The 60,948-nt window shown below is 45.4% G+C and overlaps 1 protein-coding gene across 2 annotated transcripts; it reads left to right on the top strand.

Annotated features, from left to right (window-relative positions):
- Window positions 1–600: 600 nt before the first annotated feature.
- LOC122919673 lies at window positions 601–24,571 on the top strand. Of its 2 annotated transcripts, none has more exons than XM_044268835.1 (5): window positions 601–708; window positions 9,788–10,108; window positions 13,022–13,138; window positions 18,096–18,118; window positions 23,911–24,571. In XM_044268835.1, exons 1-5 carry the CDS (start codon window positions 651–653, stop codon window positions 24,028–24,030), a joined length of 639 nt encoding a protein of 212 aa, XP_044124770.1. In that variant the 5' UTR covers window positions 601–650; the 3' UTR covers window positions 24,031–24,571. The 2 variants fall into 2 exon arrangements, with proteins under 2 accessions (XP_044124770.1, XP_044124771.1); XM_044268836.1 differs by lacking the exon at window positions 601–708 and adding an exon at window positions 6,933–7,528.
- Window positions 24,572–60,948: the final 36,377 nt, after the last annotated feature.

Here is a 60,948-nt window from a genome sequence, read left to right as displayed (position 1 = left end):
CCTGTGGCCCTCCAGCTGTTCCAAAACTACAACTCCCAGTATGCCTGGACATCCTACAGCTACTAGTGCAAGCTGGGAGTTGTAGTTTTGCAACAGCTGGAGGGCCGCAGGTTAAGCATCCCTGTCCTAGAGGCTCATTTTCATATATTAAAGCATCACTTTTCTCAGCAATGCGGGCACATATGACCATGGGGCCAACACAGATGCCTTCAGCTGCCAAGTGCACATGTAACAGGTCAGCCAGTGTCAGAGATACAAAACTGCTGACAGATGGGCTTTAAGCCTTTGCGAAATTTGTAACATTGCCCCCACATACCATATGTCATTTATAATACTGGAGTCCTCTTATATGATAGATGGGCCTTAGGGCCACTTAGGCACCGTGTCCCATTGCAAATATCACCTAAGCAACCCTATAGCTATGCTCCTTGCTGCAGGTTTAGTGTCCTGATGAACTCGAGGACTTGAAAATGACCCCCAGTCTCTGACCCTGTATAAAGCTTACAGCAGTCACTTGTCAGTTCACACCTGCATTAACGAGAATCCACCCACTAGGCACGGGCTGTAGCTAGCCACACTTTCCAGGAAGTCGAAAAAGAATTCAAAACCATCAGACGCATTTCTCGGACTTGGTCTTTATCTTACGAGTAATGAAGTCTTTGCTTCTAACGGTGATCATCCTGCATCTTCTGTTTTCCCGGGCTACAGGTAAGGACTGAGGCCGAGGGGCTGGTAAGACAGATCTTATTACCTGTTTCAGGGAAACATAGAAGAATGATGGCAGAAGAAGACCACGTGGTCCATCTAGGCTCACCTTAAATAATTGCCTTTTTATTTTTTCTCTGCTTTTAAAACAGATAGTGAGTGATACATCCTAAAATAGTTTTTACTTTACATTTCCCATATTTCTACTTCATGTTTGGATCATTTTGTACATTACATTTTCTATTTTTGGGACTTTAGAAGGATTTTTCAGAAAATTTCCAAAACCCACTTTTTGAGGACCAGTTCAGGTCTGAAGTCACTTTGTGAGGCTTACATAATAGAAACCACCCATAAATTTTAGTCTACTTTCACACTCGCATTTTGTGCGGATCCGTCATGGTGTCCGTCCCCAAAGCAGAATGGAGACTAAACTGATGCATTCTGAGCGGATCCTTTTCCGTTCAGAATGTATTAGAATGCAAACTAATCCGTTTTGGACAGCTTGTGAGACCCCTGAACGGATCTCACAAACGGAAAGCCAAAATGTGTCACAACCAGACATCTGAGAAGCTCTGACAGATGCCTTTCAGAACCTCCCCCTTGAGCTCTCTGTTGTTTTGGTTTCAGTTTCTTATCTCGTTAGCCTGTCTCAGCTGTCTTGTACTTGGACTGATTGCATCCCTTTAAATTCCTCCCCTTAATGCAGTAGGGTGCGGTTTATACAAGTTCCTGGACTGTGTCTGCTTGCTTTCCTGGTTCCCTGCCGGCTACTAAGTTAAGTACTGTTTGTTTAGCTGTTATTTTCGGTTTGCTGGATCCCAGGTGACCCTGACTCCCTCCGTGTCTGGAGTAGGGAGCCGGTGGTCGTGTCCCCTCACTATTGTAGGGTGTTCAGGTGTTAGATAGTCGAGGTACGTGGCTATGCAACTGTCCACCTCTGGGATTGTTGCATAGGATAGCAGCCAGGGAAAGTGCCAGGTCTGATACAGGGGTCTCCCTCTTGGTTCCTTAGCTTTGGATCCAGTGAGTCTTATATGCATGTTGGATTGTCTTGTTTCCTGTACACTGTCCGTGACATTATAAACCGCCAAAACCGTCTCAAGCATGGATCCGGTTTCACTTTTGGCTGAACGCTTCCAGGGTCTCTCATTGGAGGTAGCTGATCTCCGTAAGACTCTTTCTCAGCTTCAAGTGACCGGTTCAGCGTGCGTTTATGGAGTTTGTTCTGAGCCTAAGATCTCGCTCCCGGATACGTTCTCCGGGGGTAGTGAGAATTTTGTGCGTTTTCGAGAGGCTTGCAAACTCCATTTTCGCCTTCTTCCCCATTCTTCGGGTGATGAAGAACGGAGGGTATGGATCATTATATCGCTGCTCAGGGGTAACGCTCAGTCTTGGGCCTTTTCGCTGCCGGAGGGGGCACGGCCCCTCCGTTCAGTGGATGAATTCTTTTTAGCCCTGGGTCAGATATATGATGATCCGGATCGTATTGCTCTGGCGGAGTCTAGACTACGTCTCCTATGCCAGGGTAAACAATCCGCAGAGATATACTGCTCAGAATTTCGGAGATGGGCAGCTGATACTGGTTGGAATGATGCTGCACTCCGAAGTCAATTCTGCCATGGTCTTTCAGAGGGATTGAAAGATGCATTTGCCTTTCATGAAAGACCTACCTCCTTGGACTATGCTATGTCCCAGGCCGTTCGTATTGACAGGCGTCTTAGAGAGAGAGGTGAGATCTCTCCTTCCTGTCATACTCAGTCCCAGGACAGTGCAGCGGTCCCATTCTGCGCGCAGGGGTCTCAGTCGCTGTCAGCCCCTTCTGAGCAGGAGCCCATGCAGCTGGGGTTGATTGCTTCTGACAATAGAAGATTCAGCCCGCATGGGAGGGTTTGTTTTTGTTGTGGAGGTATAAATCATTTGGCAAATATTTGTCCCTCTAGGAGATTCAGGCAGTTCTCTGGGAGTAATAAAGAAACAAAGAGGAAAAAATCTTTTAAAAATGTTCCGTCTGTTACTATTGGCAGGGTTGAGGCGGAAATTGAAGGTTTTCCGTTTGCTTGTAGTTCCCGTTTTGTCCTGCCTGCTAGGGTGGCGCTAGAGAGCAAGAGCATTTTTTGTGAGATTTTTGTGGATAGTGGAGCAGCGGTCAATCTCATTGATAATCAATTTGCAATAACTCATGGTTTCCAGGTGCGCACTTTGGGAAAGGATATTCCTGTTTTTGCCATTGATTCCGCTCCACTTTCTCAGAAATCATTAAAGGGCATAGTTCACAATATTCGTTTGATTGTGAGTGATGCTCATGTTGAGGATGTGTCATGTTTCGTTCTTAGCGGTTTGCCTGCTCCTCTGGTGTTGGGGCTACCCTGGCTTACTAAACATAATCCCACCATTGATTGGCAAGCGAGGCAAATAAATGGTTGGAGTGACTTTTGCAGAGAGAATTGCCTCACGACATCTGTTTCTGAGGTTGCTACTAAGACGGTACCATCTTTTCTCTCTGAATTTTCTGATGTCTTCTCTGAGATTGGAGTCCAGGATTTGCCCCCGCACAGGGAGTACGATTGCCCTATTAATCTCATTCCAGGCGCCAAGCTGCCTAAATCTCGTTTATACAATCTTTCCCAACCTGAAAGGGTCGCTATGCGTGCTTATATCTCTGAGAGTCTGAGAAAGGGACACATACGACCCTTGAAGTCACCTGTTGCCGCTGGGTTTTTCTTTGTTAAGAAAAAAGATGGTTCTTTGAGACCTTGTCTGGATTTCAGGGAGCTGAACAGTATCACTATTCGTGACCCTTATCCGCTCCCTCTGATCCCGGACCTGTTTAACCAGGTTGTTGGGGCTAAAGTTTTTTCCAAATTAGATTTAAGAGGGGCATACAACCTGGTCAGGGTCAGAGAAGGAGACAAATGGAAGACGGTCTTCAACACCCCTGAGGGCCATTTTGAGAATTTGGTTATGCCTTTTGGTTTGATGAATGCCCCAGCCGTTTTTCAGCATTTCGTGAACAGCATTTTTTATCATTTGATGGGAAAATTTGTATTAGTGTATTTGGATGACATTTTGATTTTTTCTCCTGATTTCAAAACTCATAAGGAACATTTACGTCAGGTCTTGCTCATCCTGCGGGAGAATAAATTATATGCGAAACTGGAAAAATGTGTGTTTGCGGTTCCAGAAATTCAATTTCTGGGATTTCTTCTCTCCGCTTCTGGTTTTCGCATGGACCCCGAGAAGGTCCGCGCTGTGCTTGAGTGGGAGCTTCCTGAGAATCAGAAGGCACTGATGCGTTTTTTGGGCTTTGCCAATTATTACAGGAAGTTCATTTTGAATTATTCCTCTATTGTTAAACCACTCACTGATATGACCAGAAAGGGGGTAGATTTTTCCTCTTGGTCGGTAGAGGCGCGTAAGGCTTTCTCTAATATCAAGGAGAGTTTTGCTTCCGCTCCCATCTTGGTGCAACCCAATATTTCTTTACCCTTCATAGTTGAGGTTGATGCTTCTGAGGTGGGTGTGGGGGCGGTCTTGTCTCAGGGTTCCTCTCCTGCCAAATGGCGACCGTGTGCCTTTTTCTCGAAAAAACTCTCCTCCGCAGAGAGAAATTACGATGTGGGAGATAGGGAATTGTTGGCCATCAAGTTGGCTTTTGAGGAATGGCGCCATTGGCTGGAGGGAGCCAGACACCCTATTACCGTGTTTACTGACCATAAAAATCTGGCCTACTTGGAGTCAGCCAAGCGTCTGAACCCGAGACAGGCCAGATGGTCTTTGTTCTTTTCAAGATTTAATTTTGTTGTCACGTTCCGCCCTGGGGTTAAGAATGTGAAGGCAGATGCCCTGTCACGTTGTTTTCCGGGAGGCGGGAATTTTGAAGACCCGCGTCCCATTTTGGCCGAAGGTGTGGTGGTCTCTGCTCTTTTTTCTGAATTGGAGGCAGAGGTGCAGGCAGCCCAGTCAGAGGCTCCTGATCTTTGTCCTCCTGGGAGGTTGTTTGTGCCTCTCGCTTTAAGACACAAGGTTTTTAAGGAACACCACGATACGGTCCTTGCTGGGCACCCGGGGGCTAGAGCCACAGTGGATCTCATCGCTCGGAGATTCTGGTGGCCTGCGCTTCGTAAGTCGGTTGAGGGTTTTGTGGCAGCTTGCGAGACTTGCGCTCGTGCCAAGGTCCCTCATTCACGGCCGTCAGGTCCTCTCCTTCCCCTACCCATTCCTTCCCGTCCTTGGACACATCTGTCCATGGACTTCATAACGGACCTGCCTCGTTCCTCGGGGAAGACTGTGATTCTGGTGGTGGTGGACCGTTTTAGCAAAATGGTCCATTTCATCCCTTTTCCTGGTTTGCCCAATGCTAAGACCCTGGCACAGGCATTTATTGATCACATTGTCAAATTGCACGGTATTCCCTCAGACATAGTCTCTGATAGGGGCACGCAGTTTGTTTCCAGATTCTGGAAGGCTTTCTGTTCTCGCTTGGGGGTTCGGTTGTCATTCTCTTCTGCTTTCCATCCGCAGTCGAATGGCCAGACAGAGCGCGTCAATCAGAATCTGGAGACATATCTGCGCTGTTTTGTGGCGGAGAATCAGGAGGATTGGTGTTCTTTTTTGTCCCTTGCTGAGTTTGCCTTAAATAACCGTCGTCAGGAGTCCTCTGATAAGTCACCATTTTTTGGTGCATGTGGGTTTCATCCGCAGTTTGGGACTTTCTCGGGAGAGGGGTCTTCTGGTTTACCTGATGAGGACAGATTCTCCTCGTCTTTGTCATCTATTTGGCAAAAGATTCAGGATAATCTAAAGAGCATGAGTGAGAGATATAAGCGTGTGGCAGATAAGAGACGTGTGCTTGGTCCGGACCTGAATGTTGGTGATCTGGTGTGGTTGTCTACCAAGAATATCAAATTGAAGGTTCCCTCCTGGAAGTTGGGTCCTAGGTTTATTGGGCCTTACAAAATCCTGTCTGTCATCAATCCTGTTGCCTACCGTCTTGATCTTCCTCAGACTTGGAAGATCCATAATGTTTTTCATAAGTCCTTATTGAAACCTTATGTTCAACCCATTGTACCCTCGCCTTTGCCTCCTCCTCCGATTATGGTTGATGGGAATCTTGAATTTCAGGTCTCTAGGATTGTGGATTCTCGTCTTGTCCGCGGTTCTCTCCAGTACCTTGTTCATTGGAAGGGTTATGGTCCTGAGGAGAGGATGTGGGTCCCAGTCACGGACATTAAGGCCTCTCGTCTCATCAGGGCTTTCCATAGGTCCCATCCTGAGAAGGTGGGCTCTGAGTGTCCGGAGTCCACTCGTAGAGGGAGGGGTACTGTCACAACCAGACATCTGAGAAGCTCTGACAGATGCCTTTCAGAACCTCCCCCTTGAGCTCTCTGTTGTTTTGGTTTCAGTTTCTTATCTCGTTAGCCTGTCTCAGCTGTCTTGTACTTGGACTGATTGCATCCCTTTAAATTCCTCCCCTTAATGCAGTAGGGTGCGGTTTATACAAGTTCCTGGAGTGTCTGCTTGCTTTCCTGGTTCCCTGCCGGCTACTAAGTTAAGTACTGTTTGTTTAGCTGTTATTTTCGGTTTGCTGGATCCCAGGTGACCCTGACTCCCTCCGTGTCTGGAGTAGGGAGCCGGTGGTCGTGTCCCCTCACTATTGTAGGGTGTTCAGGTGTTAGATAGTCGAGGTACGTGGCTATGCAACTGTCCACCTCTGGGATTGTTGCATAGGATAGCAGCCAGGGAAAGTGCCAGGTCTGATACAGGGGTCTCCCTCTTGGTTCCTTAGCTTTGGATCCAGTGAGTCTTATATGCATGTTGGATTGTCTTGTTTCCTGTACACTGTCCGTGACAAAATGTGAGTATGAATATAGACTTAGAAACTACACCCCTCAAGGTGTTGAAAACTGATTTTACAAACTTTCTTAACCCTTTAGGTGTTCCACAAGAATTAAAGGAAAATGTAGATGAAATTTCAGAATTTCACTCTTTTGGCAGATTTTCCATTTCAATAAATTTTTCCATTTCAATCAATGTTTTCCAAATAAGGGTTTACAGACAAACAAAACTCAAGATTTATTGCCCTGATTCAGTATTTTACAGAAACACCCCATATGTGGTCATAAACTGCTATACGGGCACACGACAGGGTGCAGAAGGAAAGGAACGCCATATGGTTTTTGGAGGGCAGATTTCACTGGGATAATTTTGAGTTGCCATGTCACATTTGAAGACCCCCTGATGCAACCCTAGAGTAGAAACTCCCCAAAAATGTACCCCATTTTGGAAAATACACCCCTCAAGTGTAAGACACTCCTGTTCTGCGATCCACTGGGGCCCCCAGGGGTCCTCGGCCTGCGGGGGACCCCATTGGAGTAGCAGGACAGGTCACGCATGTGCCTGGGGAGTCTTCGGTTCCAACTCCTTTTTACAGGCATACACCGGAGCGGAAGACCGCCGGGGTCTCGGAGGCAGGTTGACCGGACTGAAGAATAAACATATGGCACTTTGTGATTGGCTAGCAGGTACTTAAAAGGTGATCTCCCTGGCTGGTCAGTGCCCACTGTTGTTTTGACAACCTGGGTGTATGTTGCAGTTCATATTCTCCCAGACTTACCTGTGCATGACCTCTGCCTTCCTCGATTTATTTCTAGAGACTGCCTCTGGATACCTCATTTTTGCTGAACAGTTTGTCTCGTGTATGACCTTGGATCTGACCCTGGAAATCCTGACCTCTCATCCCTAGGTACCACGTTACACAAAATAATACTGCGCATAAGAACTTTGGCCTGGTCACTGGCTGTCCCCTTGGTGTTTCCCTGCACAGGTTATTATTCGGGTTGGTTACCTGTATATGCTTACTGGTTTGGACTGTACTGCCATTTATTTAATAAATCCACTCTGTCTGGTTGCTTGGGGTTGTGCACCATTACATCAAGGTATTTAAAACTGATATTACAAACTTTGGTAACTCTTTAGGTGTTCCACAAAAATTTAAGGAAAATTTTGGCAGATTTACAATTTTAATCCATTTTTATTCCGCTAACAAAGCTAGGGTTAACAGACAAAAAAATTCTATATTTATTACCCTGATTCTGTAGTTTACAGAAACACCCCATATGTGGTCGTAAACTTCTGTACGGGCACACGGCAGGGCGCAGAAGGAAAGGAACGCAGCATGCTGTGGTATTATCTCGGTCCTGAAAAGTCAAAAAGACTGAACTGAAGACGCGGAACTGCTTGGCGGATCACGCTGCCGCAAGTGTTAAAGTAGCCTTATCAGGATCCTTAAAGTCTGAAAAATGCCTGATCAGTCAGAGAAATGCATTGCAACACAGGACCCGTTTTTCCAGTGTCATCCGGCAAAACGTATCCGGTATTTTTTTACTCCACATTTTTAAAGGTCTGCGCATGCGCAGACCGGAATACTGGATCCGTCAATGCAGCAATTTGAATGCCGGATCCGGCACTAATACATTCCTATGGAAAAAAATGCCGGATCCGGCATTCAAGTAAGTGTTTAGTCTTTTTGGCCGGAGATAAAACCGCAGCATGCTGCGGTATTATCTCCGTCCTGAAAAGTCAAAAAGACTGAACTGAAGACATCCTGATGCATCTTGAACGGATTGCTTTCCATTCAGAATGCATTAGGATAAAACTGATCAGTTCTTTTCCGGTATAAAGCCCCTAGGACAGAACTCTATGCCAGAAAAGAAAAACGCTAGTGTGAAAGTACCCTAAAACCGCAGCATGCTGTGGTATTATCTCCGTCCTGAAAAGTCAAAAAGACTGAACTGAAGACATCCTGATGCATCTTGAACGGATTGCTCTCCATTCAGAATGCATTAGGATAAAACTGATCAGTTCTTTTCCGGTATAAAGCCCCTAGGACAGAACTCTATGCCAGAAAAGAAAAACGCTAGTGTGAAAGTACCCTAAGTCAATGGGTGTTGGAGCAGTTTCTTTCATGTCTGAAAAAAAACTGGATCCGCACCATTGACTTACATGGTTTTTGGTGCCGGATCCAGCTTCTTCAGTTTTTCATGCCGAACAAAAAAAACACACTGCTTGCAGCGGTTTTGTGTCAGTCATGGGAACGGAATGCATTCTAGTGCACTATGTTTCGCTTTGTTCAGTTTTGACCCCCATTGACAATAAATGGGGACAAAACTGAAGCGTTGTGCTGCGGTTTTGATCTCAAAACCGGACAGCATAACACAGATGTGAAAGTAGGCTTTTTCTGTTGGGAAGACAGACAACTTAGGCCTCTTTCACACGGGTTTTCTGTCTAGATCTATGCATGTACTGAACGCATAGCATGCGGACTGTATGCTGACCCATTCATTTCATTGGGCACATTGCTTATCACTGACCATATCTGCATTTAGGAAAAATTGCAGCATGTTCAGTATTGAGCATTTTTTCCCAGCCCAGGCCCGATAGAAATGAATGGGGCTAGTGTGAGAAACGGATCGCATGCGGACGCAGTACATTTTTCACTGACGGTTGCTGGAAGATGTAGATTGTTATTTGCAGACAAAACCCATTCAAGTTTGACGCAAAACCATTCGTTTTTCCCTGAACAGGCCCTGACTCATCCCGTATCGTTTGTGTGAAATAAACATCTTATTACAATGTGCAATTATGTGAACGGTCAATACAGAGATCTTTCTAATGACCATGACAGGAGGACATCTTCTTCGTCTAGAGGAAAGATGGTTACACCATAGGATTCCATACTTTAAGAACTGTGAAACTATGGAGCTCTCTGCCAGAGCAGATTGTTTAATATCATCATAGGTACTAGATTTCTAGAGATGGGACGTTGATCCAGGGATTTATTCAATTTGGAGCCAGGAAGGAATTTTTCCTCTAATATGGGGTAATTGGTATCCAACTCATAGAGACTTTTCCCTTCCTCTGGATCAACACAATAGAAGGACATGTTACACTAGATGGACCTGTGTCTTTTTTTTCCACCTTACTTTGTGACCATGTAATTATATCTCATGGGCATGAAGAGTTGACCAACATTTTATAAACTAAGAACATATTTCTTTTTACTTTTTATTTGTCATTTGAGCAGGTGGGAAAATTCAGAATATGGAGAAGTACCCAGGCTACATCCTCACTCAATCTGGGGACAACGTGAACATCAACTGCACCTTCAAGATTCCCCGGACTCCATTCACTCTGCACTGGACCTTAGACTGTGATGATTCAACACTTCTCAAGGATCTCCCGTTGTACAAGGGCAGAGTGAATTTCAGTTCGGTAATACATCAAATGACCATTCAAAACGTGACAGAGCAAGATTCGAGAATGTACTGTTTCCATGTGAAGACGTCTGATGGTGAAATACAAGCTGGAAGAGGGATAAAGTTGCAAGTGACAAATAAGTTAGAAGGTGAGTCCCCAACCTACCTTTAACAGGGCCCCCTTCCTTTCATGTCCATGATTTTCGTCTCATCTTGTTAGCATATGTTCTTTTAGGCCCCCTAAAGCTCCAGGGTCTGGGTGCAAATGTTCTTTCTGAACTCTCGATATCTGGACCCTTGATAGTCAGCCATTTTAGAAGCTATGATGAGTTACCATTACTTAGCCGGTCATGGATCTGCAAATATATAATGTTTTTTTTATTTTTATTATGTCTTCTTTCCGTAACAGTGATTTTGATATATGGGATGTATGGTGGCTGGAGGCGGGGTAGTTGTGATGTTTTTTTTAAAAAATTAATTGCAATAATTAATTAGTTTTTTTATTTTTACAGTTTGAGGGCCTAATAGGTTCATACAAGACTTTTGAGAGGGGGACCATACATTTAATTTTTTTGCTGATTTCTGCTGTAACTGGGGCTGACATATTAGCCCTAGTTATAGGGGGAATGCAGCCCCCAGAGAGGTTGCACAGCAGTATACTATGCTGTACAGTCTCACTGCAGAGCTGATCTGGGTCTGATAAGACCTAGCAGCTTACACAGCACCTGACCCCCAGTGATCACATGACCTCTGGGACCGAAAGCAGGAACTGGCATACATGCTTCTTGATCACTATACACAGCGCTAGTTCAGCCCTGTGTATAATGATCGGGAAGGCAGGAACAGTGGAAAACCACCTTCGCCTTCTCTATGGGGAGCAGACTTTAACAGCTGCATGATTAACGTGCTGACCGTCCAGACATTTAGGGTCCGGCCACATGACGACCCTGATCACGCAACACATTTGCAGCCATAGATCGTAGGGGCATTGCAGTGTATTGGTGATGAATAGGGTTGCAGTACAACTCACATGTATTCTGCGACCCTGACATGTGAATTGCAAAAAATCCAAGACTGCTGGATTTTTTTGTAATTCAAGGGTCACAGTCTCGGCACACCTGTAACTCATGCTGAAACCCAATTTATAGCTTTGGGATCACTGCTACACTACGATGCACCTGCGATCCATGGCCGCCACTAGTGTCGCCATGTAGCCGCGCTCTTGTCTTCTATAAGTGGTCGGTAACTGGTAAACAACGTGAAAATAACATTACATCAGGTGTACTTACTCGGGGGTGCACTTGAAAAGAACCCCCCCCCCCCCTCAAACCTAACCTCTCTCCTCCTAACACTACATTCAGCACTACAGAACATACAAGGTAATACAGCACCACTTACCTCTTACATCTAGTGATATCTCCTCTATTGTAGATGTTCTCTTTCCTCATCTTCTCCATTCACTCCAGACCGTCATGATGATTTCTCTCTGCAGAGTTTGACGAACATCTTAGTTTACTATTTTTCCATCATCCTCCCACCTTCTGAATACCCCATTCTGCCAACCCCAATATTGTGCCAGCTGTGCTCCCCAATACTATACTGCAGAAAGTCTACCAGAAAATACTAGTACCACGCAGATAGTGCCCCCCTCAATAATTATTAACATGCAGTGCCCCAAAACATAACTGCAGCTAGAAAATTGTGTCCCTGGCATTAATCGTGTAAAAATAATGTCCCCCATAAATAATGCCCCCCAAAGTGGAACTAATTATCTGCCCGAGTGTGCTTAGTAGTAATAGTGCCCCCAAGAGTATTAATGTCCCCACTGTGCCCAGACGTAATAATGCTCCCACAGTGCCCATACTAGTAATCATGTTCCCCATAGTCCCCCGGTAGTAGTAAAGCCCACCATAATGCCCCCCCCAGTAGTAATAATTCTCTTCTTATAATGTGTGCCAGTACAAAAAATGCCTCCTTATAATGTGCGTCAGAACAAAATAATGCCCTTTATAATGTGTGCCAGTACAAAAAATGACCCCATAATGTGTGCCAGTACAAAAAATACCTCCTGTTAGTGCACCAGTTGAGCTAATGTCCCCATAGTGCCCCCCATAATGTGTGCCAGTATAAAATACCCCTATCCAGGGGCGTAGCTAATGGCTCATGGGCCCTGGTGCAAGAGTTCAGCTGGAAGCCCCTCTTCCCTTAGTGCTTTGTGGCCAGGGGCAGGAAACACAAGGCCTTCGTGCTACCCGAGGCAAAAATTGAAGCGGCACCCCCTTGAGCCAGAGGTGTAACTTGACCAGCATGCACTTTCTATAATACTGGTGTCTTCTTATGCACCACAAGGGTCTTTCGGCCCCCTCAGGCTCCTGGGCCCAGTAGCGACTGCTACCTCTGCACCCCCTATAGCTACGCCCCTGATAGTGCCCCCAGTAGATGCTCCCATAGTGCTCCTCTCGCCTCTTTCCCCAATATGTGTGCTAGTATAAAATACTCCTATATAGTACCCCCAGTAGATGCCCCCATAGTGCTCCTCTCACCTTCCCCATATTGACCAAACAGCATGGTGCCAAAATAATAAAATAAACATTAATACTTGCCAGCGATGCAGTGCAGGCCCCTTCTGGCCTGTGTCCTGCCATGTATGCTGCCTGGCTCAGGCGGCACATTGATGATGATGTCATCACGCCACCTGCGCCGGCCTCTTATAGGCTACATTAGGCACTAGGTCTGAAGTCTATCAGAGGGAATGGGGAGGTAGACATCTCTCCCATGCCCCGCTGTAATATTCAACTGTATCACCGTCCTGAGGATGGTGATACAGTTGAATATAGAGAGATGAGTGCTTCCACAATGAAACGCTCATTTCCCTCGGCCTGACGCTGCTCTCCACTTATCTCCAGGGTTGCACCGCCTGAGGTGATCGCCTCACCTCACCTCATTAGCGGTGCAGCCCTGTACTTACTTTCAAGTGACTATACTAAATTAAACTTTGACATATACTTTATTATAGCCTAAAACAGTTCTGAACATGTATCTGATTTGTACTTAATTTTTAGATTCCTTAGGTCATCAGGGAACAGGACATGAAAAGTATATTCTCTACACCGTCATAGGGGCAGAAGCATTTGTTATAATAATCCTGATTGCTGTGGTTATTAAGTGGCGCCCCCGAGGTATGTATAAATGTATGTAAATCTTTCGATGAGGAAGTGAACGTTAGTGCACAGAATTTTTAGACAGCAAAATGTATAGAATGCCCAACAATGGAGAAGAGATATGGATCGCACATCCACATGTTGTGCATTGATATATTGCTTCTCGCCATAATTTGTAAATATCTCTATTGAGGTACTTAGTGTACGTTTTGATCAAAATGCATTGGCCCATTCACCACGTCAAGGTGACCTCTATTGAGTGGGTCCCTACTCTAATTTGGAGAATGACACATGGTGACCATCGCCGCTGTAATACAACACCTGCAGGCAACGAGGTCAAGATACCCAACAATACCGCTGCTGTCAGGTTAAGCCACTTCTGCACTGGGCCTCATCATCCAACAGGTACAGTTGTCATGCAGCACTGCACAGTGTGAACAGATCATTTATCTCTGAAAGATCCACAGAGAGAAAGCCATAATGACTTTAGAGTACTCCAGGAAAAGGAAAAGGAGGAAGTAGAAGGTCCACAATATGCATGGCCGAGCACTGGAGTCAGTCAGTAAGGTATTTGCTGTTTACGGCTGATAGAGACTTTACTGCAGTGAGAGGGACATTGCTAATACATCCTTCACACTGTGACATGTTCGTGGCCAGCCATATCTTAATCACATACCCTTCAGCTAGGAATTACAGCCACCATTACAAGAATAATATTGACAGCCTTAGATTCTGCAGAGAGAGACTTGAGGAGATAGCGGAAAGGAGTACTACAACCCCCCATTTGGCCTACACCTAAACATTGCTATCTGGGAAGAGTTGCACTGTCAATTGTTTGGAACTGTGTTTTGATGTTAGATGTACTACAACTCTAATTCTGGGTTTTAGTAAAGAGAGATATTTATCTTCTACAACTGGCTTGGTTACTGGCTCCATCATCATACGCCGGCCACTGCACCCTACATCTCCTGCCTTGCACTCGTACCAAAGCCACAACACCATGGGCATCCCAACTACCATCAGGCAGGAGCCCAGGGGCCCCATCATCCTGGGCATGCCCCAAGCAGTGGCATGCCCAGGGGGGGTCCATCCCAGGTGCCGGCTCTCAGGGGGGTGGCAGAAGCAATGAGTGCTTCCATCAATACAGATGGAAGCACTCATTGCTGGAGCGCTGACGCCCACATACTGCGCGGGGCACGGGAGCGCATAGTTCCCTGTCCCGCCGCCGATCACCGCCATAGGCTTCAGGCCTTGTAGGCCTGAGGCCTATGCAGTAGTGAAATCTGGGTGCAGGCGTGCGTGATGACGTCATCACGCGCGCCTGTGCAGGGACACAGCAGCACAGTGAAGTGTGCGTGCCTTCCTTTCTTCTACAAGCGCAGGTGAGTATTTAGCTTTTGTTTGTTTTTTTTCTTTCTTTTTTATTTATTTTATGTGCCAACTTTGGGGGACATGTGGGGGGCACAAAGGAGGACATAAAATATTATGGTGGGATGCTGTGTGGGGGCAAACTATTATGGGAGGAATTACTATGTGGGGGGAAATTATTATGGGAGGGATTACTATGTGGGGGGAAAATTACTATATGGGGCAATGTGGGGGAAATTACTGTTTGTGGGGGGGGGGGGGGGGCGTTGTTACGTGGGGAAATTACTGTGGAGAGGCAGTTTAGGGGAAATTACAGTGTTGGGGGCAGTGTGGGAGAAATTACTATGTGGGAGGCAGGGTGGGGGAAACTACTGTGTGGGGGAAATTACTGTGTGTGGGGCATTGTTGGGGAAATTACTATGGGGGATTACGGGGGCAGCGTGGGGGGCGTTGTTATTGGGTTGGCACTGTAGGGGCAATTCTATTATTTCTGGGGACACTATACAGGGATTATTTCCTGGAGCACAATATAGGGTGTTATTATTACTGGGGCACTCTAGGGGACATTATAACTGCTGTGGACACTATAGGGACATTTGGGGTCATTTATCAAACTGGTGTAAAGTAGAACTGGCTTAGTTGCCCATAGAAGCCAATCAGATTCCACCCTTAATTTTTGACAGCTCTTTTGGAAATCCAGTTCTATATTACACCAGTTTGATAAATGCCCCCGATTACGTCTACTGGGGTCACTATTTTTTCAGCAGTATAGTACCTGGGGGCATTGGGGAGCACAGCAGGCACAGTATTGAGGGGGGCAGCAGGATGACACTGTGGGGACACCAGGAGGTTGATGGAAAAACTGAGAAATCTAACGTGTCTGTGTTACAAACTCTGTATAGACGAGATGCGGCTGGAAGAATTTGTCATGGCGGTCTAACGGAGAAGAAGAGGAAAGAGAAGGTCTACATGACAGGAGATGTCTCTGTATGTAAGAGGTATGTGGTCAAGTATTGGGGGCGGAGGGGGGGGGGGGGTGCCAGAGAAAGGACTGCCCGGGTGCCAAACACCCTAGGCACGCCACTGACCCGAGGGAAGAAAGGGTGCGTCCCCCTATCAGTACCCTTGCCCTAGTGAAAAGTAATAAAGCATTAAGGTCTTCCTTAGGAACCCAACATCTCTGTTTGGTACCAATAAGTTGTATTTCCTTGTAGTCTAGAATTGGACTCCCTTCATATTTAGCAGAGGATGCTTGGATGGAAATGGGAGAGGTCTTGACCTCAGTGAACAATTTGTTGATTCCCAGAGGGTCAAAAAGAGAAATGTGGAAGCAATTTGGAATCTGACGCATTTGTGGAAGTTTCAACTGAAAGTAGACAGGATTAATCTGTTCAAGGACTTGGAAAAGACGAATATCCAAATAATACTACCATACTGTGTCCAAATAATGCTATGTATTTCCCGCATGGAAGTGCCATTTAATGAAACAAATGGTCGTGGTCAGCCGCTGGCCAGTCCCACTGACTTCAGCCAATGGCCACATGAACAATTGGAGGCTGTGACCTGCATAATGCAGCTGGACTATTTGGCCTTGCCCTAAAAATTAAGTCCCTTTTGATCACATGCTTCACTCAGATTTCTCCTGAAGAGCTGGTCCTCGGGGGCAGATGACCATTTTGAGATCCACTACAAACAGCCAAATGCAGTAAGTTTGCTGTCAGGAACTCTGGGCAATTACATGGAGTTTAAATGGCCATAGTTGCCCGGTGTAATATTAGGAACGATTGCTTGAAAGGGGTTGTCTCATCTCAGCAAATGGAATTTATCATGTAGAGAAAGTCAATACAGAGCACTTACTAATGTATTGTGATTGTCCATATTGCCTCCTTTGCTGGTTTGATTCATTTTCCACCGCATTATACACTGCTAATTGTCAGGGGTTATGACCACGGCTGCAGAACAGATATGACGAGAGAGGCCAGCACATTTTCCTATGATTTGCAGGGTGGTCGTAACTCCTGGAAATTAGCAGTGTATAATGAGATGGAAAAATGAAATCCAGCCAGCAAAGGAGGCAACATGGTCAATCACAATACATTAGTAAGTGCCTTGTATTAACTTTCTCTACATACATGATAAATGCCATTTGCTGAAGTGAGACAACCCCTTTAATAGCGACATATCTTATACTGTACATGCAACCATTTGGTTCTATGCATAAAATGCATCGTATCAAGGATATCCGACTTAATGAGGGGGGCATGTTGCTTGCATAGAGGGTTGTTTATCTGCCATAGACTTGCACAGAGGGCTAGTGTGGCCTCCGCTCATGATAATAGGGGTGGGAGTCCGAGAGCTTTAATCGATCACCTATTCTATGGGTAAGTGGAAAAACTTCTACAAATGAGAGCTTCATCTTTGAACATTATTTTACAATTACTATGGTTGCCCCTGGAAACTGTCAGTATACATGTTGACAGACAGTCCCGCTACCTGCTTCTCTGATCTACAGCTTCGTGCTGCATTGCATTCTGGGAGAGCTGGTTTTGCAAAATCAGATTATTGATCAATGCCTTGTGTACATGCAGCCACCCGAGGAGAGGGGGAGAAGAGAGGATAGGAGCGATATTAGCAAGAATGGTGGTCATAGGTATTACTCACTCTGACACTCCCCTGGGCCATGCACTGATGCGAAGGGCGCAGTGTGTCAGTGCAGGCAATACTAACACCAGGTTAATACAGAGCGGTTCTTTTCAGAAGAATCCAGTTCAGGTACATTAGTCATAGTTCTCAGCATGCACTAACAAGCAGTTTTTACACAAATGCAGTTTTCCACAGGCCTCACAGGTTACACGACTGCAGTAATAATTAACAGGCTAAGATGGTTTGTTAAAGCAGTTTTCCTCAGACTGCACTTTTCCTAGCTGACTTAGGCACAAGCATCCAGATGAAGGGGTGTAACACTTCTATTTGACTTTGCAACCACGGGGTGGCCCCAACGTCAGACTAAGTTCTGCACCCTTTTATCTGGTTACTGTACTCACAATAAATGGTTCCACAATGTCCTCAGCAGGATGTGGATCTTTACCAACTTCCACATGGTCTTGTAAAGTATGTCCAGGCACCATAAGACTTAAATCTCCTGAGCAACTTCGCTGTGTAGCCTGCAAGCTTCTTTTAGACAAGTTATCTCCACAGAGCTTCTTCGCGCATCTCCTCCTGACACTGATATGCTCTCAGATATATCTTTTGCCCTTTTCTCCACTTTCTTCTACATGTTTACTGTTGTCTGGCTGGTTTGAGCCCAGGGCGTTGTCTCTCTGCATCTGATCACTTCACTGTCTAGACACAGAATGACTTCTAACCACTCCCTATGGGGAGGGTAGCGCAGCCCTCCTTAGCAACTGGTTGCTATGGCTTGTTACCCATTAACAGGAAAATGCATAAACATCTTAAAGTACATCTAGAACCTCTCTAGCAGTGTACCTCTGCCTTGCAGTGGGATGCTGCATACAGACTGCACTACGCTACATGTACTGTATATTGGTAAACTACTAATACTGTTGAATAATGCACTATATAATGAATGTTCTTATTCATTTCACAGGTTTATCAAGAACTGAAGATCAGGTGGGTGTATATTTAAATGAATGAATCACAGTGAGAATGTAATAAAACGAGTGATGGTAATATATTTGGGGCCATGTTCACAGAGTTACATAAGTGAATGTGGATGTGCTGTGCCGATGAATGGATTTGATTTGGGGCTACTTCGAAGGGCGATATACTGGCAGTTGTCTTCACCCTTTAACCCCTGTACAGTGAAATAGTCTCTGCTGCAGGGGAACCATCAGGCCGCCACCTCATGGAGTAGTTTCTGCTCAGTAGCTGCTGACTCACTGGGGTCAAGAGACACCAGTGTGGAGCACCAAGGGATCCGACAACACCATAGTCACAGACAAATGATCTGGGCACGCAGAGTTTGTAGAATTCTGGGAAACAGTCTGAGGGTCTGAGCAGGCAGCTCAGGATCAAAAAGAGGAACTAGCTGGTGCATAGTGATGCGGAAAAGAGTTAAGGGACAAGCAGAATTAGTACATAGGTAAATGGACAGAAATATTGTGCACATTTGCAGGAATGTAGCTTCTGGAACCTGTTGCCTAAGTACAATCTCAATGAAGAAGGTGCTCTAAATACTCCTAGCCCTTTAAGAGGTCAGAAGATGTGCACGCCCTAGGAGATGAGGCAGAAGGCAATAGACTGACAGGCCTAGCAGGAATATGAGGTGGCAACTGGACACCAATGGTCACAGACTGCCAGACTAGGAGTTAGCTGTGGCTGTGTGATCCGGCGGCTGTGTCCGTAGTGAGGAGGGAGATTCCGGTGGCCTTGGACTGCATCAACTTCATTTCTTTAAATTCTGACCTTGACTATAGCATCTAATCACAGAGCAGATTTAATTTATCAGAGTTTAAAGGGCTGTCCGCTATCTTTTGGTAAGAAGAAAAACCATAACAGATCACAGGCTGTCCCACAGGAACCTGCAATTTTCAAATGTAACCTGTTTGGGAAACCAGGGGTGGACTGGGAACTTAAAGTGGCCCTGGAAAAAAAATAAAAATGTGACACCATGTTGTAGGCGGGCCCAAATTGAAAGCAGGCGAGGCAACAGAAGAAGGTGGCGCAAACGATACCATAGTGCAGAACAAAACACTGCCATCTGTCAGTCCACAGTCTAGTGTAAACTCTGCTGTCTGTCAGTCCACAGTCTAGTGTAAACTCTGCTATCTGTCAGTCCACAGTCTAGTGTAATCTGTGCTATCTGTCAGGCCACGGTCTAGTGTATACATTGCTGCCTGTCAGTGCATGGTCTAGTGTAAACTCTGCTATCTGTCAGTTCACAGTCTAGTGTAAACTCTGCTATCTGTCAGTCCACAGTCTAGTGTAAACTCTGCTGTCTGTCAGTCCATAGTCTAGTGTAAACTCTGCTATCTGTCCACAGTCTAGTGTAAACACTGCCGTCTGTCAGTCCACAGTCTAGTGTATACATTGCTGCCTGTCAGTGCATGGTCTAGTGTAAACTCTGCTATTTGTCAGTGCATGGTCTAGTGTAAACTCTGCTATCTGTCAGTTCACAGTCTAGTGTAAACTCTGCTATCTGTCAGTCCACAGTCTAGTGTAAACTCTGCTATCTGTCAGTTCACAGTCTAGTGTAAACTCTGCTATCTGTCAGTCCACAGTCTAGTGTAAACTCTGCTATCTCTCCGTCCACAGTCTAGTGTAAACTCTGCTATCAGTCCACAGTCTAGTGTAAACTCTGCTATCAGTCCACAGTCTAGTGTAAACTCTGCTATCAGTCCACAGTCTAGTGTAAACTCTGCTATCTGTCAGTCCACAGTCTAGTGTAAACACTGCTATCTGCCAGTCCACAGTCTAGTGTAAACTCTGCTATCTGTCAGTCCACAGTCTAGTGTAGACTCTGCTATCTGTCAGTCTACAGTCTAGTGTAAACACTGCTGCCGGTCAGTCCACAGTCTAGTGTAAACACTGCTGCCGGTCAGTCCACAGTCTAGTGTAAACTCTGCTATCTGTCCACAGTCTAGTGTAAACACTGCTATCTGTCAGTCCACAGTCCAGTGTAAACTCTGCTATCTCTCCGTCCACAGTCTAGTGTAAACTCTGCTATCAGTCCACAGTCTAGTGTAAACTCTGCTATCTGTCAGTTCACAGTCTAGTGTAAACTCTGCTATCAGTCCACAGTCTAGTGTAAACTCTGCTATCTGTCAGTCCACAGTCTAGTGTAAACACTGCTATCTGCCAGTCCACAGTCTAGTGTAAACTCTGCTATCTGTCAGTCCACAGTCTAGTGTAGACTCTGCTATCTGTCAGTCTACAGTCTAGTGTAAACACTGCTGCCGGTCAGTCCACAGTCTAGTGTAAACACTGCTGCCGGTCAGTCCACAGTCTAGTGTAAACTCTGCTATCTGTCAGTCCACAGTCTAGTGTAATCTCTGCTATCTGTCAGTCCACAGTCTAGTGTAAACACTGCTATCTGTCAGTCCAGTCTAGTGTAAACTCTGCTATCTATCAGTCCACAGTCTAGTGTAAACTCTGCTGTCAGTTAACAGTCTAGTGTACACTCTGCTATCTGTTAGTCCACAATCTAGCATAAACACTGCTTGCTGTCACTCCACAGTCTAGTGTAAACTCTGCTATCTGTCAGTCCGCAGTCTAGTGTAAACTCTGCATCTGTCAGTCCACAGTCTAGTGTAAACACTGCTTGCTGTCAGTTCACAGTATAGTGTAAACACTGCCATCTGTCAGTCCACAGTTTAGTGTAAAAACTGCTGTCTGTCAGTCCACAGTCTAGTGCAAACACTGCCACCTGTTAGTCCACAGTCTAAGTCTAATAAAAATGCTGCTGCTTGTCAGTCCATAGTTCATTTTAAACACTGCCGGTGTTTAGTCCACTATCTATTGTAAACACTGCTGCTGTCAGTCAGTCCACAGCCTAGTGTAAACTCTGCTTCCTGTCAGTCCAATGTCTAGTGTAAACACTACTTCCTGTTAGCAAATTTAATTTTAAATGCTGTCATCTGTGAGTTCACAGTCTAGTGTAAATTCTGCTGTCTGTCAGTAAACAGTACACGCTGCTGTTTCTCAGTCCACAGTCTAGTATAAAAACAGTCCACAGTCTAATGTAAACACTGCTGTCTGTCAGTCCAAAGTCTAGTGTAAACGCTGCTGCCTGTCAGTCCACGGTTTAGTGAAAACGCTGCCGTGTCTAAGTCCACAGTCTAGTTTAAAAACTGCCGTCTGTCAGTCCACAGTAAACGCTGCCATCTGTCGGACTCAAGACTAGTGTAAACACTGCTGCCTGTCAGTCCAGAGTCTAGTGTAAACACTGCTGCCTGGTAGTCCACAGTCTAGTAAAAACGCTGCTGCTGGTCAGTCCATAGTTAATTTTAATCACTGGCACAGCTCAGTCCGCTATCTATTATAAACGCTGCTGTCAGTCAGTCTACAATCTAGTGTAAATTCTTCTGCTTGTCAGCTCGCAGTCTAGTGTAAACACTGCTGCTGCCAGTCATTCCACAGTCTACTGTAAATGCTGCAGCTGTCAGTTAGTCCACATTATAGTGTAAACGCTGCCACCTCCAGTAAGTACATCCAGTAATTACATCATCTAGTGTAAACACTGCTACCGCTAGTCAGTCCACAGTCTAGTTTAAATGCTGCGGCTGCTAGTCAGTCCACAATCTAGTGTAAACACAGCTGCCTGTCAGTCCATAGTCTGGTGTAAACACTGCTGCCTGTCAGTCCATAGTCTGGTGTAAACGCTGCAATCAATCAGTCCATGGTCTAGTTTAGCTGCCTTTTTTACTGGTTGTGGAGAATACTGGTTGTGGAGTACACATTATAGTGTAAACGCTGCTGTCAGTCCATAGTTTAGTGTAAACACTGCCACCTCCAGTAAGTACATCATCTAGTGTAAACACTGCTACCGATAGTCAGTCCACAGTCTAGTTTAAATGCTGAGGCCGCCAGTCAGTCCACAATCTAGTGTAAACACTGCTGCCTGTCAGTCCATAGTCTGGTGTAAACGTTGCAATCAATCAGTCCACAGTCTTGTGTAGCTGCCTTTTCTACTGGTTGTGGAGAAGGAAGAGATAACTCAGAAGATGTCACCTTCACCTCCTTTTCTCTTATGGTAGCAGGTCATGCTGCCGACTCCATTCCTCATGGTTTTTAAAGGGACCCTGTCATCTGGATTTTACTTACTGAGCTAATAACATCACCACATCAGTGTCACCGCCAGTTCTGTGAGAAGGTCTGGCAGACGTTCTTCTCTACCTCTTGTATGACGTTCTTTGTTTTGGTTTCACTTTGTCATCCCCTTTCCTTCTGCCAGGTGTCACATATTTAGACTAATCGTTTTCCTTTATATTCCCTCCCATACTGCTTCACTTTGCAGTTTATACTACTTCCTGGATGAAGTGTTCACTGCTGGAGGCTTCTGCTGCTGTTTGCTCAGATAAGTCTTTTCCTTTATTGTGTTTCCTTGCTGGCTTAATTCTAGGTGACCCAGACTCCGTCCGTATTAAGTGCAAGGAGTCGGTGGTCGTGTCCCCTCACTATTATAGGGTTTTCAGGTGTCACACAGTCTTAGGTACGTGGGCATGCAATCATCTACCATTGAGACCCTTGCATGTGCATAGTAGTCATGGAGAGCTTCGCTCGTCCCGGAAAGGAAGAGCAGATTGGTGCAACTTGCCAGGTGAGCAGAGGACGAAGGAGCAGGAGCGGCGAAGCTGGCGCATGCGCAATGACTGTGAGGCCGATGCCTGGACACTGCGCGGGCGCTGACATGTGTATGCAGGGCGCATGCGCGGGATTACAGGCGCTGCACAAACATTACGTTGGCGAAGAGTAGTGAATAAATTAGCAGTGGGGCCGTGCTGGGCTCCGAAGTAATGGGCGCGGCTGGGTTCCAACTGCCAGAGGGATGTCCCCTTGGGCTCCTTATTGAGGTACTTTGCATATTAATAAAACCGATTTTATAGACAAAATAAAAGACACAGGGCAGTAATACTAGTATATTTTAATGTAAATCGTGGAGACTGATGTTATTAGCTCAGTAAGTAAATTCCAGGTGACAGTGTCCCTTTAATATCAGCAGAAGGCAGTATCACTGTGTAATGCTGCCATCTAGTGGACACAGTAATTATCTCTTCTATAAAACCAGTAATAATTACAACTTTCTGATAATGATGCTCTGGGCCTCCCCCCCATCATCCCTCCATTCCCAGAGCTGTACTAGTTGCAGGTGAACTGCAATTTCAGCACCTGTTTGCTCCTATTTTGTGGCAGTCAACGCTCATTCAAGCACTGATATCTGCAGGTTCTGCACAAGCCTCAGCCTGAACCTGCACTTGAATTCTGGTGGAGGCTCCTTCTTCTTCCTTAGTGGTGGAGGTCTCGGAGTGCCGTACCTTTAATTTGACCCTGCTAGACACTTATGATTTATCTCTAGGATGAGAGGTCGGAAACTCTACCTATGGGGAAACAGTGTTCCGACCAGGGGTGCACGACCAATGAGGCCAGGTGAGGCGATCGCCTCAGGCAGCACCAGGTAGGGGCAAGACGGGGGCAGCGGAAGGGCCATGGGCGATGAGCGCTTTCATTGTGGCAAAGGGGTGAGGTTAAAAAATTGTTTCATTTTTCACCTCGGGCAGCAGAAAGGCTAGGTGCACCCCTGGGTCCGACCTCATAAGACAATCTAAACTGGGCGTCACGTCCTCTTTATAGCAGTCTATGGGAACCAGAGGAACGTCTGGGCTGAGATTTGGTCCCATAACTCTTTAAGCTCTCTTCATTGTAATCTATGGGAGTTCTCATTGTGTGTTGTTATAACTTTACAGGGTCTGCAGTCGCATCCTTCCGAGCTACAGTATGCCGAGATCTGCAAGAACAGTTCTCATCAAGCAATCAGGACCGAGAATCAATGTGCAGGAAGTCACCTACTCCGCCGTCAAGTTTAATAAACAAGAAACAGGAATATGAATTATATTTAGACATTCCGGGAAAAGATAATACACTGTGTTATGCCTAACACCGGATGAAAAAGGGAGGTGCATGACACAGGGGTAGAAGAAAACCAGAGAATCTGTGTCATGCTCCGCCCCCTTAGTGCCTGCAATAGACATAACACAGCGTATTAGCTTATCCTGGAATATCCCCTTTATGTGCATGCTGTAAGTTTCATCTATCAATGTGTCATGTCAAATGTTAATGTATTTCATGCACTGCATGTCCCCTCGGCTGTATGTGGAGAGGGTGGTCTCTGGTTACTATTGCTGGGCTTGCGCTGGCACCAGGGTAGTTTGTAGTGTTATATGAAAATATTACAAGTGATTGTCTAGGATTATACATATATTATATATGGGTATGTGTGCTGCATAGCTGACATATACACTCACCTAAAGAATTATTAGGAACACCTGTTCTATTTCTCTCTAATGCGATTATCTAGTCAACCAATCACATGGCAGTTGCTTCAATGCATGTAGGGTTGTGGTCCTGGTCAAGACAATCTCCTGAACTCCAAACTGAATGTCAGAATGGGAAAGAAAGGTGATTTAAGCAATTTTGAGCGTGGCATGGTTGTTGGTGCCAGACGGGCCGGTCTGAGTATTTCACAATCTGCTCAGTTACTGGGATTTTCACGCACAACCATTTCTAGGGTTTACAAAGAATGGTGTGAAAAGGGAAAAACATCCAGTATGCGGCAGTCCTGTGGGCGAGAATGCCTTGTTGATGCTAGAGGTCAGAGGAGAATGGGCCGACTGATTCAAGCTGATAGAATAGCAACGTTGACTGAAATAACCACTCGTTACAACCGAGGTATGCAGCAAAGCAATTGTGAAGCCACAACACACACAACCTTGAGGCGGATGGGCTATAACAGCAGAAGACCCCACCGGGTACCACTCATCTCCACTACAAATAGGAAAAAGAGGCTACAATTTGCACGAGCTCACCAAAATTGGACTGTTGAAGACTGGAAAAATGGTTTCTTGAACATGACAATGAGTTCACTGTACTAAAATGGCCCCCACAGTCACCAGATCTCAACCCAATAGAGCATCTTTGGGATGTGGTGGAACAGGAGCTTCGTGCCCTGGATGTGCATCCCTCAAATCTTCATCAACTGCAAGATGCTATCCTATCAATATGGGCCAACATTTCTAAAGAATGCTATCAGCATTATTGAATCAATGCTACGTAGAATTAAGGCAGTTCTGAAGGCAAAAGGGGGTCCAACACCGTATTAGTATGGTGTTCCTAATAATTCTTTAGGTGAGTGTATATAGTCCTGATCAAAAATTTAAGACCACTTGAAAAATGGCAAAAAATCCTATTTAGCATGGCTGGATCTTAACAAGGTTCCAAGTAGAGCTTCAACATGCAACAAGAAGAAATGGGAGTGAGACAAAACATTTTTTGAGCACTCAATTTAATGAAACCAATGAATAAACTGAAACAGGCTGTTTTTCAGCTGATCAAAAGTTTAGGACCACACCTCCAAAACAACCTAAACCCCCCCAAAACAGAAATCCAACTTCCAAACATGAACTCAGTAATGAGTAGCTCCGCCGTTATTGTTTATCACTTCAAAAATTTGTTTCGGCATGCTTGATGCAAGCGTTTCCATGAGGTGAGTAGGAACATTTCTCCAAGTGGTGAAGACGGCCGCACGAAGGCCATCTACTGTCTAGAACTGTTGTCCATTTTTGTAAACTTCCCTTGCCATCCATCCCCAAAGGTTCTCAATTGGATTTAGATCAGGGGAACACGCAGGATGGGCCAAAAGAGTGATGTTATTCTCCTCGAAGAAGTCCCTTGTCCTGCAGGCATTGTGTACTATAGCGTTGTCCTGTTGAAAAACCCAGTCGTTACCACACAGACGAGGGCCCTCAGTCATGAGGAATGCTCTCTGCAACATCTGGACATAGCCAGCGGACGTTTGACGCCCCTGCACTTCCTGAAGCTCCATTGTTCCACTGAAGGAAAAAGCACCCCAGACCATTATGGCGCCCCCTCCACTGTGGCGCGTAGAAAACATCTCAGATGGGATCTGCTTGTCATGGCAGTAACGTTGGCAACCATCAGGACCATCAAGGTTAAATTTTTTCTCATCAGAGAATAAAACTTTCTTCCACCATTGAATGTCCCATGTTTGGTGCTCTCTTGCAAAGTCCAAACGAGCAGTTCTGTGGCGTTCAAGGAGACGAGGGCTTTGAAGAAGTTTTTTGTTTTTGAAGCCCTTTAGTCTCAGATGCCGTCTGATGGTTATGGGGCTGCAGTCAGCACCAGTAAGGGCCTTAATTTGGGTCGAGGATCGTCCAGTGTCTTGACGGACAGCCAATTGGATCCTCCGGGTCAGTGCTGATGAATTTTTTTTGGGTCTTCCACTTGACTTTTTTATTCCATAACCCTCGGGATCATTTAAGAAATGGCGCGCTGTGAGAGACCCTGCTTATGCAGTTCAACAACCCGACCACGTTCAAAAAGGGAGAGTTTTTTTGCCTTTGCCATCACAACGTGTGACTACCTGACAGAAAATGACAATGAATCCACATCTTTGCACAGATTTGGCCTTTTAAAGGCATGTGGTCCTAAAATTTTGATCAACTGAAAAACACGTTTCAGTTTATTCGTTATTTTCAATTAATTGAATGCTCAAAAAATGTTTTGTCTCACTCCCATTTCTTCTTGTTGCATGTTGAAGCTCTACTTGGAACCTTGTTAAGATCCAGCCATGCTAAATAGGATTTTTTTTGCCATTTTTCAAGTGGTCTTAAACTTTTGATCAGGACTGTATCACAGAGAGGCTGCCATGTGCTGCACTGTGAATGAACATTATAATAATAATCCCCACTCCTAACCACATCACTTATTACATTGCCATTGTGACTTGTCCCCAAACTTACTGGCTGTAACCAGTGACCCAGGTGCCAGGGGAGCCCAGACAAGCCCAGAGTAGAGCCTGAGAAAACCTCTCCTCTACAGACATGCCGCTCCTCCACTCACTAATGGCGGTTCTGGCTGGCAAGTCATTTTTTCATGTCACCCACCCAGGTGGTGGGGATAACTGCAGTGCCCGGGAGCCTTGGGAACAGGGCTGCCGCTGTTTGGCTGCAAGTGAAAGCAGCCATCAGCCAGCATGCAGCGATTCTCGCCTTAGTGGAGCACAGACTTCAGGAGCAAGCCGCTGGTGCTGCTGAGCACAAGGAGCTCACGCACATTCGCTGACAGCAGCGCTCAGCAGCATGATTTAGATCTCCATTGCTGGCCCTGCTGATCAGCTGCAGACGCCGACGGCGCCCTTTCTAGTTGCTGCAGTGTTGCGCCCCTTGCGGTCATGTTATGCCCCAGAATGGCATTACCACCTTTGTCTGGCCCCCACTGTCTTCAATGGTGCATTCTATGTCATCTCATATATATTTGGTGCCCTGTCCTGCATAATGCGCATGTATTTCCTGATTTTGTAACTGTTAACATGTAATGTAATGGTTCATCAGCAGATGGCAGCAACATTGGCAGAGTTAGAGTACTTTCACTCTTGCGTTAAACTTTTCCGGCATAGAGTTCCGTCCTAGGGGCTCAATACCAGAAAAAAACTGATCAGTTTTATCCTAATGCATTCTGAATGGAAAGGAATCCATTCAGTATGCATCAGGATGTCTTCAGTTCAGTCTCTGTACGGTTTTTGGACTGAGAAAATACTGCAAATTCCGGAACACTTGCCAGAATGCTGGATCCGGCATTATTTTACATTGAAATTGTTGTGCATTTTCATAAGTGTACAATGTATCTGATCATACTATATTCAATATGGATGATCATTGCCTTTAACAGCATGTGATCAGCATGAACCTGAAAAAAAACAAGATGGGTTCATGGAAAGTTCAGTATGTTAAAAGTGAATATATAGAGAACATTGTACTTTTAACCAATTAAGGACACAGGGCGTACAGGTAACACGCGTGGCGGGCGGTGATCGGAACAAGGTACCTGCTCAAATCATTGAGCAGGCACCTTGGATCAATGCGCGGGGGGGTCCCGTGACCCCCCCCCCCCGTGTGGTCGATCGCCGCAAACTGCAGGTGAATTCAGACCTGCGGTTTGTGGCTTTTTCTGGAGGTTGCGGTGGTGATCGGAGAAGCCATCGGGTCCCTGTGCGGCTGTAAGGGGGACCCGATGGCATGGAAGGCAGCGCGATGCCTTCCTTAGGCATCGACGCTGCCTTCCGGTGAGGAGCCTGTGAGATCCAGCCCCCTGGATCTCACAGGCCGGAAGCTGTATGAGTAATACACAGTGTATTACTCATACAGCCAATACATTCCAATACAGAAGTATTGGAATGAATTGTAAAGGGGATCAGACCCAAAAGGTTGAAGTCCCAAAGTGGGACAAAAAATAAAGTGAAAAAAAGTTGAAAAAATAGTTTTCCCCCCAAAAAATTAAAAGTTTTAAGTAAAAAAAAAAAGAAGTAATTTCCCCCAAATAAAGTTAAAAAAAATATGAAAAAAAAAGTTGACATATTAGGTATCGCCGCGTCCGTATCGACCGGCTCTATAAACATATTTCATGACCTAACCCCTCAATTTTTTTGTCACCTTACATCACAAAAAGTACAACAGTAAGCGATCAAAAAGGCATATGCCCACCAAAATAGTACCAAACTAACAGTCACCTCATCCTGCAAAAAAAGAGCCCCTACTTAAGACAATCGCCCAAAAAAAAAAAAAATATGGGTAAGAATATGGAGACACTAAAACATCATTTTTTTTTGTTTTAAAAAAACTGTTATTGTGTAAAACTTAGGTAAATTTAAAAAAGTATACATATTAGGTATCGCTGCATCCGTAATAACCTGCTCTATAAAAATATCACATGACCTAACCCGTGAATACTGTAAAAAATAAAAAATGGTGTAAAAAAAGCCATTTTTTGACACTTTACATAACAAAAAGTGTAATAGCAAGCGATCAAAAAGTCATACGCACCCCAAAATAGTGCCAATCAAACCATCATCTCATCCCGCAAAAATCATACCCTACCCAAGATAATCGCCTAAAAACTGAAAAAACTATGGCTCTCAGACTATGGAAACACTAAAACATGATTTTTTTTTGTTTAAAAAATGAAATCATTGTGTAAAACTTACATGAATAAAAAAAAGTATACATATTAGGTATCGCCGCGTCCGTGAAAACCTGCTCTATAAAAATACCACATGATCTAACCTGTCAGATGAATGTTGTAAATAACAAAAAAACTGTGCCAACACAGCTATTTCTTGTTACCTTGACTCACAAAAAGTGTAATATCAAGCAACCAAAAATAATATGTATCCTAAACTAGTACCAACAAAACTACCACCCTATCCCGTAGTTTCTAAAATGGGGTCACTTTTTGGAGTTTCTACTCTAGGGGTGCATCAGGGGGGCTTCAAATGGGACATGGTGTCAAAAAACCAGTCCAGCAAAATCTGCCTTTCAAAAACCATATGGCGTTCCTTTCCTTCTGCGCCCTGCCGTGTGTCCGTACAGCAGTTTAAGACCACATATGGGGTGTTTCTGTAAACTACAGAATCAGGGCCATAAATACTGAGTTTTGTTTGGCTGTTAACCCTTGATTTGTAACTAGAAAAAAAATATTAAAATGGAAAATCTGCCAAAAGTGAAATTTTGAAATTGTATCTCTATTTTCCATTAATTCTTATGGAACACATAAAGTGTTAACAAAGTTTGTAAAATCAGTTTTGAATACCTTGAGGGGTGTAGTTTCTAGAAGGGGGTCATTTTTGGGTGGTTTCTATTATATAAGCCTCACAAAGTGACTTCAGACCTGAACTGGTCCTTATAAAGTAGGTTTTTGAAAATTTCTGAAAAATTTCAAGATTTACTTCTAAGGCTGAGTTCACAACAGCGTTCAGCCTTTCCGTTCTCCTGCTCCGTTATAGGAGCAGGAGAACGGAAAGGACGGATCGGGCACATAACTGAGGCGAGCCGAGCCTACGGACCCCATAGTCTAATGGGGTCCATTAGGTTTACGCTCAGAAGATGATTTTGGAGCGGAGACGAAAGTACTTTTTTTATTGCGTAGTATCCCTAATATAGGAAAAGTTCTTTTTTTACGCTGGGTTGAAGGTGTTTGTCGATATATTCAGACAGATTAGATGTAAGAGATCCTATGCCAGAGATGATTGGCCTCCCTGGCTGTTTTCAGAAATAAAGACTACCCACCTAAAACCTTATATAGACTATCCAATACTACCCTCTTCACTGTCTTTTATTATAAAGACTGAGTCTATAAGATTTAGTGGAGCGCAAATGGCATCACCTGACTTGCTCCGCCTCATGTGGAATACCACGTGACAACGCTATAGTTGCTGGGACGCTGAAGCTCACGCACGGCAAGGTCCGGAGACTTTGGAGCAAGATCACGCGAGACGCCGAGATTTACGCAAAATGCATTCCGGAGTGACTGCAACTTACCATCGAGGCGGATATCCCACGTTGTATCTAGTAACAGATATCGAGAGACAGAAGAACCGAGCCTGTCTAAACCAAACAATTTTATCAGAAGCATACCGTGGGAAGGGTAAGGTAAGAGGGTGTGCATCAGGGGGACGCCCCAGACGCTAGCCCTACAAGTAATACCTAGCCCTCAGGGAAAATAGAGCTATACCATTAACTGGGAGCATTGAATTGGTACTGACTATCACCGGGATAGTTTTCTTCATTTCTGTGACACTCCTCTCAATTTATTTTTTTATTTTTTCATATTGCATATTCTTTATATTTTGTATATTTTTCACATTTTTAATCATTTCTTCATTACCATATAATACTGTGGACTTTTATCTCACTAATCACTTATGAATTGTGGCGATTATACTTTTGAAACACTATCTATGATATGGTCTCTCATAGTTGTATATAATTTCTAAGGAGCACATAGTAACTATTTATGTATAAGTTTTACTTATTGATTGAATCACTTATTATATTACATAAGTCCGTCTAATTGAATACTCCGAATGCAGCATACCAGCAAGCAAGAAGTTAGAGTTTATATGATTTTTTTCCTACGGTTTTTATTGATCTACAGTGTATTGACATTTTAATACATACATATATGTTGTATAGACTATGCTAAACCCATTGAGTAAACTAGCCATTTATACATCCTACCAGATGGTGAATGCCTGTTTTTTCTTTTATTTTTGAATAACTATTTTTGTAGGTATTACTATTAGAGTTGAGCGAACACCTGGATGTTCGGGTTCGAGAAGTTCGGCCGAACATCCCGGAAATGTTCGGGTTCGGGATCCGAACCCGATCCGAACTTCGTCCCGAACCCGAACCCCATTGAAGTCAATGGGGACCCGAACTTTTCGGCACTAAAACGGCTGTAAAACAGCCCAGGAAAGGGCTAGAGGGCTGCAAAAGGCAGCAACATGTAGGTAAATCCCCTGCAAACAAATGTGGATAGGGAAATTAATTAAAATAAAAATTAAATAAATAAAAATTAACCAAAATCAATTGGAGAGAGGTTCCATAGCAGAGAATCTGGCTTCCCGTCACCCACCACTGGAACAGTCCATTCTCAGATATTTAGGCCCCGGCACCCAGGCAGAGGAGAGAGGTCCCGTAACAGACAATCTGGCTTCATGTCAGCAGAGAATCAGTCTTCATGTCATAGCAGAGAATCAGGCTTCACGTCACCCACCACTGTAAGAGTCCATTTTCATAAATTTAGGCCCAGCACCCAGGCAGAGGAGAGAGGTCCCGTAACAGACAATCTGGCTTCATGTCAGCAGAGAATCAGTCTTCATATCATAGCAGAGAATCAGGCTTCACGTCACCCACCACTGTAACAGTCCATTTTCATAAATTTAGGCCCAGCACCCAGGCAGAGGAGAGAGGTCCCGTAACAGACAATCTGGCTTCATGTCAGGAGAGAATCAGTCTTCATGTCATAGCAGAGAATCAGGCTTCACGTCACCCACCACTGCAACAGTCCATTTTCATAAATTTAGGCCCAGCACCCAGGCAGAGGAGAGAGGTCCCGTAACAGACAATCTGGCTTCATGTCAGCAGAGAATTAGTCTGCATGTCATAGCAGAGAATCAGGCTTCACGTCAGCCACCAATGCAACAGTCCATTGTCAGATATTTAGGCCCAGCACCCAGGCAGAGGAGAGAGGTCCCGTAACAGAGGATCTGGCTTCATGTCACCAGAGAATCAGTCTGCATGTCATAGCAGAGAATCAGGCTTCACGTCACCCACCACTGCAACAGTCCATTTTCATAAATTTAGGCCCAGCACCCAGGCAGAGGAGAGAGGTCCCGTAACAGAGGATCTGGCTTCATGTCACCAGAGAATCAGTCTGCATGTCATAGCAGAGAATCAGGCTTCACGTCAGCCACCACTGCAACAATCCATTGGCATATATTTAGGCCTAGCACACAGGCAGAGGAGAGAGGTCCCGTAACAGACAATCTGGCTTCATGTCAGCAGAGAATCAGTCTGCATGTCATAGCAGAGAATGAGGCTTCACGTCACCCACCACTGCAACAGTCCATTTTCATAAATTTAGGCCCAGCACCCAGGCAGAGGAGAGAGGTCCCGCAACAGAGGATCTGGCTTCATGTCAGCAGAGAATCAGTCTGCATGTCATAGCAGAGAATCAGGCTTCACGTCAGCCACCACTGCAACAGTCCATTGTCATAAATTCAGGCCCAGCACCCAGGCAGAGGAGAGAGGTCCCGTAACAGACAATCTGGCTTCATGTCACCAGAGAATCAGTCTGCATGTCATAGCAGAGAATGAGGCTTCACGTCAGCCACCACTGCAACAATCCATTGGCATATATTTAGGCCTAGCACACAGGCAGAGGAGAGGTTCATTCAACTTTGGGTAGCCTTGCAATATAATGGTAAAATGAAAATAAAAATAGGATTGAATGAGGAAGTGCCCTGGAGTCCAATAATATATGGTTATGGGGAGGTAGTTAATGTCTAATCTGGACAAGGGACGGACAGGTCCTGTGGGATCCATGCCTGGTTCATTTTTATGAACGTCAGCTTGTCCACATTGGCTGTAGACAGGCGGCTGCGTTTGTCTGTAATGACGCCCCCTGCCGTGCTGAATACACGTTCAGACAAAACGCTGGCTGCCGGGCAGGCCAGCACCTCCAAGGCATAAAAGGCTAGCTCTGGCCACGTGGACAATTTAGAGACCCAGAAGTTGAATGGGGCCGAACCATCAGTCAGTACGTGGAGGGGTGTGCACACGTACTGTTCCACCATGTTAGTGAAATGTTGCCTCCTGCTAACACGTTGCGTATCAGGTGGTGGTGCAGTTAGCTGTGGCGTGTTGACAAAAGTTTTCCACATCTCTGCCATGCTAACCCTGCCCTCAGAGGAGCTGGCCGTGACACAGCTGCCTTGGCGACCTCTTGCTCCTCCTCTGCCTTGGCCTTGGGCTTCCACTTGTTCCCCTGTGACATTTGGGAATGCTCTCAGTAGCGCGTCTACCAACGTGCGCTTGTACTCGCGCATCTTCCTATCACGCTCCAGTGCAGGAAGTAAGGTGGGCACATTGTCTTTGTAGCGTGGATCCAGCAGGGTGGCAACCCAGTAGTCCGCACAGGTTAAAATGTGGGCAACTCTGCTGTCGTTGCGCAGGCACTGCAGCATGTAGTCGCTCATGTGTGCCAGGCTGCCCAGGGGTAAGGACAAGCTGTCCTCTGTGGGAGGCGTATCGTCATCGTCCTGCCTTTCCCCCCAGCCACGCACCAGTGATGGACCCGAGCTGCGTTGGGTGCCACCCCGCTGTGACCATGCTTCATCCTCATCCTCCTCCACCTCCTCCTCATCCTCGTCCTCCTCGTCCTCCAGTAGTGGGCCCTGGCTGGCCACATTTGTACCTGGCCTCTGCTGTTGCCAAAAACCTCCCTCTGAGTCACTTCGAAGAGACTGGCCTGAAAGTGCTAAAAATGACCCCTCTTCCTCCTCCTCCTCCTCCTCCTCCTGGGCCACCTCCTCTTCCATCATCGCCCTAAGTGTTTTCTCAAGGAGACATAGAAGTGGTATTGTAACGCTGATAACGGTGTCATCGCCACTGGCCATGTTGGTGGAGTACTCGAAACAGCGCAACAGGGCACACAGGTCTCGCATGGAGGCCCAGTCATTGGTGGTGAAGTGGTGCTGTTCTGTAGTGCGACTGACCCGTGCGTGCTGCAGCTGAAACTCCACTATGGCCTGCTGCTGCTCGCACAGTCTGTCCAGCATGTGCAAGGTGGAGTTCCACCTGGTGGGCACGTCGCATATGAGGCGGTGAGCGGGAAGGCCGAAGTTACGCTGTAGCGCAGACAGGCGAGCAGCGGCAGGATGTGAACGCCGGAAGCGCGAACAGACGGCCCGCACTTTATGCAGCAGCTCTGACATGTCGGGGTAGTTGTGAATGAACTTCTGCACCACCAAATTCAGCACATGCGCCAAGCAAGGGATGTGCGTCAAATTGGCTAGTCCCAGAGCTGCAACGAGATTTCGCCCATTATCACACACCACCAGGCCGGGCTTGAGGCTCACCGGCAGCAACCACTCGTCGGTCTGTTGTTCAATACCCCGCCACAACTCCTGTGCGGTGTGGGGCCTGTCCCCCAAACATATGAGTTTCAGAATGGCCTGCTGACGTTTACCCCGGGCTGTGCTGAAGTTGGTGGTGAAGGTGTGTGGCTGACTGGATGAGCAGGTGGAAGAAGAGGAGGAGGAAGCCGAGAAGGAGGAGGTGGCAACAGGAGGCAAAGAATGTTGCCCTGCGATCCTTGGCGGCGGAAGGACGTGCGCCAAACAGCTCTCCGCCTGGGGCCCAGCTGCCACTACATTTACCCAGTGTGCAGTTAGGGAGATATAGCGTCCCTGGCCGTGCTTACTGGTCCACGTATCTGTGGTTAGGTGGACCTTGCTACAGATGGCGTTGCGCAGTGCACACTTGATTTTATCGGATACTTGGTTGTGCAGGGAAGGCACGGCTCTCTTGGAGAAGTAGTGCCGGCTGGGAACAACATACTGTGGGACAGCAAGCGACATGAGCTGTTTGAAGCTGTCTGTGTCCACCAGCCTAAATGACAGCATTTCATAGGCCAGTAGTTTAGAAATGCTGGCATTCAGGGCCAGGGATCGAGGGTGGCTAGGTGGGAATTTACGCTTTCTATCAAATGTTTGTGAGATGGAGAGCTGAACGCTGGCGTGTGACATGGTTGAGACGCTTGGTGACGGAGGTGGTGGTGGTGGTGTTGGTGGTACATCCCCTGTTTGCTGGGCGGCAGGTGCCAACGTTCCTCCAGAGGCGGAGGAAGAGGCCGAGGCGGCAGCAGCAGAATAGGCCGAGGCGGCAGCAGCAGAAGAGGTAGCAGGGGGAGCCTGAGTGACTTCCTTGGTTTTAAGGTGTTTACTCCACTGCAGTTCATGCTTTGCATGCAGGTGCCTGGTCATGCAGGTTGTGCTCAGGTTCAGAACGTTAATGCCTCGCTTCAGGCTCTGATGGCACAGCGTGCAAACCACTCGGGTCTTGTCGTCAGCACATTGTTTGAAGAAGTGCCATGCCAGGGAACTCCTTGAAGCTGCCTTTGGGGTGCTCGGTCCCAGATGGCGGCGGTCAGTAGCAGGCGGAGTCTCTTGGCGGCGGGTGTTCTGCTTTTGCCCACTGCTCCCTCTTTTGCTACGCTGTTGGCTCGGTCTCACCACTGCCTCTTCCTCCGAACTGTGAAAGTCAGTGGCACGACCTTCATTCCATGTGGGGTCTAGGACCTCATCGTCCCCTGCATCGTCTTCCACCCAGTCTTGATCCCTGACCTCCTGTTCAGTCTGCACACTGCAGAAAGACGCAGCAGTTGGCACCTGTGTTTCGTCATCATCAGAGACATGCTGAGGTGGTATTCCCATGTCCTCATCATCAGGAAACATAAGTGGTTGTGCGTCAGTGCATTCTATGTCTTTCACCGCTGGGGAAGGGCTAGGTGGATGCCCTTGGGAAACCCTGCCAGCGGAGTCTTCAAACAGCATAAGAGACTGCTGCATAACTTGAGGCTGAGACAGTTTCCCTGGTATGCATGGGGGTGATGTGACAGACTGATGGGGTTGGTTTTCAGGCGCCATCTGTGCGCTTTCTGCAGAAGACTGGGTGGGAGATAATGTGAACGTGCTGGATCCACTGTCGGCCACCCAATTGACTAATGCCTGTACCTGCTCAGGCCTTACCATCCTTAGAACGGCATTGGGCCCCACCATATATCGCTGTAAATTCTGGCGGCTACTGGGACCTGAGGTAGTTGGTACACTAGGACGTGTGGATGTGGCAGAACGGCCACGTCCTCTCCCAGCACCAGAGGGTCCACTAACACCACCACGACCATGTCCACGTCCGCGTCCCTTACTAGATGTTTTTCTCATTGTTATGGTTCACCACAACAACAAATATATTATTTGGCCCAATGTATTGTATTCAAATTCAGCGGGATATAAATTTGAGGCCTAGTATTTAGGCGCTGGGTGACCGGTATGGATTTAGTGACAGAATTAGACTTGGAAATGCACAGAAGCGTGTGTGTGAAGTTATTCTGAATGACCCTATGTGCACCTTGAATATTATATACCCTTTTTGGGATAGATTTCAAATAGCTCTGATATAGCAGGAACCACTAAATTATGAAATTGCTAAATTGGGAATTGTATTTCAACCCAGAACAAAAAATGTGCTTTGACGGACACTAAATATCTTGCCCAGCAACAACAGTACAGCGGTAACGAGAGATTTAGCAGGATATAAATTTGAGGCCTAGTATTTAGGCGCTGGGTGACAGGTATGGGTTTAGTGACAGAATTAGACTTGGAAATACACAGTAGCGGGTGTGTGTGAAGTTATTCTGAATGACCCAATGTGCACCTTGAATATTATATACCCTTTTAGGGATAGATTTCAAATAGCTCTGATATAGCAGAAACCACTAAATTATGAAATTGCTAAATTGGGAATTGTATTTCAACCCAGAACAAAAAATGTGCTTTGACGGACACTAAATATCTTGCCCAGCAACAACAGTACAGCGGTAACGAGAGATTTAGCAGGATATAAATTTGAGGCCTAGTATTTAGGCGCTGGGTGACAGGTATGGGTTTAGTGACAGAATTAGACTTGGAAATACACAGTAGCGGGTGTGTGTGAAGTTATTCTGAATGACCCAATGTGCACCTTGAATATTATATACCCTTTTAGGGATAGATTTCAAATAGCTCTGATATAGCAGAAACCACTAAATTATGAAATTGCTAAATTGGGAATTGTATTTCAACCCAGAACAAAAAATGTGCTTTGACGGACACTAAATATCTTGCCCAGCAACAACAGTACAGCGGTAACGAGAGATTTAGCAGGATATAAATTTGAGGCCTAGTATTTAGGCGCTGGGTGACAGGTATGGGTTTAGTGACAGAATTAGACTTGAAAATACACAGTAGCGGGTGTGTGTGAAGTTATTCTGAATGACCCAATGTGCACCTTGAATATTATATACCCTTTTAGGGATAGATTTCAAATAGCTCTGATATAGCAGAAACCACTAAATTATGAAATTGCTAAATTGGGAATTGTACTTCAACCCAGAACAAAAAATGTGCTTTGACGGACACTAAATATCTTTCCAAGCAACAACAGTACAGCGGTAACGAGAGATTTAGCAGGATATAAATTTGAGGCCTAGTATTTAGGCGCTGGGTGACAGGTATGGGTTTAGTGACAGAATTAGACTTGGAAATACACAGTAGCGGGTGTGTGTGAAGTTATTCTGAATGACCCAATGTGCACCTTGAATATTATATACCCTTTTAGGGATAGATTTCAAATAGCTCTGATATAGCAGAAACCACTAAATTATGAAATTGCTAAATTGGGAATTGTACTTCAACCCAGAACAAAAAATGTGCTTTGACGGACACTAAATAACTTTCCCAGCTACAACAGGACAGCGGTAACGAGAGATTTAGCGGGATATAAATTTGAGGCCTAGTATTTAGGCGCTGGGTGACAGGTATGGGTTTAGTGACAGAATTAGACTTGGAAATACACAGTAGCGGGTGTGTGTGAAGTTATTCTGAATGACCCTATGTGCACCTTCAATATGATCTACCCTTTTAGGGATAGATTTCAAATAGCTCTGATATAGCAGAAACCACTAAATTATGAAATTGCTAAATTGGGAATTGTATTTCAACCCAGAAGAAAAAATGTGCTTTGACGGACACTAAATAACTTTCCCAGCTACAACAGGACAGCGGTAACGAGAGATTTAGCAGGATATAAATTTGAGGCCTAGTATTTAGGCGCTGGGTGACAGGTATGGGTTTAGTGACAGAATTAGACTTGAAAATACACAGTAGCGGGTGTGTGTGAAGTTATTCTGAATGACCCAATGTGCACCTTGAATATTATATACCCTTTTAGGGATAGATTTCAAATAGCTCTGATATAGCAGAAACCACTAAATTATGAAATTGCTAAATTGGGAATTGTACTTCAACCCAGAACAAAAAATGTGCTTTGACGGACACTAAATATCGTTCCAAGCAACAACAGTACAGCGGTAACGAGAGATTTAGCAGGATATAAATTTGAGGCCTAGTATTTAGGCGCTGGGTGACAGGTATGGGTTTAGTGACAGAATTAGACTTGGAAATACACAGTAGCGGGTGTGTGTGAAGTTATTCTGAATGACCCAATGTGCACCTTGAATATTATATACCCTTTTAGGGATAGATTTCAAATAGCTCTGATATAGCAGAAACCACTAAATTATGAAATTGCTAAATTGGGAATTGTACTTCAACCCAGAACAAAAAATGTGCTTTGACGGACACTAAATAACTTTCCCAGCTACAACAGGACAGCGGTAACGAGAGATTTAGCGGGATATAAATTTGAGGCCTAGTATTTAGGCGCTGGGTGACAGGTATGGGTTTAGTGACAGAATTAGACTTGGAAATACACAGTAGCGGGTGTGTGTGAAGTTATTCTGAATGACCCTATGTGCACCTTCAATATGATCTACCCTTTTAGGGATAGATTTCAAATAGCTCTGATATAGCAGAAACCACTAAATTATGAAATTGCTAAATTGGGAATTGTATTTCAACCCAGAACAAAAAATGTGCTTTGACGGACACTAAATAACTTTCCCAGCTACAACAGGACAGCGGTAACGAGAGATTTAGCAGGATATAAATTTGAGGCCTAGTATTTAGGCGCTGGGTGACAGGTATGGGTTTAGTGACAGAATTAGACTTGAAAATACACAGTAGCGGGTGTGTGTGAAGTTATTCTGAATGACCCAATGTGCACCTTGAATATTATATACCCTTTTAGGGATAGATTTCAAATAGCTCTGATATAGCAGAAACCACTAAATTATGAAATTGCTAAATTGGGAATTGTACTTCAACCCAGAACAAAAAATGTGCTTTGACGGACACTAAATAACTTTCCCAGCTACAACAGGACAGCGGTAACGAGAGATTTAGCGGGATATAAATTTGAGGCCTAGTATTTAGGCGCTGGGTGACCGGTATGGATTTAGTGACAGAATTAGACTGGGATATGGCCAAAAAATAACCACACTATTGCTGGTTAAATGCACTTGGTGACGGGCGCAGCTTGCCCCTGATGTAGTATATGGCCAAAAAATGAACAGACTATTGCTGGTTAAATGCACTTGGTGTCACAGCTTGACCAACCACACTACTGAGGGTTAAATGCACTTGGTGACGGGCGCAGCTTGCCCCTGATGTAGTATATGGCCAAAAAATAAACAGACTATTGCTGGTTAAATGCACTTGGTGTGACAGCTTCACCCTGATGTAGGCTTTAGCCAGAAAACAACCACACCATTGAGGGTTAAATGCACTTGGTGACAGGCGCAGCTTGCCCCTGATTTTGTATATGGCCAAAAAATGAACAGACTATTGCTGGTTAAATGCACTTGGTGTGACAGCTTCACCCTGATGTAGGCTTTAGCCAAAAAACAACCACACCATTGAGGGTTAAATGCACTTGGTGACAGGCGCAGCTTGCCCCTGATTTTGTATATGGCCAAAAAATGAACAGACTATTGCTGGTTAAATGCACTTGGTGTGACAGCTTCACCCTGATGTAGGCTTTAGCCAAAAAACAACCACACCATTGAGGGTTAAATGCACTTGGTGACAGGCGCAGCTTGCCCCTGATTTTGTATATGGCCAAAAAATGAACAGACTATTGCTGGTTAAATGCACTTGGTGTGACAGCTTCACCCTGATGTAGGCTTTAGCCAAAAAACAACCACACCATTGAGGGTTAAATGCACTTGGTGACAGGCGCAGCTTGCCCCTGATTTTGTATATGGCCAAAAAATGAACAGACTATTGCTGGTTAAATGCACTTGGTGTGACAGCTTCACCCTGATGTAGGCTTTAGCCAAAAAACAACCACACCATTGAGGGTTAAATGCACTTGGTCGCAGCTTGTGCTGGCGCACCACAAGACACAAAATGGCCGCCGATCACCCCAGAAAAATGTGACTGACAAACGGTCTGGGCAGCCTAAAAACAGTGAGCAATTGAGGATCAGCAGCTCAATGATCCACAGCTGCAGATCGATCAGTTAATCAAGTCCTTTGGAGGAGTTAATCTGCCTAATCTCGCCCTACTGTCGCAGCCGCAACCTCTCCCTACGCTAATCAGAGCAGAGTGACGGGCGGCGCTATGTGACTCCAGCTTAAATAGAGGCTGGGTCACATGGTGCTCTGGCCAATCACAGCCATGCCAATAGTAGGCATGGCTGTGATGGCCTCTTGGGGCAAGTAGTATGACGCTTGTTGATTGGCTGCTTTGCAGCCTTTCAAAAAGCGCCAAGAAAGCGTCACAAAAGCGCCAAGAAAGCGACGAACACCGAACCCGAACCCGGACTTTTACGAAAATGTCCGGGTTCGGGTCCGTGTCACGGACACCCCAAAATTCGGTACGAACCCGAACTATACAGTTCGAGTTCGCTCATCCCTAATTACTATGTATTATAGAAGTAGAGAAATTGAAACTTAAAAATTTGCTGTGAAGATACGAGGTGTGCAGCACCTGAAACTAAGGATACTGGAAGCCTGTGCTAGCATTTCTCCTGCGGTGTTGCTATCAGTGTGTGAAGAGTGGGAGAAGAGGCTTGCATTGACAATCCAACACAATGGGCAGCACATTGAACACATTTTATAAGTGGTCAGAAACTTGTAAATAACTTATAAAAGAATAAAGTTACCTTAAAACCGAGCACACTATTGTTATTCTTGTGAAATTCCCAATAAGTTTGATGTGTCACATGACCCTCTTCCTATTGAAAAAACAAAAGTTGGATTAAAAATGGCCGACTTCAAAATGGCCGCCATGGTCCCCACCCATCTTGAAAAGTTTCCCCCCCTCACATATACTAATGTGCCACAAACAGGAAGTTAATATCACCAACCATTCCCATTTTATTAAGGTGTATCCATATAAATGGCCCACCCTGTGTGTATATATATATATATATATATATATATTTTTTTTTTTTTTTACATATATATATATATATATATATACACACACAGTTGCAAGGAAAAGTATGTGAACCCTTTGGAATGATATGGATTTCTGCACAAATAGATGAAGATCAGATCACATTTTATGACCAAAGTCACAACAATAGACAATCACAATCTGATTAAACTAATAACACAGAAAGAATTAAATGTTACCATGTTTTTATTGAACACACCATGTAAACATTCACAGTGCAGGTGGAAAAAGTATGTGAACCCTTGGATTTAATAACTGGTTGAACCTCCTTTGGCAGCAATAACTTCAACCAAACGTTCCCTGTAGTTGCAGATCAGACGTGCACAACGGTCAGGAGTAATTCTTGACCATTCCTCTTTACAGAACTGTTTCAGTTCAGCAATATTCTTGGGATGTCTGGTGTGAATCGCTTTCTTGAGGTCATGCCACAGCATCTCAATCGGGTTGAGGTCAGGACTCTGACTGGGCCACTCCAGAAGGCGCATTTTCTTCTGTTTAAAGGGCTTCTGTCAGCCCACTAAACCGTTTTTTTTTTTTTTTGGTTAATAATAATCCCTACACTGTGAGCTCCCTATACATAAGCTAAATATTCATTTTTGTTCAGTAGATTTTGTTAAAAAGCAATTTTTATAATATGTAAATTACCTTGCTACCAGCAAGTAGGACGGCTACTTGCTGGTAGCAGCCGCATCCTCCTCTCATAATGACGCCCCCTCCGCTGTGTGAGTGACAGGTCCAGGGAACGGGATCGTTCTCTGCTGGCCCTGTTTGAATTCAAAATATCGCGCCTGCGCCGAACCAGTCTTTAATCGGCGCAGGCGCACTGAGAGGCGGCCGCTCTGTCGGCCGCTCCATCCTCAATGCGCCTGCGCCGAAGACATCACATCTACACCCGGCGTAGGCGCATTGAGGATGGAGCGGCCGAGAGAGCGGCCGCCTCTCAGTGCGCCTGCGCCGATTAAAGACAGGTTCGGCGCAGGCGCGATATTTTGAATTCAAACAGGGCCAGCAGAGAACGATCCCGTTCCCTGGACCTGTCACTCACACAGCGGAGGGGGCGTCATTATGAGAGGAGGATGCGGCTGCTACCAGCAAGTGCGCCTGCGCCGATTAAAGACAGGTACGGCGCAGATGGTTTCATCTGACCACAGAATATTTTGCCAGTACTGCTGTGGAACATCCAGGTGCTCTTGTGCAAACTGTAAACGTGCAGCAATGTTTTTTTGGACAGCAGTGGCTTCCTCTGTGGTATCCTCCCAGGAAATCCATTCTTGTTTAGTGTTTTTCGTATTGTAGATTCGCTAACAGGGATGTTAGCATATGCCAGAGACTTTTGTAAGTCTTTAGCTCACACTCTAGGATTCTTCTTCACCTCATTGAGCAGTCTGCGCTGTGCTCTTCCAGTCATCTTTACGAACGGCCACTCCTAGAGAGAGTAGCAGCAGTGCTGAACTTTCTCCATTTATAGACAATTTGTCTTACCGTGGACTGATGAACAGCAAGGCTTTTGGAGATACTATTATAACCCTTTCCAGCTGTATGCAATTCAACAAATCTTAATCGTAGGTCTTCTGAGAGCTCTTTTGTGCAAGGCATTATTCACATCAGGCAATGCTTCTTGTGAAAAGCAAACCCAGAACTGGTGTGTGTTTTTTATAGGGCAGGGCAGCTGTAACCAACACCTCCAATTTCATCTCATTGATTGGACTCCAGTTGGCTGACACCTCACTCCAATTAGCTCTTGGAGATGTCATTAGTCTAGGGGTTCACATACTTTTTCTATCTAAACGGTGTATGTTTACATGGTGTGTTCAATAAAAACATGGTAACATTTAATTCTTTGTGTGTTATTAGTTCAAGCAGACTGTCTATTGTCTATTGTTGTGATTTAGATGAAGATAAGATCACATTTTATGACCAATTTGTGCAGAAATCCATATCATTCCAAAGGGTTCACATACTTTTTCTTGCAACTGTAACATCCCAGAGTTATGTTACAAAACTCTTTTACACTGCTACAACCTGTTAAATGTATCTGCATTGTCATCCTGTGTAATTTAACATCACATCACTAATTTGCATTGAAAGCCTTGTAAATCATATTTTGTTGTAATTTTCATGTACACCAGCAGGTGGCAGCAATGTTACCAGGAACTTAGTGTCAGTTTAGTGTTGCTAGACTGGAATAGTACATTCCAGTCTAGCTCCCCCCTCTTTGAGCAGAGTGGGCTTTCCCACATCCTGCCTCATGGGTGGAGAAGGAAGTTAGAGTTAGTGTGCCAGCCACCCCTGCTTGGGGAAGGCTGTGCTGGTAGGAGCTCCCAGTTCTAGGGATCCCAAGCTAGGATCTTGTCTCGGCTGAGACCAAAGATCATCATTTCCAGCCTGAGCCTTCAGCCTCAGCTGGTAGAAAGCAAGCAGCCACATCCAGTATTCCAGGAAAAACCATACCCTGTGAGCACAACTGTGAGTACCATCCAGAGACCAGGAGAAGCCAAATTCCTCCTCAGCTAGTGAGTCCCCAACACAGCAGAAGATAGCGCAGAAGATATAAATTCCTGCCATATTACAGAGCCTCAAGCAGAGAACTTATCCTGCAAGAGAGCTCCAGGCACATGATAGAAGCAGAAGATAGATTCCTGCCATACATTGCCATTACCTGCTGGGACTTCAGACCATTGCTGTATCTCATGTGGATTACTGCTACATCATGTAATGACCAGTTTGAACTATATTCCAAGTCTGGATCTCAATTATTGCTACTAAATCCCTCAATTACTCCTACTAGCAACACTCATTTTATTGCAAGTGAGCCAGGATCCAGGAGTCCAGCCGTACCCAGGTAGGAGACACCGTTGACACTATTGCCACTATCACACAGAGACATTACCCCACTCTGGCATTCCTAACCTGGTACGTGAGTTGCAACACCTTAAAGGGCCCTGAGACTGTACCCTGCGCACGCTGCAATTGGCGTCATGAACAAAAACTATAGACTTCTATACCCATATCCGGACCCACTGCATAATTTGGCGTCTGCGTAACCGTCCTGCTCATTGCATTTTTGGCGTCACTGGAACAGGATCGAGCTGTGTGCCAACAGAACCGGATCCAATTGCGTGCTCAACTGGATCAAATTGCATGTTTTACAGTACTGCAAGATCTACAGATTGTGCAAAAACCCTGAAAATGGACTTTATTACTTTCATTGCGGGACCAGAAAACGCTGCATTGTGCGCGTCAGCACTGCAAGGGTTAATCAGCCATTTTTCCCTCATGGCTCAGTGTCTTCATGGCTTTCAAGAGCGCGAAAATGATGACTACGCCCCCTAGAAGCGGGAAATCTAAAGCATGCCCACCAAGAACTTTGCAATGAAACTTTGCAATCCCTCTGGGCTCCTCCCTCACTTCCTGAAAGCACCCCGACAGTGGAGCCAAGGAAGATGGCGCTCCCTCCTCCAAAATGGGATCAGATGGCGATCCAGGGAGAGCTTGTATATAAGCTTTGGACCAGCCTGCACCACAGACGGCACTTGGACCCCACCCGGCCGTGACATCAGGTAAGAGCATAAGCGCTCCATGAGGCCCAGGCCCGGTCCGTACCTACCCCTGCACCGCTCCCTGTGGGTTCCGATACCACACACAGGCCTAGGCCTGCTCCGCCAAAGACACTTACTGGTGCGACGGAGGCGGCATGGAACTTCCACTCCGCCGCCCAGTGCCACTACTGCCAAACTGGGATGTCTTAACCCCAAGATCTCTTGGGAGATTACCGCTTATGCCCAGACGGCTTGGGAATACAAGTCCGCCGTTGAAGAGTGGGTGAAGCAGGTAGTAGACAACCCCCAGCCAGGAGACCCCGAATTGGCCAGGTGCAGTGGGCCTGTGCTCTGGTTTTCAGTTGAGAGAGGAGTGGGATTTCTACAGGACAGCCACTCTGGGTCAGAGATCTTTGTGGGCTGCCGTTCAGTCAAGCGACATTACCTACCACAGGCCCGTCAGAACCTGTATGCAAGGGACCAGGTAGAATTTACCCCTATGTGCTACGTCCAAGGCCCCTTTGCTGCCAGTGTGACTCTGCTGGCTAAGCCATTAATCCCTGCAGTCGCCCCAGAGACCTGGCAGGAAGACCCAGGCTCTGCAGGGAAAGTCAGATCCTTGCAAGAAACCCCAGACGGCAGGTTGCGTCTCAGAGAGCAACCCCAGCCAGAACCTGCACCACTTATCCCTGACCTGGCCGCACCACCAACACTATGGGTGGGCCAGATAAATAACTCTGTGTTAACATTTAACCCCAGGGTGCAACCTTATGTCCTTCCTTGGAAGCTGCCCCAAGCACCTGCAAGTAGCCTTTCAGAACCCCTTCAGCCGGAGGTTTTAACCGCCTCTGCACCGGCTAGGGATCCCGGCTTGCAGCAGGTCACAGCTGTATGCTCCAGGCTGTCTGCACAGCCAGTACCCAAGGACACCACCAGAGGTCAGTGGCATACCACTACTGCTGCAACCATTAGCTACCAGAGGCAAGAGCGCCCCCTGATGCGCTTTAGTAGCTCCAGCAGCGAGGAGGACATGGACGTTCTTCTCTAAAAATGCATCCTCTTTAACAAATAAGGAACTATATGGGAGCCACGTTGTGGACTGTTCCTGACGGATGAGGACCCATTGGCATTGTGTTTTAACGTTTTTATTCCAGGTTGCCCTACTTTGTCCTCACCCTGATGGTCATGAGCTGTAAGGACTCCTCCCATCATCATTTAACCCCTCATGTCCAAGTTTATTGTTTTACCCCCTTTCTCAGGTTACTTGATAACCTTGTGGAACTATGGTTCTTAAGCTGCTATTTTATACCTCCTTTGGATTACAATTAACTTTTATTGTCCTGTGGATTACAATTGACTTTTTAATCTGTTTCCAGAGGATTCAACGTCAAGCACTTCAAGTCAAAGGACTCAAGTTATTTTTGAGCCTACCCTTGCATTAATAAAATTCCACTACTTTTATTAAAAATGTTTACTGCAACGTTAAAAGCTTGCACCCAAAGAAAAGACTCAAACGATTACCTGAGCTTTTTGTGGTTTCCATTGTGATCTCAATTGCACTAATTGTACCAGTTTACATTTTATGTAACGTTCAAGTATAACATGCCCATTGTGTGTATTCTTTTCCAGGTGCTGCAATGTGACCTTTATGCACTAATTTTGACAATTGCACTTAGCAAAGGGATAGCCGTTTCATGGTTGTCTTTGTATGTCTTTATGTGCAGTACATGCAGCACTTTGTACTTAATTGGGTACCCCAGAGCTGGTTCCTCTCCCTCCTAAGCATAAGCCGAGGGCGGCTTAACTCGAAGTAAGGGGGAATGTAACATCCCAGAGTTATGTTACGAAACTCTTTTACCCCGCTACAACCTGTTAAGTGTATCTGCATTGTCATCCTGTGTAATTTAACATCACATCCTCACTAATGTGCATTTAAAGCCTTGTAAATCATATTTTGCTGTAATTTTCATGTACACCAGCAGGTGGCAGCAATGTTACCAGGAACTTAGTGTCAGTTTAGTGTTGCTAGACTGGAATAGTACATTCCAGTCTAGCTCCCCCCTCTTTGAGCAGAGTGGGCTTTCCCACATCCTGCCTCATGGGTGGAGAAGGAAGTTAGAGTTAGTGTGCCAGCCACCCCTGCTTGGGGAAGGTTGTGCTGGTAGGAGCTCCCAGTTCTAGGGATCCTAAGCCAGGATCTTGTCTCGGCTGAGACCAAAGATCATCATTTCCAGCCTGAGCCTTCAGCTTCAGCTGGTAGAAAGCAAGCAGCCACATCCAGTATTCTAGGAAAAACCATACCCTGTGAGCACAACTGTGAGTACCGTCCAGAGACCAGGAGAAGCCAAATTCCTCCTCAGCTAGTCAGTCCCCAACACAGCAGAAGATAGCGCAGAAGATATAAATTCCTGCCATATTACAGAGCCACAAGCAGATGACTTATCCTGCAAGAGAGCTCCAGGCACATGATAGAAGCAGAAGATCGATTCCTGCCATACATTGCCAATACCTGCTGGGATTTCAGACCATTGCTGTATCTCATGTGGATTACTGCTGCATCAAGTAAAGACCAGTTTGAACTATATTCCAAGTCTGGATCTCAATTATTGCTACTAAATCCCTCAATTACCCCAACTAGCAACACTAATTTTTTTGCAAGTGAGCCAGGATCCAGGAGTCCAGCCGTACCCAGGTTGGAGACACCGTTGACACTATTGCAACTATCACACAGAGACATTACCCCACTCTGGCATTCCTAACCTGGTACGTGAGTTGCAACACCTTAAAGGGCCCTGATACTGTACCCTGCACATGCTGCAATTGGCGTCATGAACAAAAACTATAGACTTCTATACCCATATCCGGACCCACTGCATAATTTGGCGTCCGCTTAACTGTACCACGGTCCTGCTCATTGCACTTATCCTATGTGGATCAAAAGTACGACTTTTGAGGAACATGTTGCAGAACTGAGGCATGTACTAACCCAACTGAGAAAATCTGGTGTGAAACTTTCTTTTCAGAAGGCTCAATGGTGTTGTGCCAAGGTTAATTTCCTAGGTCATGAAATCACTGCTGATGGAATCAATCCACAGAAGAAGAAGGTGGAAGCAGTGATCAATACCAAGTCACCTACAAATTAAAAAAAAAATTGAGATCATTCTTGGGCATGATGAACTATTCATTTGCAGTTACTAAAGAAAGGAGTAAAATGGGAATGGAGTGAGCGTCATGAGCAAGCTGTGAATGAACTCAAGGCCAAACTTATCCAGGCTCCATGCCTTGCCTATCCAGAAGGGGGTAAACCTTCCTTCATGGAAACAGGTTTCACTGACAAAAGCATGAGTGCAGTCCTTTTCCAGAAAAAGGAAAAGTTGAACAAGATCATCGCCTATGCCAGCAAATTCTTATCACCGGTTGAGGTAAAATTCAATAATTGTGAAAAAGCATTATTGTCAACAGTGTGGGCTTTGCAATATTTCAGGAGCTTTATTCAAGGTGAAAAGATTATTGAGGAAACTGTACATCAACCTCTGCAATATTTGCAAAGTTATCGGATCAAGGATGTAAATCTGTCAAAAAGCAGGATAACCGCCTGGACGTTGTCCTTAATGAGATGGCCGTTGGGGATCAGGTATAAACAAAATAATAAGAACCCAGTTGCTCAAGGATTAGCTGAACTCCATGATTGTACCAATGCGGAACATAATAGGTGAGTCACAGGAGAATGATTTCCTGGAGGAACAATCATCATCCCCATATAAATCTTACGAAGAGGAGTACTGCAAAGACGATTGTTCTTTCCATACAAATATAGGAACTGAGCATACGCTGGTTGCAGGTGTCGGAATCGTGTGAAATAATATGTTTCCAGAGATGTCCGTCAAATACAAAATCGGTCCCAAAAGTAGCCAGGTCGCAGAACTTACCGCTGTGTACACAGCTGTACAAATGGCTATCGAATTTCGAGTTAAAGAGTTTGTCATAATCATAGATTCTGATTATATTCGAAATAGCTTTGTGGAGTATTTCCCCGGATGAAAAAGATCCAACATGATGAGAAGCAACAACAAGCCTGTCAAGCATGGTAAGATGTTTTGCAAGGTTGATGAGATGGTTATTACCCACAGTCTTACCATTTACTTGAAAAAGGTAAGGGGTCATTCAAAATATCCAGGTATAGATAAAGGAAATGATCTAGCAGACTCCCTCGCTAAACAAACAGCCATCAATGGAGAAGTTTTGGACATAGATGATCTCATGGGAACTGTCCAAGTGGATGCAACAATAAGAAGTCAGGCCCAAAAGGGAACTGAAGCCACTGTGGTACAATGGAGCCAAGATTCCTTTAGTCCTCATTGTGAGCCAAAAGGGGGATCCAGTTATTGGTATCTTTTATAAACACATTGAAGATCCACAGAATTTTCCCATAAATACAGAAGACTGTGATGGTAAAGAGGAGTCACGGATTTTGATGAATGGTAAGTCCCAATTCTCGTTACAGGATGGATTGTTAATTAGAACCTCGAAGAATGGGATGACTCAATGGGTAGTACCCACAGCGTACCGAGGGTTAATATTACAACACACCCATGATGCCCCAACAGCTGGTCACCAAGGTGAGAATTGACGTACGAGTTGTTACGGGACTACCCTTATTGGCCACATATGTTGCAAGAGGTTCGCACGTATTGTCAGGGAAGTCTAACTTGCCCTCAATTCCAGCCACAGGCACCCACTCATCAGGCACCACTGATAAAAAGGGGGATGTCCATGCCATGGTCAGACATCCAAATTGACTTCATTGGACCGGTAAAAACCTCATGAAAAGGCCACAGATACATGCTAATCGTGACTTGCTTGTTCACAAAATAGGTGGAATGTTTACCTTGTAAAACATGCAGTTCAAGCATATGTGCATCTCTGCTCATTAACCACATATTTTGGTCTTCCCCAACGCATCGAGTGCGATCTTGGAAGTCATTTCATTAGTGAAGTGATGACAAAGATGTGGGAGATACTGGGGGTAAAAAGGAAGCTACATATAGCTTATCGGCCAGCCTCTATTGGCAGAGTGGAGCGCTACAACCAGTCCATTGTGAACATTCTAAAAAAGTTTGTCAATGAATCCAGTAAGGACTGGGATGTCAAGTTTCCTTTGGTTCTCATGGCCATCAGAGCCACCCCAAGCACAGCAACCAAACTTTCTCCCTTCGAAATGATCACAGGCAGGAAGATAGTGTTACCCCAACATTTGCTCTACTGGACGACAGACCACAATTTAATAAATGCTACAACATCTCATCAATATGTGGAAAACCTTCAGCATGCTTTTGCGTTTGCCCAGAAGAATATAGAGAAAAACACAAGTGCTAAGACAAACGACGATCTGAAGACTACACAGAAGGAGTATCAAATTTCCGATCAGGTTTATCTCTATAACTTTGCTCGGGATCAAGTGAAGGAGACAAAGTTCTTACCTTCCTGGAAAGGGTAGATGCTACTGTAGAGTATCTAGAGTGTTAACAGAGCAGCAGAGTTGATGATATAATAATAGTATAATTCACTCCTCAAAAAGAGGGCGCCATCTATTAGATTCATAATCTTATCCTATGCACTGTCACAGCGCCATCTATTGGAATAATAAACTTGATCCTGTGTTAGCCGTTGGAAATGTGGAGAAGCAGAGCGCCCTCTTGTGGACATACAGAGTCACTGTCTGTCCTGTCAGGAATTAAATAACAACATTTTGCATGCTGCACCACCGCCACTACTGCTCATTTAAATGAATTTGAATGTTAGTACAATGTTAAAATGAAAATTCCAATGGGCTTTCTTTTTCATTTGAAAATAGATGGAATTGAAATCTCAATCTACCATTTTCAGCTTCTTCTTGGTGTTTTCATTTGATTTATGATTTTGACATGAAAAACCCACTATAGAAAGAGGAGAATGAATTGACAAAGTGGAAATTTAAAATGAAATCGGCTATTTACTTTTGCATTCATTTTTGGCACTTATTACCCACAGTGGAGTTGAAAACTAAAATTCAGATAGAGGGATTGCTTTTTCGTTTTAGTACTGGCGAGCATTTGCAGACATAGGATCTAAATTAAATGTTAAATCAGAATTTCCATTTGATTTATGATATTGGCATGATTATCCCACAGAGTGGAGATGATAATTAATTGACAAACTGGAAATGTAAAAGGAAAAAGGCTATTTATTTTTACATTTATTTTGGGCACTTATGACCCACGCTGGAGGTGGAAAAGAAAATTCAAATGGAGGAATAGAATGTTATTTTTAATTTTTGGCATACATTTTGCAGACACTAGATAAAATTAAAATTATTATTTTAATTATAATTTTAGGTTTTTCAATTTCATTTTAATTTTGGCAGGTTTTACCTCCCATACGTTTACAGGGTTATGACTACCTTGCAATCCAAAAGCGGTGGGTTGGAGATGCTGCACATGCATGCCTTTGTGCGCTCCCACTGTCCTGGCCATCAGAGAGGCCACTGCTTTTTTCTATAGTGTGCAAGCCCGACCACAGCTGATGGATTGCAGGGTGGTCATAACCAGGGCCGTTTCTTGGACCGGGTGGCCGCCTGGGGCGCTGTCAGAAGGGGGGCGCCGGCAGGGCACAGCAGGAGATGAGCGCTGCGCTTCTATTGTGGAAGCGCTCACTCATCTCCATAGTCATCTGTATCGCCGTTCTCAGGACGGCGATACAAATGACTGTGCTGCGGCAGGGGAGGGAAAGGTGTGTCCCCTCCCTGTTCCTCTGATAGTGCTGGCAGCACTATGCAGTCATCGTGCAGCCTGAGCCAGCGAGGGACACAGGCCGGAAGTTTTGATATATATATATATATATATATATATATATATATGTACAAATTACAATACTGGCACATAAGGGGGGCTACTGGCACAGACATAAGGGGGGCTACTGGCACATGATAGGGGGCTACTGGCACATGATAGGCGGGGCTACTGGCACATGATAGGCGGGGCTACTGGCACATAAGGGGGGTGTCACAGATGGTGCTACAGAAAACTAGAAGACACAAATAAAGATCCGACTGACTTGATCCCAAACTAAGGAACATAAGGGTGAGCCCTATAAAAGCCCTAGAGCTCTCCCTGACTGCTCAGCCCATGCAAAGATCTTTATGATAGATAATTGCATGCCCTCGTACCTAGACTGTGTGACACCTGAAAACCCTATAATAGTGAGGGGACACGACCACCGGCTCCCTACACTTAATACAGAGAGAGTCAGGGTCACCTAGGATCAAGCCAACAGGAAAACACAAATAAAGGAACAGACTTAACTGAGGAACCAGCAGTTGCAGCATCTAGCAGTGAGCACAATCCAGGAAGTTGTATAAACCGCAAAGTGATGCAGTATGGGAGGGGATATAAAGGGATGCAATCAGTGCAACTAGATGACAGCTGAGGGAGGGAAACGAGATGACAAAACAAAACCAAAACAAAAGAAACTCAAACAAGAGGTACTGAAGAACGTCTGTCAGAGCTTCTCAGAGATCTGTCGGTGACACTGGCACTACTGGCACATAAGGGGGGCTACTGGCACTTGATAGGGAGGTTACTGGCACTTGATAGGGGGGCTACTGGCACTTGATAGGGGGGCTACTGGCACTTGATAGGGGGTCTACTGGCACTTGATAGGGGGCTACTGGCACTTGATAGTGGGGCTACTGGCACTTGATAGTGGGACACTCTGGCTACTGGCACATGGTGGTGGGGCTCTTATTACTGGCACATGATTGGGGGGCATCTATGGGGGCTCTTATTACTGGCACATGATTAGGGGCATCTATGGGGGCACATCTTACTGGCACATGATTGAGGGGCATCTATTGGGGCACTTATTACTGGCACATTATTGGGTGGCACTATATGGGCATCTACTGAGGTTAAAAAGAAAGGGTATTTTATATGGGGGGCTCTGTATAGGGGCATTTTATACTGGGACACATTATGGTGGGTACTATGGGGAAGGGGGAGAGGAGCACTATGGGGTCATCTACGGGGGCACTGAGAATGGGTATTTTATATTGGCACATTATGGGAACATTAGCTCAACTGGGGGCATTACAAGGGGGTATGTTTTGCACATTATAAGGAGAATTATTTCTACTGGGGGGGGGGGGGGGGCATTATGGTGGGCTTTATTACTCCCCCATGGTATGACTCCCTAGTAGCAGCACCGGCCTCTCCCTGCTCTGCTATCCCTCTGCCCCTTCTCCAAATCCTTATTATGAAATCTTTCTCATTAGGATAAAGCACAACATCAGCTCTGCCGAGCCCCCGGCCAAAGGGTTGAAGTGGTGTCCGAGATCCCCAAGGGCAAAGCCAAGTAATTGTAAGTTTTCATGTGGAGTATGTTTATGTTATACACATATAGCCTACACTGTGCCACACAATATACAGTATACCTCTACACTGTGTAGGGGTTATACTGTTTATTGTACAGCATGGCAATTCACAAATAGTGGGTAGATTAAGTAAAACTTAACATTTAATGTTTGCATATAAAATAATAGGCCCAAAAAGTTATTAAAAGTGTTGCACTGAATACAACTCAAGAACTGCATATGTGTAATAAATTGCAGTATAGCTGTAAATGAGGGAGGGACCCAGTAAAGGGATAGCAACACAGAAAGAGTGAGAGGAAAACCAGACGGAAGGACACAGTGCTGGGTCTCAAACTCTAGGTGTCCCTAAGTCTGTCTCTGTCCCCACTCTAACTCACAATCCCTAGAGTCTCCCTTCCTAGGTTTAGACTGCCCAGCTTCGTCCAGCAGATATGAACCGGTCCGATCACTCCTGATACAACTGGTAGTCTGAAGACAACTAGCAAAGATGTAATAAAGCTTGGCAATACAGTGTTACTGCCTGACTCAATCAGGCCTTGATGATACAACACTAATATCACTCAAAAATCAAAGGTCCTGGTTTTAACCCTTTTGTGCGGTGCATTGCCTAATGATCTGTCACTTACCAGTAGGAGGAGCTTCCGGCCGGACACAGACATCGCAGCTCGCAGGTAAGTATGATGCTTCTACAAAATGCTAAGTAACCATAGCAACCGGGACTGCAGTAGCGTCCCGGTTGCCATGGTTACCGATCGGAGCCCCAGCGATTAAACTGGGACTCCGATCGGTACTCTCTACTGCCACCAATGATAGGGGGGAGATTTTAATTAGGAGGGGGAGGGAGGGGAGAGGGCCCACTGGCCACCAACGAGTTAACTACAGGGAAGGGAGGGGGGGCCCACTGGCTACAAATGAGTTAACTACAGGGGAGGGGGGTGCTGGCCGCACTGACCACCAATGAGTTAAAAACAGGGGGGGGGGGGTCCTGCCCCCTGCTGCCTGGCAGAAGGGGGCAGTCATGTACACAGTTTTTTAGTATATTCTAACCTGAAGCGTCCCCATCACCATGGGAACGCCTCTGTGTTAGAATATACTGTCAGATCTGAGTTTCACGATGTAACTCATATCCGACAGTATATTCTAACATAGAGGCGTTCCCATGATGATGGGGACGCTTCAAGTTAAAATATACCATCGGATTGGAGAAAACTCCGATTCGATGGTATAAAGGGACTCCTGACTTTACATTAAAAGTCAATGGGGGACGGATCCGTTTGCAATTGCACCATATTATGTCAACGTCAAACGGATCCGTCCCCATTGACTTGCATTGTAATTCAGGACGGATCCTTTTGGCTCCGCACGGCCAGGCGGACACCAAAACGACTTTTTTTTCATGTCCGTGGATCCTTCAAAAATCAAGGAAGACCCGCGGACGAAAAAACGGTCACGGACCTACGGACCCCGTTTTTGCGAACCGTGAAAAAATACTGTCGTGTGCATGAGGCCTATGTCATATTCTAGGTTCTTCAAATTAGCCACCTTTTGCTTTGCACACTCTTGGCATTCTCTTGATGAGCTTCAAGAGGTAGTCACGTGAAATGGTCTTCCAACAGTCTTAAAGGAGTTCCCAGAGATGCTTAGCACTTGTTGGCCCTTTTGCCTTCACTCTGCGGTCCAGCTCACCCCAAACCATCTCGATTGGGTTCAGGTCCGGTGACTGTGGAGGCCAGGTCATCTGGCGCAGCACCCCATCACTCTCCTTCATGGTCAAATAGCCCTTACACATCCTGGAGGTGTGTTTGGGGTCATTGTCCTGTTGAAAAATAAATGATGGTCCAACTAAACGCAAACCGGATGGAATAGCATGACGCTGCAAGATGCTGTGGTAGCCATGCTGGTTCAGTATGCCTTCAATTTTGAATAAATCCCCAACAGTGTCACCAGCAAAGCACCCCCACACCATCACACCTCCTCCTCCATGCTTCACGGTGGGAACCAGGCATGTAGAGTCCATCCGTTCACCTTTTCACCACAAAGACACGGTGGTTGGAACCAAAGATCTCAAATTTGGACTCATCAGAGCAAAGCACAGATTTCCACTGGTCTAATGTCCATTCCTTGTGTTTTTTAACCCAAACAAGTCTCTTCTGCTTGTTGCCTGTCCTTAGCAGTGGTTTCCTAGCAGATATTCTACCATAAAGGCCTGATTCACATAGGTCTCCTCTTGACAGTTGTTCTAGAGATGTGTCTGCTGCTAGAACTCTGTGTGGCATTGACCTGGTCTCTAATCTAAGCTGCTGTTAACCTGCGATTTCTGAGGCTGGTGACTCGGATGAACTTATCCTCCGCAGCAGAGGTGACTCTTGGTCTTCCTTTCCTGGGGCGGTCCGCATGTGAGCCAGTTTCTTTGTAGCGCTTGATGGTTTTTGTGACTGCACTTGGGGACACTTTCAAAGTTTTCCCAATTTTTCGGACTGACTGACCTTCATTTCTTAAAGTAATGATGGCCACTCGTTTTTCTTTACTTAGCTGCTTTTTTCTTGCCATAATACAAATTCTAACAGTCTATTCAGTAGGACTATCAGCTGTGTAGCCACCTGACTTCTCCACAACGCAAATGATGGTCCCAACCCCATTTATAAGGCAAGAAATCCCACTTATTAAACCTGACAGGGCACACCTGTGAAGTGAAAACCATTTCAGGTGACTACCTCTTGAAGCTCATCAAGAGAATGCCAAGAGTGTGCAAAGCAGTAATCAAAGCAAAAGGTGGCTACTTTGAAGAACCTAGAATATGACATATTTTCAGTTGTTTCACACTTTTTTGTTATGTATATAATTCCACATGTGTTAATTCATAGTTCTGATGCCTTCAGTGTGAATCTACAATTTTCATAGTCATGAAAATAAAGAAACTCTTTGAATGAGAAGGTGTGTCCAAACTTTTGGTCTGTATTGTGTGTGTGTGTATATATATATATATACATATATATATATATATATATATATATATATATATATATATATAGAGAGAGAGACGAAAGAATCCGGACTGCACTCCAAAATGAACGTGAAATAAATAATTTATTCACCCATAAAAATGGCAAAACCTGCGACGTTTCGGCTCACAAGAGCCTTCCTCAAGCCGTTTGAGGAAGGCTCTTGTGAGCCGAAACGTCGCAAGTTTTGCCATTTTTATGGGTGAATAAATTATTTATTTCACGTTCATTTTGGAGTGCAGTCCGGATTCTTTCGTCTCTACAATACTTAGGGTATTGCCGCTACCCCGTGCTGGACATTGCACCCATACCTCAGCTGGTGCTCCCGCTGGATTTCCCCTCTTTTCTATATATATATATATATAGTGACACAGTGAGAGGTTTTGTCTAGGAAAACAGGTATTTTCCTCCCAGCATGTGCTGCTGGGCTGATTTACACTTCCCCTGACGAAGCTGTAACACCCCAGAGTTGTGTTACAAAACTTTTCTGCCCCGCTACAATCTGTTAAGAGCTTTCACTTTGTCATCTGATGTAATTTTACATTATATCTTCACAGATGTGCCTAAAACCTTGTTAACTGTAATAATTGCTGTAATTTCCATGTTCACCAGCAGGTGGCAGCAATGTGTTAGCAAGGACTTAGGTTCAGTTTAGTATTTATAAGCTGGAATAGTTGATTAGAGTAGTGTAGCCCACCCCCTGCTAGGGGTAGGGTGTGTGTGTGTATGAGTGTTAGGAGCTCCCAGATATAGGGAACCAAACCAGGATCTTGTCTCGGCTGAGACATTGATCACAATCCCCAGCCTAAGCCCTGCAGCCTTAGCTGGATGAAGCAAGCAGACAAACTCCAGTTCCAGGAAGAAAGCATACCCTGAGAAGATAACTGTGAGTTAAGTACAGAGACCCAGGGGAAGCCATTTTCCTCCTCAGCTAGTCAGTCCCCATACAGCAGAAGATAGAGAGTGCATAAGCTAAATTCCTGCTACAGTATAGAGCTACAAAGCAGACGTCCTTTCCTGCAAGCTCAAGGTTGATAGAGCAGAAGATAAATTCCTGCCAACCATTGCTGAAAACCTTCTGGGACCTAAGACTAAAGCTGTATCTTGCTTGGATGAAAGTTACAATCAGTAAAGACAAGTTTGAACTTTACCAAAGGTCTTGATCTCAATTTCTGCTGCAAAATCCCTCTATTACTCCTACTAGTACTACACTCAATTTATTGCTAGTGAGCCAGGAGTCCTGCCGTATCCAGGTAGGAGACACTGTTGACAAAATTATCACCTCCATACAGAGACATTACACGACTCTGGCATTCCTAACCTGGGACGTGAGTTATAACACCTTTTGAAGGGCCCTGTGATTGTAACCTGCGCACGCTGCAATTGGTGTCACAACAAATACGGAACATAATAAACAACCCATATCCTGATCCACTGCATAATTTGGCGTCAGCCTATCCCGTTCCTGCTCATTGCAAAGCCATTCAGCGAAACGCGTTGGTAAGTGAGGGACACTAGGCTGGGAGACTAGCGCTGACTTTCTTGGGCATTTTCTTGAGATAGTTTCTTATATGACTGATATGCATTTGTACCTTATGCAGCTTATACTCACAATATGTGGAGGATGGGCTCTCCTTTCACTTATATAAGCAGCACCTCATTGATCGGTAGGTACACATAACCGTTGTGATGATACGCACGTTGCACTTTCTTGCCTTAAATGCTCTGAATAATGAACATGTGATATTGTTATATTAGTAATAGAGTGTAAGATTTCCTCTGCTGATTGTACACATATGATGAAATTATGCAAGCTCCATTCCAGTTGTTCCTTCTCCATGTACTGTGTGGATTCTAAATGTTTTCAGATTTTCAATTTGATGGTAATAAAGATATATTTTTAACCATATGATCGTTTGGATTACTGAATGATCAATCCTGTCTACCAGAGCGAAACCCCACAATTGGTGAAGGATGGGGGCACTAACTATGGCTACCATCAGTCGATATATGCCAGGAGGCTGTGTGCAACAGGTACCCCAGAGTCTCTAGATCATTTGTGCCAGGTGGAAGTGGAAGACACTCCGGCGGAGGCTCTGCTGGACTCAGGGAGTCTGGTGACCCTAGTAAGGGCTACCCTGGTGCGGTCCCCTGAGTATACTTGCCGGAAAGTTTGGGTGATGTGCATCCACGGAGACTTAAAAGACTACCCCACCGCGCTGGTGTCTCTAACCATGGTGGCCGGTAGATGGACCCACGAGGTGGCTGTCGCCACAAATCACCATTATAAACTCATAATAAGGAGAGACTTCCCAGGCTTTCTGGCTCTGTGGCCTGCTATGAGAGTGAATGATGCCCATGAGACAGGGGTAACCCCAGCAGAGTGGCCCGGCTCAGGGGGCAGACCAGAACCCTGGGAACCTGAGACCAAAGGGCCAGTCGTAGGGGTGACCGCCACTTCGGTGGAATACGGGGAGACAACCCCGCTAAGTGTGATGGTGGGAGACTTGCCGCCGGGTCCTGAATTGGCTGACCTCAATGTCTCTGGGGACAATTTTGGTACCACCCAACGTCGGGACCCAACCCTATCCCGCGCCTGGTAAAATGTGTTAATAGTAGGTGGTGAACCACAACAACCTGGGGCAGAGTCAGTGTTTCCCCGTTTTGTGGTTCATCAGGATATGTTGTATCAGGTAAACCAACTATGGGGTGAGCCTATTGAACAATTGGTGGTCCCCAAGGCTTATCGCAAGCTTGTGTTAGATCTAGCCCACCAACACGTTCTCAGGGGTCACCTGCGGGTGCAGAAAACTCAGGATCGTATTCTACAGCAGTTTTAATGGCCCAGCATATTCAAAGAAGTGGAAGAGTTTTGTAAGTCTTGCCCGACCTGCCAGATAACTAGCCCCCAGCCACATTTCCGTAGTCCCCTAGTACCTCTCCTGATTATCGAAGTACCATTTGACCGAATAGCTATGGACCTCATAGGCCCAGTACCGAAATCCACCAGAGGGCATCAACACATCTTAGTCATTCTAAACTGCGCCACTCGGTACCCGGAGGTGGTGCCACTGCCACATACCTTGGCCAAACTAATAGCTAAGGAATGAATGGAGATGTTTTCCTAAGTAGGACTACCTAAAGAGGTTCTGACCAACCAAGGGACCCCTTTTATGTCCAAGGTGATGAGGGAACTCTGTAAGTTGCTGCACATAAAACAGACGGTCTGGTAGAAAGGTTTAACCAAACATTAAAAAATATGTTGAAAAGTGTGGTGGCTAAAGATGTGAAGGACTGGGACCTCCTTCTGCCCTATCTCATGTTCGCAGTGCAAGAGGTACCCCAGGCCTCTACTGGGTTCTCGCCCTTCGAACTGCTATATGGCAGACTTTCGGACGTGACCAAAGAGGTGTGGGAACAACAACCCACTCCACATAAAAGTCTAATTGAGAACGTTACCCAGATGCAAGATCGGATAGAGAAAGTGCTGCCTCTTGTTAGGGAGCATATGGAGGCAGCTCAGCAAGCCCATAGTCGGGTCTATAATCGGCAGGCTCGGGTCCGGACCTTTAACCCGGGTGATCAGGTTTTGGTTCTGGTGCCGACCGTGGATAGTAAGTTCCTGGCTAGGTGGCAGGGGCCCTACGAGGTACTCAAGAAAATTGGAGATGTAAACTACAGGGTACACCAGCCAGGGTGGCGAAAGCCGGATCAGGTTTACCATGTGAATTTACTCAAACCATGGAAAGATAGAAAAACCTATACAGAAGACAGGCTGTCTTCTGTACAGGTTTCCCTATCTTTCCACGGTTTGAGTAAATTCACATGGCTGGGTTTTCTAGGAGAAGAGGTACCGGCCCCTCTGTCTGATGCAAGAGAGGCGGCTGCCACAGTAAAAATTGCTGACAGCCTCTCCTCTAAACAGACTCAGGAGGCCAGGGAGTTTGTTAGTCGGAACACGGATGTGTTCTCGGACCTCCCTGGACTCACTTCCATAATCCAGCATGACATTGTCACTGAGCCTCAGGCAAAAGTCATATTAAAACCATACCGGGTACCTGACGCTCGGTTGACAAGCCATATTGGAGGAGGTGCAGCTAATGTTGCAGTTAGAGGTCATCAAAGAGTCAAAAAGTGAGTGGGCCAGTCCTACAGTATTGATACCCAAGCCGGACGGGATCTTGTGGTTATGTAACGACTTTCTAAAACTTAACGAGGTTTCCAAATTCGATGCGTATCCCATGCCCTGGGTGGATGAGCTCATTGAGAGGTTAGGACAAGCCCGGTATTTTTCTGTTTTG

Source organism: Bufo gargarizans, chromosome 9 (assembly GCF_014858855.1).
Source record: "Bufo gargarizans isolate SCDJY-AF-19 chromosome 9, ASM1485885v1, whole genome shotgun sequence".
NCBI classification, from domain to species: domain Eukaryota; kingdom Metazoa; phylum Chordata; class Amphibia; order Anura; family Bufonidae; genus Bufo; species Bufo gargarizans.
Note: the sequence above shows the minus strand (reverse complement) of the source record. Positions and strands in the feature narration are given on the sequence as shown.

What these genes read in the sequence shown, in the direction of transcription:
- LOC122919673 (XM_044268835.1), top strand. Translation starts at nt 651, where the DNA reads ATGAAGTCTTTGCTTCTAACGGTGATCATCCTGCATCTTCTGTTTTCC. An exon ending in AGTGACAAATAAGTTAGAAG is followed by an intron (nt 10,109 to 13,021) that starts GTGAGTCCCCAA and finishes CTTAATTTTTAG; the next exon opens with ATTCCTTAGGTCATCAGGGA. An exon ending in TATCAAGAACTGAAGATCAG is followed by an intron (nt 18,119 to 23,910) that starts GTGGGTGTATAT and finishes ATAACTTTACAG; the next exon opens with GGTCTGCAGTCGCATCCTTC.